This window comes from Phalaenopsis equestris, unplaced genomic scaffold, assembly GCF_001263595.1.
Source record: "Phalaenopsis equestris unplaced genomic scaffold, ASM126359v1 Scaffold000941, whole genome shotgun sequence".
Taxonomy (NCBI): Eukaryota; Viridiplantae; Streptophyta; class Magnoliopsida; order Asparagales; family Orchidaceae; genus Phalaenopsis; species Phalaenopsis equestris.
Window position 1 is genome coordinate 5111 of NW_018165380.1, and position 58842 is coordinate 63952.

Sequence of the window (58842 nt, forward strand, 5' to 3'; positions counted from 1 at the left end):
CAGACTAAAATCCCCAATTCGGTCCTATCGTTTGGGTGCTGATGTGTAGATGTTAGCCCTCAGGTGAGGGAAACGTGGGAGCTCCGAAGTGAGAGCCGGTATCCTCCCAGCCTAGCTGCAAAATTAGTAACTAAGCATAGGATTAGTCAATGTTCTTTATGCCTGGACCAAAGGGTAAAAGATAGGTATGCTCATATTTGACACAATATCAATTGAACTAATTTATTTTATCCATTCACTATAATTTCTTGGCAAGGAGAAGGTTGTTTTCTTATATATTGAATATCGCAATTAAACGTTATTTTCTATAATTAGTTATTATCCAAATTATCTACTTACTTCAATTGTCTATTAGTGACAGATAAGCAACTTGAACGTCGTTGTAGTTGAAGTATTACTTTTTTATTAAATATTAGTCCGTAGTATTCTATTTCTCCCTGTGGGATCGATATCTAGGACTCCATTAGAGCCCTATATTACTTGAGCGATACGTATACTTGCGTTGACAAATTCGACTTAGATATTATTGAATATTATATTTATACATCTTTATTAAATCAAACATATATATATAAAGTCGCAGTCAAGTTTTTGGCATCGTTGCTGGAATTTAAATCTTCTAGTAGCGTCATCAAATTCTTGTAATTGTTGATTTACAAAAAAAGTCGATCACCAATTAAGCTTGGATTCGGTTTAAATTGCCCATATGAAAGTTGAATTTGAGTTTAGGAATGAAATTGGGTGGAAATTGGGACCAAATTGATGGGCATTTGAGGTAGATTTGGGGAAATTGGGCCTTTAAAGGCAATTTGGGGGTTTTGGTCAAAATGGTCAAATTGGCCAAATTGGGTTCAATTGAAGGGTCCAAATTAGTTTTGGAAAAATTTGGAGTGATTTTGGAGGTTTCTTTGGGAAAGTTTATGGTGCCAATGATATTTTTGTATTTTTGGCAATTTTGGGGGTATTTTGAAAAATTTGGCATTTTTGGGTCGTTTTGGGTAATTTGGGTATTTTCAAAAGGCATAAAATGATTTTTGAACAAATTTAGATATTTTGGGTGAATTTGAGAATTTTGGGAATTTTGACCAAATTTAGGGCTCCAAGGATATCTAGTTAATTTGAGGCAAAAGGCCAAGTTGAATATTTTGGGTAAAATTGGGGACTAACCACCATAAATGAGCTATGGACCAATGGAATCCCCTTTTGGGTCCTCTATGTACTGGTCATAGCTAAACCCTAGCCTAGGGCCAGTGGGTTTAGGGGACCATCTACATGAGTCTCCCAAAGGATCAAATGATCAAAGTCAACAAATATTGGGTTTAAGGTTGTGAGGGATTGTGAGTGAGAGTGAGTGAAAGTGAGTGCCTTAGCCCTAGACCAACACCCAGAGTCAGCCCTAAGGGCAAGCAGTCCTATGGGAACTTACCTTGAGCTCCCCATATTGACCCTACCAACTAAGTGCTAGAGGTTAGGACCAATATGTGGAACTTCAAGTTGAGCAAAGAAGAGTCTAGAATTTTTAATGTTGAGGGTTCCTTTTCTAGTTTTCTAGGAATAATCAATAGGAAAGTCCTACGGCTAGACCTTAGGCTACTAAAGAGGAAAATCTAAACCTCAATCAAAAGTGAGGTCAACAATATTTAATTGAACACTTTCCAAGGAAAGTTTGCTAGATTTAAGAAATTACCGACTTCATTTTATCCTCTCCATTTACATTTACCAATAGGCATCTATTTCAATGGATCACACATCACATCACCACCTAAAGCAATCACATTATCATTAACAAATAAAATAAAAATGATAATATTCTTAATCAAATTCTAGGTTGGTTTTATAGCAAACAAATTTAGTGTAAAAATATCATATGGCCATCAGTTAATGCCAAATGTTTTTTATTTTAATTTCAATTCATGTTTAACTTAAACTGACTTAAAGAGTGTCTTTATCTTAATTGATTTATGAATTAAAAACTTAATTTGGATTATTGATGAATTTAAGATTTAAATTTTATTTAAGGTTTCTAAGAGCATTGTGGGCATGTGTGATGCAGGTGAGGATAGATCCTAATAACACTTTGAACTTATCAGAACACAAATAAAAAATAAAGTATGGCAGCACTCTATAATGTTTAAGAAGTGATTAAAATTGATTGTATTTTTCTTTTAATTTCGTTATCTTATATGGTATATATGTGCATGTGTGTGTGTGTGGATTGGGATATTATATTAAAAAGGGCATTCAATGTCATTTTAAGTTTAATTAAGTTATAAACTTTTAGATTTATTTATTTATTATTTTTTTATTTGTAGAATCAATCGTAATTTTAAATAATATTAAAATGGTGTGAAACTTATAAAAATGTTTCTTCTAAGTCAATGATGGGAATACTTTAATGAAAATTTGAGCCATTTTTTAGCTATCTTGATTTTCCTATAATTTTCATAGTATTTTTAGATATAAAAGATGATTTAAAAATCAAATTAATTTTGAAAATTTTGAAAATTAGCAAAGAGGCCAGGGAAACTTACCAGGAGTTTCCATAAATTTAATTTAATTGGCTAAATTCAACTGTTAACCTAAATCCAACCAATCTAATAAAAGGTAAATAATTTTAAGCTAGATTAAACTCTACTAAATTTGAACCCAACATGGCATGTTAAAAAGTAAGCCGTATTAGGAAAATATCAATTTGCCATACAATAATAATTATTATTTGATCTTAAATGGATCAACTTGAAATAAAAAAATAAATATATATATATATATATATATATAATTTAATTTAATTTAATTTATCAAACAACTTGTATAATTATTCTTCTTGAATCGACCTACATGCGCTTATATATATATATATATATATCTCAGCAGGGACTATTGACTTCTCAGGTTAGCACTAGAAGGAGGGGAAAATCCACTTCTTTTGGATGATGAATTTTTTGTACTGGAATGTTAGGGGATTGGCTCGTCCTAGGTCCCTTAACAGACTCCTTGCCCTTAATAGGATGTACAAGTTCTGGATTATTGCTATTCTCTTCTTTTAGGTATAAGTCGCATGAGTCTAAGAATGTTAGTAGCTAGGCTTCAATAACCCTTAGTTTAACCTATTATTATAATAGGAAAATGAGCATAGCCTACTGTTTTACCTAGTGAGACAATGTGAATTATCCTATTACAACCAGATCTTGTTGAATCATTCTAAGAATAGAATAAGACTAACCAATCACTACGGTTAGTTCATTCAGATGATCATGATGAGGTTAGATTGGTGACCCTGTAAAGATCCTACGGAATGACCCTTAGCCCCTGCACAACATATCTTGCACTTAGATGCTAGCTCAACAATACTTTGTAGTTTCAGTTTATAATTAAGGCTAGTGTGTAGCCAGGGATTTTCATGCACAACTAATATTCTTTGTCTTGTGCTAGCTTTTGTACACCTTGAGTACTTTTTGAATGCCTTTTTGGGTGTAAAATTTGTGGACTTGTATATTATGATATATCCTTCCTTTCATGGTGCCTTAACTAAAAGGGAGGAGCTTAATGATTTGGACTAATGCATTTTCTGTAGGTGTTGTTTAGCTCTCCTCCTACAAAATATTCCCTTTTTATGTGTTGCATGATACAACCTTTATTAACTTATGTTTTATATGTTGAGTTTATTTTAGATTTTTCTAATTGTAATTTTAGATTCCTCTAAAAGAGTATGTACTTGATAAGGTACAAGCGCGAGTCTTGGAGCTTGGAGTGGAAATCATGTAGAGAAGACCAAAAGCTGTTTGCTCTACCTCATACCTTAATTTTATATTATACATTTTATTGTATAGTTCTAGGATTGAGTATGTAAATTCTAAGCATGAGCACCCTTTTTCTTTTATGGGATTGTAGCATCCAAGTGGAACCCCTTTACTTTTCAGCATTTTGCTTGTCTTCGCTCTTTCTTATGCCTATAGTTTGTTTGGATATGTTCAAAGTAGGCTCACAAAAATAAATATTTATTATAAAATTGAATCTTAAAATATTTATTCTTTTCAAATTTAATATTAAAATATTCAAAATTTTAAACTATGTTATTTAATTTCCTACTCTTAATTTCTTGCATGGTATTTTGATTGATTTTAAAATGATCATATAATGCTCTTAAGATGTCTTAGTTTGTCTTAGCTTACTGCATGCATACTACATTATCCGAGAGATGTAATCTTGCTTTCCAATTTGACTAGCCCATCATATATCATTATATGATGTTAGAGGTTTTCCCAATCTTGATAGGATAATAAATCCTTCGCGGGGGTGGTTTAGCATCGTAGCTAAGTCGTTTGTTCCCTCTCATTTAAGTTTCCCATCCATACCCTAGGCAGGTATAATTGTTATTCTCCCTTTTTAGTCCTGATAGAGTCATTAAGCTTAGCTATTTCTTTCCCCTTGCTTAGGATCTAATGCATCATTTCAGACTATGTAACACATGGGTTACTGAAGAAGTGATCCTCGGCTGGGTTAGGTTGACTACCTTCATAGCTTAGTTGATTTGGAGTCTCAGCAGCCTAGGAGAATGAGTACATGAAGCACTAGCCAGACTATCTCTACATGTCTAGGGTTTTCTTCGAACTACATGTTGATTTACCTTCTTAGACACACTCATTTTTTTTATTGAGTCTTTATAGGAATGTATGGTAAGCCCTCTTAGCTTAGTGACGTCTAGCTGTCAAGTTACAATTATTCATCATCTACTTGACAACTTAGTTGTGCCATGCTAACTAGATGATCTCCCCTACTGGGACCACCAAAAATTTCCTTGGCTGCATATATTTCAAAATACTATTTTAAGCAAGCACAACACTTATTATCACGAGTCTTCTTGGGTTCTAAATAGGAAATAATTAACCACGGGGATACTTCATCGTGAGAGGTCTCTTGAACCAAGGATAAAATAAATTTTCTTTGTATTATTGTTTGGTCATGGAAGTCATTTTATACGATCTTTTTCGTATATTTTCTTTGATAGAGTATTATTTGATTTACCTTGGGACACTTCTCTCCGAGTTATGTTACAAGAACTTTGCTATATAAATATTTTTGTTGCAACTCCTTTTTTTTTGTTTTTATCTAGTTTCAATCATACCCTTATTCCCTTACTTTTCTAAGTGATGGTGACTTAAAAGAGAGAGATTTGAAAAAAGACGAACACTAAGAGGGCTATTTCTTTCATAATAAAAAGGGGTGTGAACATCTTGTTTCCACACCTTCCTTAAGACACCTAAAAGCTTTTTAGCATGATAGAATACATCTCTTGAAAATAAGCCTTAATGCCCCACCAAATCTCCTTAGAAATAGAGGAAGGTTGCACTAAGATAAACTATTTATATTTTAATAAAAATTAAACTATTTAAATAATTCTCACATATATAATCATACTATTTTGTGTTAGTAGCAACAATGGCTTTGATGCTATACAATACATAATATTACTTGATTTCAAGAAAAGAATAAATCTTAAAATTTATATATTTTTACATATAATTTTATAAGGATCATTTATGTGTATATTTATTTCATAGAAATATAGTTACATTATTATTTATTATTTTGATATAAATAAATTTTTATGTATATTCACTCTATATATTCACTCTTTCATTAATCCAATTTGATTTTGACTTTTGAATTGCATAACTGAATAAAAATTTGTATTATGTCGATTATGTTGCATCTTCTAAAATATACTTCATTGTATTATGGTTGTTATATTATATTTCATATAATCTAGCGTTGTGGCAGCACTCACTTTATTATATTAATCTTATATTTTGTTATGTTAAAATCTATCTTCAGATTTTATTTGAATATAATTGATTATTGATCAAATCAAGTTTTAATCTTATTAGAAGAAGTATTGAACCAAGTCTAAAAATGATTTGAATAAGTACTGAATAAGATTCAAAGATAGCTCCGAGAGGGCATGAATATGGCACTAAACTTGTAAGAATTAATTCCAAATCTTATAATAACTTTTTACAAATTAGTTTTAATGCTAATATACACACTTTTGTGGTCAAAAGTAATGGTCTAAGGGTTCGAAATGAATTCATAGGGATGTTTCTCCATAGAAATAAATAATGAGTATATTTTTTCATGTTTCTCTTTTAAAGAAAAAATTATTGCATACGGATGCATGCGGTGTCCGATCCTGATCGTAGATCACGGTGATCTACGGGTGATTTACGGTCAGGATGTATTTAAAATTTTTGTTTAAATTTTTTTTTGAAGTGGGACCCACCGAAATACGTCCTGACCGTAGATCACTGTGATCTACGATCAGGATCAGACACCGCATGCATCTCTGCATGCGGTGTCCGTATGCAATAATTTTTCCTTTTAAAGGACATACAAAGCCAAATTTCAATTTTTCTATGACTTTTCTAGAAAGTTTTAATAACTAAAAATTACTATGTGGACCATAATACTAAGAATAAAGTTAATTTTTTAAATGTATGAGTTTAAGAAAATTATTTGTGATTTATCACCCAATTATTTTTAAAAAGGCATCGGTATAATTAATATTCACATCTTAATTATGAAAAACACAATCCATGCTAATTTTTAAATTGTCATCAAAATATCAAATTTTAAAATAAAACTCTAATTATTTTTTTTAGTTGGTTAAATTCACAATAATTTGTTCATGACATTTAGAAATATATAAATTATTTAATTAAAAATAAAAATAATTTAATTTTGTAAATACAATGGATGTAGGTGCTATGCATGTAATTCATTAATTATATAATTATTCAAATGATCATGTACGATAATTTAACTGAATATCCGCATCAATCCATTGGACACAAAAATAAAATAAATAATGCTAATTTACCAATTAATTTATCAAATAAGTAACAATCAAACGAAGTACATTAACTAATAAATAGCATTTCAATCATTAATTAAAGTCATTTTAACTTATCTGCTATGATAAAATATTATAAGTTTTTGAATTTTGTTATAGAAACTTAATTTGGTCACGCAGGGAAGAAGAACCGTGTAGAAAGGGATGAGCGCAAAGGAACTTTGACGCGGTGATGGACGCTTTGATGCGGAATATTCCGACGGGAGCTCTGGCGACGGCCGTCGTCGTGCTCGTTGTCTTCGCCATTGTCGGCAAGTTTCTCATGCATCAGCGAAGACAAGCAAATTATCCTCCAGGTTCTTCGCCATCCCCCCTAATTTGTTTTGGCAAGAAAATTAGCATTTTAATATCCAGTTTCGTCGTCCGGTCTTTCAGCTTGATTCTCAACGAATCCCACTTTATTTGAAGAGAAATAATCAGTAAATTTCATATTCACTGAACATCGAAAACCTTATGTTTTATTTTTTGCCCCGATTAATTCGTCTCCCTTCCAATACCAGCATATCATTTTCTTTTCGCGTACACCAACCTAACCCCACTCTGCCGCAGATTTCTGCTAACTTTTGGCATTTCTCGTTGGGTTTTATCCTCCGAGCTGAACCACTCGTTAGAAATAAAAATTTGGTGCTTCAGAACAAATTTTTATTGGTATTTGCTTGATGGTTATTTTTTCGGGAGTAGTTTTTGTTTAGTGTTTGATTTCGTTGTTTGTTTTAGCTGTACCTGGTTGGCCATTAATTGGGAACCTGCTTCAGTTGAAGGAGAAGAAACCCTTCCTCACGTTCGTAAAATGGGCTGAAGTTTATGGTCCCATCTACTCGATTAAACTTGGTGCTTCCTCTATTGTTGTTCTCAACTCGACAGAACTTGCAAAAGAGGTACGAACAAACAGACTTGTTTCTTGTTTTTCTTTTCCCTCCAACTCCACAGCTGCGCAACTTTTCATTATTCTGTAATCTTTGTTGACATTTGGCTCAACTATTTGAGAAAGAAGATGAATTTAAAATTGTTGTTTTTAGGATATATAGAAGTATTCTTTTAGTTTTTGATAAAATCATGTTTATCATTTTTTTTTCATACTTCCAAGTCAAAATTTAAGTACGATCTAGATTAACAATTAACCTAAGTGACACTTTCTTAAATAGATTTTCAGGAGTTTTTATGGAGAAAGTTTTTGGTGTGGATTTACTGAATACAAACATGCATAGATGCAAATCCATACCAAATAATGTCTCGCTTTTATGGCATGTGCATTGGTGTGAATGTCGTGCTTTGTGCGGGCAAGTAACTGTTTTTTTAGAGTAAATAAGATAGAAAATGAGAGTGAGGGAGTTCGGAAGTTAAAAATGGGGAGTTGGCCTCGATTGGGGTGAATGTTATGAAAGTTGGGGTGAATGTTATGAAAGTAAGAGAGAGAGAGAGAGAGAGAGAGAGAGAGCATTCAAGCAAAGAACGATATTTTTGTTTTTTTTAGTTTCTATTTAGATCTTCTCTTTTTGGTACCTCTTTTCTCTTTTGTGTGATTCTCAATTGCATTTGATTATAAAAATATTGGATTTCTTTTTGTGCTAAGTAGATTGTTTAGTTTCTATTTAAATCTTCTCTTTTTGGTATCTCTCTTCTTATTTGTGTGATTCTTAATTGCATCTGATTATAGAAATATTGGATTTCTCTTTTTGCTAAGTAGATTGGGTGTATTTTGATTTTGAAAAAACCATTTTCTTTTGCCCTTTTTATTTTCACACCTATGTGGCTTTTTCTATTTTCATAATTTTTTTCTATCTTTGTAGCTTCTTTATAATGGATAAGATATTCTCTCCTCTCCTATTGATGTAGGTTTATTTGGCTACAACAACAACAACAACAACAAAGCCTTAATCCCACTACGTGGGGTCGGCTACATGAATCCTTTTTCTCCATTGCGTCCTGAATTACATAAATTTTGATACCACTTTGTCATGTATTTATTTTATGCATTCATTGCATTTATATTCGGTAGGCATTTTTGCATAAAAAATAACCAAGTGATTTTTTGGCTATATGATTTTGTCTTTTGGGATTTATTTGTATGAGGTGCTTAAAATGCAACGAACTGATGTAATATAGAGCACATAATTGGAAGTGGCATATTGCTGTTTAATAAAATGATACTTTTCGCATTATTTTCTTTGTTTGGTCCTCTTGTGCTTATGTGTTGTATGAAGTTAAATCAACTTTGACTTATAAATTTGAATTGCTTTAAGACCTATCTATATGATTGTAGAGACATCGAGAAAGTTGCATATGCAAATTAGTTATTTTGTAAGCATATTTTTATATAATATAAAGCTACCTTTTCAAAAAGTTAAGTTGGACAAACGAGAAACCAAAAGAAGCACGGTATTTTTTTTTTTTTTTTGAAAGATTGGTTGAGGAAATTCCTCATTCTATATTATGAATAGTCAATTGTTTTTTTTTTTAAATATTACAAAAGGGCTTATATGTGATGATTAGTCTATAAATTGTATCAATCAGGCTAGTTATTGAGAGGTGATATTTTTTGAAATTCTCATAAGCTTCGATTGCAAGCAGTACTAATTTCCCTCTTTTGGAAAGTTATGTTGCTGATAAAATATGAACAAGTGGGGATGCTATATGAACAAGAGGGGAGGGTTAAATGGGTACAAATAGCTGGTCTACTGAGAGAGAAAATGGAAAAGATAAGAAGAGAAATAAATAATAGATGAAGGAATAAAGATAGGGAGACTATTAATTTAATCATATGCATGAAGCTGTTTCCAATAATATATTAAACATTATAGCCCTTATGTAAACTCAAGGTTCACAATATTTGCCTAAAATACGACACAACTAATATGGAAGGAAATACTGAGTGATTATTAGATATAATGACATTTAAAATATGTTGAAATTAAATTTATAGGTGTTTTTTAATGAGTCTGAAAAAGAATCCTGACTAACATACTTGGCCTCCATCTATATGCTTTTGAGTTGGATGTCAATGGTTTTAAGAATCAACGTAAGGAAACAATGCTTTGTTTGAGGGAGTATCCTTCCGCTGATTTGGTGAAATTGCAATGTTCGTGCTGGCTTTTTAAAATAGCAAAGCTAAATCTCTCCAAGAAGTTATGCACTGCACATATACGCTTGATTATTATTTACATTGTCTGTTTTGAATTATTGATCATGAAACTTTATTATCTGTTGCATCATCTAGTTTATTTGATAAAGGTTTTTAATTTTTTTTTGTTGAGATGCTATAATTTCTCATCCGACATCACTGTAAATTCTTTATTTTTCAGGCTCTAGTGACCAAATTCTCATCCATATCAACGAGGAAGCTTTCTAATTCTTTGACAATTCTCACATGCAATAAAGCACTTGTAGCCATAAGTGACTACGGTGAATACCATAAAATGGTTAAACGATATATTATTTCTGGCCTTTTGGGAGCGAATGCCCAGGTTTTAAGAACACATTTGTATTATGTGATCCTCATCTATTTATTGTTAGGAGGTGCATGTTAACACCTTACTACTGCAACTCGTTTCATTTGTTATTTCAGAAGCAAAACCGTCATCATAGAGATGCCATGATAGAGAATGTTGTGACTAATTTGACTTCTAAGATCAAAGATGAAGATTTCTGTTTGGTGGAGCTTAGAGACCCATTTCAATCTGAGCTCTTTCGGTTGGCCTTTAAACAGGTACATCTCACCTCATACAAATCTAATAACACATGCCTGATTTATTTGAAAGGGGCTCTTTGGTATTCCATTAAACAGAAGAAAAGTATTCAATTAATAGCATAAGGTTGTCATATTAATTGTTGATGTTTTTTGTGTTTGATGATGCAATAAAATATTTGCAATATGTCATCAACTGTGTGCTGCATCATTAGGCATTTGTCGGGCTCTGTTAAGCTTTTTACTTGCTATGTCGGGATAGAAGAACATTATGACAAATTGAGTATTGTAGGATGGTTTAGTATCTACTGTTATTAATGCGACATATGATGATACATGCATAATCAATATCCAAAAAGTTACAACGTGTAGGTTACTAAGTATTAACCTTAACAAATTTTATGCTTAAATTAATTTTGATCACCCCGAACTCTATTTTTCTTGTTTTGTTTGTGTTGAGAGAGCTTTGAGGGTCAAATTTTCAGAAGACAAATAGAATAATACATAACACTACCTGGATATTTCACCCTCATTTTGGAAGTTATAAGTTCAATTAACTTAATTAATTCGAATTAAATCCTTAATCTTGTATCTATTGGAGCCAAGCGGCTCTCTCGCATCTTACTCGACATGCAATGACTCGATTCAAACTGAACGACTAAGATTTGAGGGAAGGTAAGTATAATGCCGCACGGTCACTATAGCAAACCGTGAACAGAGGAGGGAGAGCAATGGCCTGGGAGCCACAACTCGTAGTAAGGGCTTTTGGGGAGATTTTTCTAAGTGTGCGTTTGGGTAGCTTGTTCTTATCCAGATAAGCAGTTTATCCTGAAACGCGACCCGCGGGGTTTGACCCGTGGCTTGCGTTTAGTGTAAAAACTAAACCGCGTTTTAGGATAAGCTGCCGAAATGTATTTTCCAAACGGTGAGGTGGGGTCTTAAAAATGCCACCCGCACTTATAAGCTGTCTCAAACTGGCCCTAAGTGGGAATCCCTCTTTTATGCTATTCTAAAAATATTCATTTCCTTCTTGTTTTTGTTTTGATGTTTACTATGAATTTGTGCATTTACTTGTTTCTGATAGCTGTAGTATCCGTTGAACTTGTGTTGGGCACGTCGAACTTGGTTTGCGAGCTTTCATATGGTTTATTAGCACGAAGTGAGCAAGGGGAAGGGAAGGGTGAGGTGTTAGGAAAAAAGGAAAAATAATAGGCAGTATTAGGACAGATTGATGTGTGAAAAAATTGCATGAATTCTTTTTTATTTTTCACATATTTTTGAATCAAATTGCACTTTAAATAAGGATATTTTCATGTTTTTCTTGCAAGTTCAACAAATATTAGTACTGGAATGAAGTGGAAGGAACATGGAATGAAAATGAGAAGATTTGCAGAGAAAACAAGATTTATGAAGACAAGACCATGTTGCCACTATTGCAGCGCCTAGGCCCCAGTCCATCACAACCAAGGTCATGGCATCAAAAGCAGAGCACCTAGGCGCCAGCCCAGGATCTCAACGCCAGTCCATTGAATGCAAGGTTATGGTGCCAAGGCTCCAAACACCAAAGAGCAACCCGAGAGGTTGACGCCTAAGCGCCAACATTGGGCGCCATAGCCCCAGTCCTAAAGGTCAAGGCTACGGTGCCAGATTTCGCGGCTCCTAGGCACCAGTACAAAATTCTGCACGGTTTTGAGCAGTTTCAGCCATTACTTTGAGGCGGTTTTTAGGTGAATCAAGACAGTTTTTGGGAGTTATAAAAGAGCACTTACATGTGAAAATGGGGAAGACGCCCAAGGAGAAGAAAAAACTCTGGAGCAACACTTGGCTTAGAGAGGGATTCTTGAGAGAAATTTTCCTCCATCAATGTGAAAGTTCTTAAGCTTGTTCTAAGCAAATCTAGGGTGTGAGTAGTGTGATTTATATTTACTATTGTGTAAAGTGTTACAGGAGAGGAGCAAAAGAATTGGGTAAAGCATTCTCAAGAGGATTGAGAGAGTGAGATAAGTTTCTTTGTGCTTTTGTTTGTAATACCATTGTATGTTGAATCTATTTAATTCAAGGTCTTCTTGTGTTTTATCCATGAATTCTGGGTAGACTCCCTTTCTTTTCTTTGTGGTGATATAGTAAATATGTAAGATTGTTGGATTGAATGTGAAATAGTTTTTTATCTATATTTGTCATGGTTTTCTTTTGAACATACTTTACTTTTCAATCTGGGCAATTGATCTGTTAAAATATATTGTAACACGTAAGGATTCAGAAGAGCTACGACATGAACGACTAAGAAATCACATTGAACTATAATATATGAATCAAAGTACATTATAGAGAGATGCAAATGTTAGGGAGATGAATTTATTGGTGGATAACTTGGAGGATTCTAGGGTGACGGCCTGGACAAATTACTAAGTTAATTCTAACTTCTTTACATGCTCGGAAGAGGATAAACTATATTTATACTCCTATTTGTCACATACTTTATTTTAATTCACATTTATTCTACATCTACATATACTATAATCACCACATGGAATAACACTCTTAGCACTTGGTAGAAACAAATTTTCATTACAAAGTTTAAATTTCTATAGAAATAATTTTAGATTATTATGGTAGGATTAATAGCATAACTAAAGTAATTTAAAACTCCAAACTAAGAACGAATTTTGTAGACTAGAACATTTCCCTGTTTAGGTTTTCGTTGTTTCCTGTGGGTTTGACATTCTGGACTATTTTAGAGCCTTATATTACTGAAGCAATACATATACTTACGTGAAAAACCACAACGCATAAAAAATATTTCAAGAATTTAAATTAATTTGTTAGAGAGCGAATCAAGATTTTTGGTGCTATTATCTGGACTAACACAATTGTGACACACACTGTCGGTGGATCAAGTTTTTGGCGTCGTTGCCGGGAAAACAAAACGACAAATAATTTAGAATAATTTTTAGTTGAACTATTATAAATTAGATTTGAAAAACTTTTTTATTTTTTTATCTTTGTTTTTAATTTTAGAAAAAAGACCTATTAAGTTTGCCTTTAGAAGTGAATGTGTAGACCAAATCCAACTCAACTTGAACACTTTGATTCCGAACTAGATAGAACTATTAGAAAAATCAGAAAATAAAAAAAAAATAGTGAAACTGAAGGAGAAATATCTACAAATCAGCATATTAACTTAGACAACCAAGAAACATTAATGAAAATCATAACGTACAAAGATCCTTAAAGGATTGCGCAAATCCTACAACAGATGAAATACATTTTATCAATCAAGAAGGAAATTAGGAGTTTTCTATAATTAGAAGCTTCCTTATTTCCAATATCTTTATTCTGATTTATTTTCATTTTATTTAGCTTTTTTCATTTTAGCTTAATATTTAGATTAGGAATATATATTATTAAGTTACCTAAAATAGATTATGCACTTTATTTTGTACCTAAAATAGATTGTAAGATTGTTATTTAATGAAATGAAAGCGAAGGGAAAAGGCAATTGAGCTTATTCAAAATTCAGTTTTTTTTCCTCAAAATTTTGACATGGTATCAGAGCCAAGTTTTATCCTAACCACCGATAATCGTTGAAGGAGCCTCAAAACTCCCTTCTCGCCAACCTTCTTGCGGGAAGCCTTCTTGCGGGAAGGGCCTTCTTGCGGGAAGGGAGGAACTACTTCTCCGCCTTCGATTCGCCTTCTACCGGGTTGCAATTTCCTCCATCTACGTCCTCTCCCTCTCGTGCCTGGGCTCGCCGACAGGTTTAGGGTTACGGCTCCGCTCACCCGACCGTAGAATTTCAGCTCAATCGTCTATGGCGCCACCATCCTTGGCGCAATCGCCTCCATCATCGGCGTTCTTCGCCATCTGCTTTCTTCATTTGATGGTAGCGACGACGTGCGGAGCACTGATGATGTTCTACCTGAACGAAATCTTTGTATTTTGGTCACGAGCCGGAGACTGCAAGGAAACTGCAGGGCTCGATGCACCTCGATCAGTTTCTGATCCAGATCTCAGACTCCTTCTCGAGATTGCTATTGTTCGCCATAGGATTCCTTCTCTTCATGGTTTCCTTCATCAACGATCACAACTTTCAAACTTTCTTCGCTAGAGGCATCGAGCCTATTCGGAATTCAGCTTATTACGCCTTGCTCTCTAGACGACGAAAGCCATCCTCGCGCTTCACTGTTCTCATCCGTCGATTACCCACCGCAATGTGAAGTCGGGGAACGTGCTTACAGACAAACGGTTTAATGCACGTCTCGATGATTTTGGTTTCGCTCTCAAAAGCGATGGATATGAGAAGGAAGCCGACAGAATCAATTCCTCTGTTCGCTCCACACTGTTTGCAGGGACTAGGGTATCATCTTGTGGAATACAATGATTCTTGGGTTGAAAAAGGGCTTTTATGTCTGTATTATTATTCATCCGATTCAGATCTTCTTCACTAGGCATCACTGCTTCTGTGACATCTTCGATTGCTTCTTACGCTTCGCTTCATCTGCCTTGGCTTCGGCTTCGGCACTCATTCCTAGATTGATGGCTTTGACTTCGGCAAACCATAGATCTCTTGGGCTTCGGCACTTTTGGGCTTCGGCAATCTCAGGCTTCGGCCTCTAGAGCTTCGGCCCTCTCGGGCTTCCGGCTTCTCGGGCTTCGGCATTTTGGGCTTAGGCATTTTTTGGGCTTCGACATTTTTAGGCTTCGACACTCTCAGACTTCGGCATTTATGGGCTTAGGCATTTTTCAGGCTTCGACACTCTTGGGCTTCGGTATTTATGGGCTTCAGCATTTTTAGGCTCGACGTTCTTAGACTTTGACACTCTTGGCTTCGGCATTTTCAGTCTTCAGCACTCACGACTTGAGGATTTTTTATCCAGGTAATGTTATCAATTTCTTGTTAGCAAATTTATATATCCTGATCAGTCAACATCAATTTGAAGGGGGATATCAATCAGGAAGGACAGAAATCAGGCAGCTAAATTAGAAGTTTTCTATAATTAGAAGCTTCCTTATTTCCAATATCTTTATTCTGATTTATTTCTCTTTTAGCTGAATTTTTAAATTAAAAATATGTATTATTAAGTTACCTAAAATAGATTATGCACTTTATTTTGTACCTAAAATAGATTGAAGATTGTTATTTAATGGAATGAAAGCGAAGGGAATAGGCAATCGAACTTATTCAAAATTCAGTTTTTTTTCTCAAAACTTTGACACACGTAAGTATCCAAACTCCTTCTGTAGAAGCCAACACTTCTGAACTTAAACAGACTATCATCCAATAATGTAGAACAACCAATTTGGGGGGAACCGTCTGAGGATTCAAATTTACATCTTGCAAGTTTTTTGGAACTTTGTGTCACATTTATGTATAATGGCATTTCTAGTGACGCGGTTAGACTTAAACTTTCCCTTTTCACTGAGGGATAAAACAAAAATGTGGTTAAACTCATTGACACCCGGATTCATTAGAACGTGGAACTAACTAACCCAAAAGTTACTAGCCAAATATTTCCCGCCTTAAAAAATGGCAAAGTTGAGGAATGATATAACTTCATTTTGCCAATATGAAGGTGAATCAATATATGGGGTCTGGGAGCGATTTAAGGAACTTCTACGGAAGTGTTCACATCACGCTCTGCCTGATTGGTTGATTGTTCAAACTTTCTTCAATTGGTTGGTAGGATCTCTGAGATCAATTATCGATGCTTCTGCATGCCAAAGCCGTTTGATGACGCCTATTTGCTGATCGAGAAGATGACTACTAACAATTTTCAATGGTCTGCTGAGAGAGTTAACCTAAAAAAGTTCCTAGTATACATGACACAGATGTGCTTGCAATTCTGACTTTGCAGGTTGCAACTATATCTAGAAAGTTGAATCAATTCCGGGCGAGTCAACCTCAATTATCTCCAGTAATCAAGAAAATTCATTCGGGCAATTAATAGATCTGAATACTTCATGAGACTCTAAATGCAATAAACAATCAACCCAACAATCTTTATTCAAATTATTACAATCAAGGTTGGAAGCACCCAAACTTTAACTGGAACAATAATTTTGGTGGAGAAAATCAAAAATAGGCAAATAATCAAACTAATTCAATGGAGAATTGGAATAATCAAGGAAACCCTAACTGTAAACATAATTATCCTCCTGGATTTAACCAAAATCTCCAATTTAAGGAAAAGAAGTTGTCGTTGGAAGAAGTGGTTATGCAAATGGGGAATCAATTACAGATTCAAGGTACTGCTATTTGAAATATTGAGATCCAATTGAGACATATTTCTAACTCAATTGGTAATCAACCTCAAGGGATTCTTCCTAGAAATACCGAAATAAACCCTAAATAGAAGAGTAGTGAGCACATCAAAGCTGTGAAGTTAAGGAGTGGAAAAATAGTTGGAAGATGTAACACAGAAGAATTTCGAGTTAGAGAAAGAGCATTCAATGTTGGATAAACCTAAGGAGGATATTTCTAAGGAATTAGAAAAATCAATTTCACCACTCAAATTAATTTAGAGGGACCTCTACCTCATTTTTCTCATTGAACAAAACCTAGATCAATAATTTTCGAGATTTTTAGAAGCTTTTAAGAAACTAACGATCAAGATATCCCCGATTACATAAAATTTGTGAAGGACGTCTTCAACAATAAAAGGAAATTTGAAGATTATGAGACTGTTGCATTCAGTGAAGAGTGCAGTGCTATCCTTTAAAATAAATTTCATCAAAAGCTGAAAGATTCTAAGAGCTTTACGATTCCTTGTTCAATTGGAGAAATATTCTATGAAAAATCTTTATGTGATGTCGGAGCAAGTATTAACCTAATGTCATTATCAATTTTTAGAATGTTAGGCCTTGGAAAAGTGTCTCCTACTACTGTAACTCTTCAATTGGTTGATCGATCGATCGCGTATCTAAGAGGAGTTATAGAAGATGTTATTGTCAAGAACTTAAAATATGCTTACTTGGGAAAGTCAACCACTTTAACTGTAATTATATCCTCAGATTTAACAACAGAAGTTAATGCAAACTCTGAGGAATTATAAGACTACTTTCGGATGGACCCAGCTGATATTCATAGGATTAGTCATTCCATATGAATGCATAGGATCCTGATGGAAGTTAACTATAAACATAGGGCTAATCCTCAGAGGAGGTTAAACCTATTAATGAAAGATGTTGTTAAGAAGATTTTAAAATGGTTAGATGCTGATATTATCTATTCTACTTTAGATAGTGCTTGTGTAAGCCCTTTTCATTGTGAACCTAAGAAGGGAGGATTAATAGTGTCTGTTAATGACATAATGAATTTATTCCTACCCGACATGTTATTGGGTGGCGGATATATATTGATTATTGTAAATTAAATGCAGCCAATAGGAAAAACCACTTTCCTCTACCTTTTTTGGATTAGATGTTGGATAGGTTAGCGGGTCATATATACTTCTGCTTCTTAGATAGATATTTTGGGTATCACCATATACCCATAGCCTTAGAGGATCAAGATAAAACAATATTCACAAGTTTTTATGAAACTTTTGCTTTTCGAAGAATGTCCTTCGAGTTATGTAATGCACCGACTACATTTCAACGTTGTGATGTCCATTTTCAGTGACCCGGTTGAGAAAGGAACCAATGTTTTTATGGATGATTTCTCAATGTTTGGCACAACATTTGACTCATGTCTGGATCATCTTTCAAAAGTGCTCAAACGCTGTGAAGAGACTAATTTTATTTTCAATTGAGAGAAATCTCAATTTATGGTCTCTGAAAGAATTATTTTTGGACATAAGATATCTGAGAAAGGGATGAAATTAGACCCAGCTAAAGTACAAGTAATTGAAAAACTGTCTGCACTTTCCAATGTGATAGGAGTTCGACGTTTTCTTGGACATGCTGGATGTTACAGACGTTATATAAGAGATTTTTCAAAAATTTCTGAATCTTTGTCGTCTCTTGGAAAAAGATGTTCTATTTAATTTTGACCAAGAATGTTTTAAAGCTTTTATCACTTTGAATGAAATGTTAGTCACCGCGTTGGGGAAACTATTTGAATTGATGTGCGACGCAAATAATTATGTTATCGGAGCAGTTTTAGGACATAAATATGACAAAGTCTTTAAGGCTATAAACTACGCTAGTATAATTCTGAATGAATCTCAAATTAACTACACTATTACTGAAAATGAGTTTTCGGCGATAGGATATACTTTGGATAAATTTAGATATTAACTGATTGAAATTAAATGCATAGTTTATACTGATCACTCTGCTATTGATGAAGGACGCTAAGCTTAGATTAATCAGACGAGTACTACGCTAGTAAAATTCTTAATGAAACTCAGATTAACTACACTACTGATGAAAACAAGCTTTTGGCGATATTATATGCTTTGGATAAATTTAGATCTTATCTAATTGAAATTAAACGCACAGTTCATACTGATCACTCTGCTATTGACGAAGGACGCCAAGACTAGGTTAATCAGACGAGTCCTTTTAATATAAGAATTCGATATTGAAATAGTAGATTGGAAAGACTCTAAAATCAAACTGCCGATCATCAATCAAGACTCATTCATGAAAATTCTTATGCTTATGAGAAAGTTGTTAATGAGAATTTTCCTAATGAGGAGTTATTAGCTATTGATGGAAGACGTACTCCGTGATATGCATATATTGTTAACTATAAATTTAACAATATTATAATATATGGCCTATCATATCATAAAAAAAATTTCACGAACTTAGGTATTATTTTTGGGATGACCCATATTTATATAAGAAATGTAAATATCAGGTGATAAGAAGATCTATACCGATTAAAAAAACTTATAAATTATTCAGAAGTGTCATGATTCTGAATGTGGTTGGCATTTTAGAGTTTATAAAGGTCCAAATATTTTACAATTTGAATTTTACTAGCCTATTCTATTTAAGAATGTTAATATATATATCAAACCTTGTGATTGATGTTAAAGAGTTGGTATTTTTTTGAAACGTGACGAAATGTTTTTGAATTTTACTTTAGAGATTGAGATATTTGATGTATGGGGTTTAGGTTTTATGAGACCTTTTGTACCTTCATGTGGTAATTTTTACATTCTATGAGTTGTGGATTATGTCTCAAAATGGATTGAGACAGTGGCTTTATCCAAATGTGATGCTCAGTGTTGCGAAATTTTCAAAGAAAAATATCTTTAGCAGATTTGGGATGCGTAGAGTTATTATTAATGATTGAGGGAGTCACTTTATAAGTAGAAAAATTGAGGCACTAATTTCTAAATTTGAATTAAATATCATTTTGCCACAACATATCACCTTCAAACTAGTGGTCTAGCTGAAGTATCCAATCGTGAGATTAAAAAGATCTTGGAAAAAACCGTTCAAGCTAATAGGAAAGATTTGTCTTTGAAGCTTGATGACCCATTATGAGCATACAAAATTGCATATAAGACATTGATAGGTATGTCATCATTTAGGCTTGTATTTGGAAAAGAGTGTCACTTACCTGTGGTATTTGAACACAAAATTTATCGGACGATAAAAGAATTTAATTACAATGTGAAAAATGCGGGTGAGAAGAGATTACTACAGTTAAATGAACTTGAGGATGTTATGCTTGAATCTTTTATAAATGTTAGGATTTATCAAGAGAAAATAAAAAAGTTACATTATCGAATGATTCTTAGGGAGGATTTTGAGTCTAGACAGAAGGTATTGTTATTTAATTCTCGATTAAAATTATTTTCTGGAAAACTTAAGTACAAGTAGTCAGGGTCATTTACTGTGGTAAAAGAATATCCATTTGGAGCAATTGATATAAAAGTCCTAAAAGGCAGTAAAAAATTTAAAGTAAATAGATAAAGACTTAAACCTTAATTAGGAGAGGAAAGACAGCTTTTGAATGAGATTCTGATGTTGGATTTCCTAAGTAACATCTAATTTTGTTGGCTGAGGACGTTAAACTAAGCACTTTTTTGGAGGCAGCCCATGATATGTGCTATGTTTGTATTTCTGTATTGTTCAGTGGTTTGCTAGGATTTGAATATTGTGTTTGTTTGTATTTGCGTGTGTGATGTGAGATAACGAATCCTTAGTCTTCTCATTAAGCCTGGATCGTAGCATGGTTGTGGAGGTAGTATGATCTACGTAATCATCTACGCATTAGCTTTTATCCGACCTTAGGTCTATCCTGAGTCAAGCTGGATTTAGTCTTAGGACAGGTCAATCTCAATTATGTTACTTCCTTTGTCTGACCTTGTTTTCATTAAGTATGTTCTATAAACCTACTTGATGAGTAACATGAGAATGACTTTACACTATTCTTATTACTGTTAGAGGTGCATACTTTTATGGTTGAGACGATACCTGAGGTTGGCAATACATGAGCCAATATATCAGAGATGATCTTGTCCATGGGCTTAACCCTACAAAAGCATTTGAAAGCACTCATGTCGGCCATCAAACAAAAGGAGATGCATATGTCTCCCTACATGTTGATTAAAAATGGGTACAAGAAAGAAAAACAGTTGGAGACTTTTTGATTCAATACAGGAATCATTAGTCCTCCCAAATAAAATAAAATAAAAAAATAATCTAGACTAACAACAAAAGTTTACCAAAACATAGACCCCAGCTAGCATATATATATATATATATATATATATATATATACATATATATATATACATATACATATCATATACATATAGATACATATATATATATATATAGATACATATACATTTATATCTATATGTATATGTATATATATATGTATATATATGTATATGTATATATATATATATATATATATATATTAATTTTGAAATGTAATTGTTTAATTTTGAAAAATACGAGACCAAACCGGTCTCATATATTTAATAATTTAAATGATAGAGTACAAAACCACAAGTAAGTGAAACTTGATTAAATAAACTACAGAAATTTATGACATTCATCTGGTGTGCGAACCATTTATTTCCACCTACAAATTCCCCTACTTATTATTAAAAACTAGATAGGATTTATATTACCTGTATTCTTAAAACTCCCTATAGAGGCAAACCCATATAGTTAATTACCTCTCAAATGACTGAAGTCACTTAAGAAAACTCTCGATGATGATCAGAGGTATCTATCTTTCTGAATTCAATATTTAGGGTTTTCAAGGTTGGACATAGAAAAGTCAAGTGAGGAAAGGGACCAAATATGATCATTTATTTTTGGAATCAAAGGAAAAAAGGTAGGGGATGTCACAGATACTGAGGGAAAACTCGGTGACTTCCTAAACAATTCGTTTGTTTGGCTTCAATTTTGAGAAGATATTATTTGATATTTTATCCTGCCAATTTTATTATTTAGGGCTTATATTTATATGACACGATCATACAACTGACCTGGAAGATATGAGGATTTACGTCGTATCGGACGACGACCTCGAAACCTAAAACGAGTTAAGGCTTAAATTGCACAATCTGACTATGCAAATGCCTTAAAGATAAAATGAGGATTTATGTTGTGCTAGGCAGACTACCTCGAAGTCCTATGACTTGTTATTTAAATTGGGAAAGATATGCTGTTGTAGATCTGTCGAAGTTGTTCTTTTGTACAATCTTGTCATGCTGCCCACCTTGTTAGTTTCAAGCTCCACGTCGTAGTAGTTTCAGGTTTAGTTTATGTTTAAATGTACATGCAATTGTTGGGTCGGTGATCTGCTATTGGGTACCTCCTATAAAACCATACTACTGCCTCCTATTCTAAGGGTATAATGCGTAAAAAGAAACAGTAACAGGTGCTGTAAAAGAAAAGCAGTAGTAGAGAAAATACAGTAAATGTACAGTAAATAGCATTAAAGTGCGCAAGTAAAGAAGGTAAAACACTATAAATGTAAAACAAACCTATACTTGAAGAGACAGCTGCTCCTGTAAATGTGGTCAATATTGTAGGTATGAGTATAGTAAAAGACTTTAAGAGACGTGCAAACATGACATTTATATACGTAAGCATGGGCAGCAAAAAGAAACACCACCTGGAAAGACTCGAGAAAAGCAACAAATGACCCACGATAACTCGAAGAAAGTCATAAAAAAAACGAGCAAAATCTGAAGAAATACGATGAGTGTTCTACAAAACCGTAAGCAACACACGAAGAATCTGAAAAAGAAGAGAAAACCGTGAGCACTTAGGACGGGGTGGACTCAGAATCAGGACCTTGGGTCAAAGTCAAGACACTGGGGCCCTAAGAAAATAATCAACACCATGTATGTGTGATCCAACACTAAGTAAAAGGTCGCCGGTCTAACAAAGGTCGACGGTCTAACAGTCACAAAAAGGGTAATTCCTAACCTAGTTCATATGACTGACCCGTGAAATTTTCAGAAAATATTCAGTAAGGATTTTGTTTTTCAAAAGAAATTTTAATTTGTCATGCACTTGAAAGATATATTTTTTTAATTGATTATGTGTGTACACATATATATCACTTAAAGGAATTTCATAGTTTAGAAAGTTAATGAGTCAGTCACATTGGTAGGCTGGAACTTTCCACTGTCTGTAAAAGCAAGTGGTAACTCTTTACTGAGTGCTAGAGATGCGGTAATGTCAATCCCTCACACAAACCTAGATGTTTTTTTCATCATGGTCAGTGAGTCAGGGTTGTGTTAGAACCTCTCACACATACTTAGTGTATTTTTCATCATCGTCCTTGAACCCCGAAACCGACCTACTTACAACCTTTCTTGATAGTTCATGTATAGCAAAAGACTATATATGTGCGCTTATGCTTCGAACTTAACCACCTAAACCAAATCAAGAAACAATAAAAGAAAAGAAGAAAAATGGGGTGAGAAAGAGGAGAGATTGATCTATTTGAAATACGAAAATAGTAAAGGATGGATCTACCCTCAAAGCCACATTCAAAACCAAATCTAAAATAAATCCCCACATCCAATGATGTGCATTTGAAAGGCCCATTTAAAATTCCCAAAACAAATCATGATCCCAGAAGCTCCCCAAACTTTCGTAAGTCCAAACCTTTGTAATTCCCCACATATCCCAAATGAAATAACATTTTAACCTCCAAGATAGCACATATTTAAACTCCAAATAAGCGAGTCAAGAGTTCCCCACCCAAATCCTTCCAAATTGCAAACACCTCATCCAAAACAGGGCAAACCGGTAGCCCAAATCAGCCCAAAACAAGTCAAAATCAACAACCTAGATATCACCAAGATAGGGCAAAACCGCAGCCCATATTTTGCCAAACCAGGGCAGAAAAATGCAGCCCAAATTAGCCCAAAAGATTGCCAAAAAGATGCATTTAAAAGCCCCCAAAACTGCAGCCATTTCAGCACGCAAAAACATATGTTTAAAAGGTTCTAAATAGCTTGCCAAAATCAGCCCACAAAAGGTGCATTTTAAAAGTTCCCCAAACTGACACGATGTATTAAGGTAAGCATATGAAAAGCTATAAGAATGCTTGCATGCATACAACCCCACTCCCATATGTTTGCACATCTAAAATCTAAAGTTCTGTAAAATAAAACCAAAGGAAATTTACATACACACCATTCAGTTTCCAATGCATTCACAAGCAGCTTGGAAGGCCTGTTTTTAATTGCTCATTTCTTTATCACTTTTTTTTCTGTCCTCAAGCAACATATAAGCCTAAATGATCATTACCTTGTTGATCCTTTCCCAAAACAAACAAAATATGCAAGGCTTGAAACAAAGCCACCTATCTAATTATTTCCAAGATAAATTATAATCATATCAACATAGATCAGCACTAGCAAGGTTCGCAAATAAACATGGTTGTGTGACATATGCCTGGAAAATCCATAACTAAAAGAAATTAAACCAACTCATTTTACAATCAAAACAAAGAGATGTCAAAAAATGTTGTAGAGAATGCTTAGGATAAGAAATATGGAGTATAGCTTTCCTTAAAATGTGATAACACCCTTTTTTTTTATATATATCATGAAAGATCAGGTCTTAGAAATGTAAATATATAAGAATTGGGTGGCATGTATGTAAATCTCTATTTCCCTTTTTATGGAATGCATGAGGGATCCAGTAACTACACTCAGTCCAACCAACTCATTGAAAGACCTTGGTTGAAATGTTAATGCATAGGAATTACAAGGTATGTATGTAAATTCTCTTTTTTTTCATCTCCAACACACATTTTTTCATATACGTAGTAAATCCAAGGTATTGTGAATGCTTTTTTGTCTTTAAATGCTAGACATACGAATTTTTGGAAACCAAAACCAGAGACTGCAGCAAGACATAAAACTGCTGCGATACAAATCTCCAGAACTGAACCTAATATCCCACAAACAAGGCCCAAACAAATGTCAAAACCGCAGCCCTATAAGTCTCAAATTTGAGCCTACCACCATGCCCAAATGAGGGGGGCTAACAAAGCCAAAACCGAGACCTAGTAGGGCACAAAATCGAACTCAGAAAGTTGTAAAATTGTGGCTCATTAAAACACCAAACCATAGCTTATCAATTGTGCACTAGAAATGTAAACACATGGTAATTGCATGGCATGTATATAAACCTCCTAGTACACATTCGACATGCGAGCATATAAGAATTTGGTGGCATGGTATGTAAAGCGTCTCAACATGTATTAAGCATGGTAAAAGATAGATAAATAAAAGTTGCAGAGACAGGTAGATAGATCATCCAAAATGGCAGCCGATAAAGTACCTAAGGTAGGCATAAATCACATTCAGCCCCAACCCCAAAATAAGGCCCAGCTCGCCCCAGCTCAGCCCCGAAACAGGGCTAAAAAGCAGCCCTGCGAACTTTCAATTGCCGAGCCAACCGAGCCACAACAAAGGGCCCAAATTATTTGAAGTTCTCCCATTCCTTCCCACCTTTGTATAACTTCCCATCGGTGCAAGTTCTTTCAAATATGCAATACTAAAGCAATGAAATAGATAGAAGATGGATTACAATAAGAGCTTCCAAACCAACATCCCAACATAAAGCCTCACTAAACAATGCCTCTCCCTTTACTTCCACATGCTATGATACCATTATGAACATGAAGTGTTAAAAGAATAAACATCAAAGCTAATAAATTAATTGAATGAGGGCAAAGTAACAAGCCTTAGCAAACTCTCCCCATACCAAGGCTAACCGAAACATTCTCTCACCTTTCTTCTCCTTTTTTTTAAACCGCAATGTCATTAAAAAGGAAGGAGAAAAACAGCCAAATAGCTAAGCAAGTAAGCATATCAAGCAAACCCACATGGATGCCGAGCCCAGCAACCAAATGTCGGGCTAAGGGGTAAGCTATTGTAGTGTCAAGCAGAACCAGACAAGGAGTAACGAGCAAACCGAGAAAACAGAGAGGGGGAAGAGGTTACCACTTGGTGTAGAGCACACAAAAAAGCAAAAGTAGGTCTAGAAGCAATCCGACAGCACCTCCCCTCTCCTCCAAAATTTCGGCCAACTCAAACTCTACCCCAAGTGGGGTTATTTATAGCCAAGGGAGAGCAGAAGGAGTTACCTTCATTCACCTGGACGGTGAGCCGAGCCAAGAGAAGCGACAAGTATCGCGTGGGGGAAGACGACGACAGAGGCGAAGGGCAGGTGGTGACAGAGCGCAGAGGGTTGGTGGCACAGAAGGCAGGAGATGTAGAGAGCTTTACCAGAGCACGAGAGAGAAGGGACCTCGGGCGAAGCTTCGTGAGAAAGTGGGGACCTCGGCCCGGCTAGGGTTTTGTGAAGGGTAGAGAGTTCGGTCTCGGTTAGCCCGCGAACGGGACGATCCGTGAAAGGGAGAGGGACTCATGTGCATGAGTTTAGGTTTAGGGATTTAAAGATTTTAAGTGCAAAAGAATTTCTTCTTTTTTTTAATTAATTAATATTGAAAATTTCTCGATTTGCGTGTTATTTAATCCCGTTCGGAGTCATATCAAAATTGATGTCCTCCCTAGCTAAATTCAACGTTCTGGACGCTCCAGCGCAATCCGTTTCGTTATTCGAGATCGTTCGAACACTCTCGTCGATGATCGGGTAAAAAATGCATCGAATTCGATTTTCGTTAAAATTCTGGCTCGTGATCGATCATTTAAAAAATTTTATCTAAGTTTTCGACAAATAACAGCGCAAGCGATGCGAATTGTGAAAAACAAATGTGTCGACTCTTCGAATTACGAAGTTTGTGCGCGAGAAGGTGCAAATTGTGCATAAGACAATTCTAAGGCTTAATTACTCTATATGAACTCCTTTTGGGTTTCCTCATGCTGGTTTCAACCTCCAAGTGCTAGAGACCGATACCACAAATGCGAAACTACAAAGAGGGTAAAGTAGTAGGTTGAATTTCTAAAATGTGGCGGGTCCCATTTCTAAGGCTCTAAGATAGTCAAAGGGAGAAGCTTAAGGCTAGACTCTAAATCCTAAGAAAAAAACTATACCTCACTAAAAAAGAGGTCAACAACTCAGTATTCAAGTGTAGTGATTCCGTTAGAAATTGGAAGTACTAGAGGGATCTATTATATTTGTATTTGAACTTATTTTGTGTGATTTAATATTTGGAGAGGAGAAAATACTATTAATTTATTGAACATAACCATATCCGGGGCTTGCGCACCAAAACTAGGCTCTAGCGTCAAAAGACTTTAAGTTGAGCTGGCGCTTAGGTGTCGGTCACTGGGCGCCATGGCCTCAAATAGGAATAAAGCCATGGCGCCACAATCGCGTCGCCTAGGTGCCACTCCAAAATCGGCGTTAAATCGCCTAAACTGGCTGATCTAGGTCATTTTTCGCGATCTTCTTCCTCCCCTGGTCTCCTTCGACATTTGATGGCGATACCTAGGGTTTTCCCAAACATTGGATTGGAGGTAGATTCGTGAAGTTTTTTGCGGTAGAAGTCACTTCTTTGAGGTAAAATCCGCCTCCCAAGATTGATTCTTCTTCTTCCACTGAAATTTTTTGAGATTTTCGAAAATTTGGAGATTATTGGAGAAAACTTGATTTAACCCATAACTTGCATATTTTGTGCATCCATTATCACTTTCTACCTCATTCTAGTATATTCCCATCATCTATTCTTTTCTATGTCTCCCAAAACAAAATCAAACCCAAGCCCAAAAATTACTCAAGGAATTTGTAAATTCTAAAGCTTTGGAGCGATACAATGAACAATTAAGCTCCAAGGGGATTTATGAGTTCTGAAGGATCTCTGGAAAGCATGATAGTGAGTTGAAAATGGGAGACTTTCTGCTACACAACTAGTGTAGCAGTAGTCCCTATTGTTCGAGAATTTTATGCTAACCTATATGAGGGTACTGTTGATTTCATTTTTGTGAGGGGTAAGCGAATAGATATTTCTGTCGCTTGCATTAATTCTTTATTTTCTTTGAAAAAATGTCTCTGGGAGTTTTTATTCTTTTTTCGAACCTTCTGATTCCCAACTTGATGAAATTATCAACTTTCTTACTGATGGAAGAGGAGCTTGGAATGTGAGGAATGACCACGAGGTCAAATTCTCTTCCTCTAAACTTAATGCACCTTTTAAGACTTGCAATTACTTCATTTCTGCCAATATGCTACCCTCGACCAACTTGAGCAAGGTGATGAAAGAGAGAGCTTCCTTAAACTACTGCATTCAACCAATGAAATCTATAGATGTTGGGGCCGTGATTCATCATTCCATCGTAAACTCTCACAGAGGAGGATCCACTCTAGGGTTAGGACATTTCTCCACTATTACTGCCCTGTGTCAGCTTGCTGATATTTATTTGAAAGATGTAATCTTATTTTTTCCCAATAGGTTACATTTTCAATTGCTATTATTTTAAATGTTTGTGGCATGTTGTGTTAACTATAAATTACTACAGTTTTAATTCTAGGAATGTATAGAAAACTTAATTGAAGTCTTATGTAAAGAGGACTATACTAGAGTTGAGATATTTTGTAGGAGACATGTAGGAAAATGATTTTGTTATTTATTGTGAAAAAAGAATTGTATTTTTGATAAAACTATGATTCTTAGATTTATACTTTAAAAGAATTAAGCCTCTATTCTAATACTCACAATTATCAAGTGAAGAAATGTGATGAGTTTTTAACTTTAGGAAGAGAATAGTGAAATTCAAAACTATTAAAAGTCTGTCCAGATATAGTAATCCTCACATAAAAATAGGAATGATTGAAAATGATCCTAAAAGAATAGAAAAGAAAAGAAAAAAAAAGAATAAAATGAAAAGTGAGGAGAAGCTTGAGGAAAACCTAATAAAAAATTGGTTTCAATTTAACTTTTTTAAAAGAGAAAACTTTGATACAATCCTAAATTTATTTTTTTATTTCAAAAAAAAATATTAGACAAAGGTGCATAAACGAAGAGCTTAAGTTATGTTTTTATACTTTATAAGAATCACTAGTTTAACAAATTGCAATAATTTTTGAAGTAAATAAAAATCAAAATTCTGAAGTTTAGTGCAAGATATTCTTACACCCTATTCTTAGACTGATTTACTAAAGTTTCTTTCAAGTTATACTATACTATTTCTGAGGCAGAATTATAGGAAATTTTATTGAAACCCAGTGCTTCATCTTAACAATCTACTTTTTAAAAGTGTAGCATTAATTGAGGAGAAGTAATATTTAAGTTTGGGGAGTTTGATGTGTGAATAGATTGCATGAAATTATTTATGTTTTGCACTTCTTTTTGAATGAAATTGAACTTTAAAGAAATGTATTTTCATGTTTTTATTGCAGATTTAATAGATATTAGTACTGGAACGGAGTGGAAGGAACATGAAACAAAAATGAGAAGATTTGGAAAAAAAAAACAGGATTTGTGAAGAAAAGGCCATGACGCCATTATTGCAGTGGCTAAGCGCCGGTCCAGTCAACCAAAGGCCAAGGCCATTGCGCTAGGAGCTTGGCGCCTAGGCGCCAGTCCATTGAATGCAAGGTTCTGGCGCTAGATTAGAGTGGCGCCTAGGCGCCAGATACCAAAGAGCAACTTGAGAGGTTGGTTCTTAGGCCCAACACTGTGGGCCATAGCCCCAGTCCTGAAGGCCAAGGCTACAACGCCAGATATTGCAGCGTCTAGGCACCAGTACCGAATTCTGCACGGTTTTGAGCAGTTTCAGCCATTTCTTTGAGGCGGTTTTTGGGCGAATCAAGGCAAGTTTATGGAGTTATAAAGAACACTTGCAGGAGAAAATAGGAGAAACACCCAAGTAGAAGAAAGAACTCTAGAGCAACACTTGGATTAAAGAGGGATTCTTGAGAGAGATTTTCCTCCATTAATATGAGAGTTCTTAGGCTTGTTCCAAACAAGTCTAGCGTGTGTGTAGTGTTATTTGTATTTACTATTGTGTAAAGAATTGCAGGAGAGGAGGAAATGAATTGGGTAAAGCATTCTCAAGAGGATTGAGGGAGAGAGAGAACTTTCTTTGTGCTTTTGTTTGTAATACTCTTGTATGTTGAATCTCTTTAATTTAAGGCTTTCTTATTGTGTTTTATCTTTGAGTTTTGAGTAGAATCCCTTGTTTTTCTTTGTGGTGATGTAGTAAATATGTAGGATTGTTGGATTGAATCTGAAAGTTTTTTATCTATATTTGTAATTGTTTTTTTTTATCTTAATTTACTTTTCAGTCTGAATAATTGATTTGTTAAAATATGTTGTAACCTGTGAGGACTCGGAAGAACTATGAGATGAACGACTAGGAAATCACATTGAACTATAATGTATGAATCAAAGTATATTATAGGGAGATGCATATGTTAAGGAGATGAATTTATTGGTGGATAACTCGGAGGATTATAGGGTGACAGTCTAGACCAATTACTAAGTTAATCCGGAGAATGCGGGAGCCACTCCGGAAGAAAAAACTCTAGCTTATTGGGTACAATGACAAAGCTAATTTTGGCCGACACTTCTGAAGGATGCCGAAGAATTTTTCAGGAAATGTGAGCAGTGTCAGAAGGACGTGCCCCTACATCATTAGCTGGCTCACAAGCTTCAACCGATCTTAAGTCCATGGTCATTTGTCACCTGGGGATTGGACATCCTCGGTTCTTTCTCCCCATCTAAGGGCCAGCGCAAGTTTCTCTTAGTAGTGGTAAAATACTTTTTCAAGTTAATCGAAGCCAAACCGCTCACCCTAATCACCCCCGAAGTGGTGCCAAACTTCATCTCGTTGAATTTCACATGTCGATACGGACTGCCACTAGTCATCAGCACCGACAATGGGACATTTTTCGGATTAGCGCGTACATGATTTCTATGCAAGTCATGGAATCAATTTGAAGTTTTTTTAAGTCCATCATTCCTGGATGAATGGGCAAGCCGAAGTAGCCCACAAGATTGTCCTTAACTTGCTAAGTAAAAAGGTCAAAGAAGCCAAGAAAAACTGGGTGGATCTACTGTTGTCTGTGTTTTGGCTGATTCAAACGATGTCGTCATCAACGACCGACCAAACACCATTTATGCTAACTCTAGAATGGAGGCGGTGTTATCGGTCGAGTACAATCATCATAGTGAAAGGGTCGTCACAGCCGCATCCTTCGTAATGGAGAACCTGGCCAAATGGCAGGAAGCGAACATCGAGGGCGCAATGTTGGCCCTTGATTTGATAGAAGAAAAGCGAACCAATTTAGCTCTTTGATAAGAAGTCGAAGACGATTAACTCGATACTTCAACAAACACATCCGAGAGAAGGTGTTTTCCCCAGGGGACTTAGTTTTGAAGAAAGTCAATCCAGCCACCCGAAGACAATCAGTAGGCAAATTGGACCAGAAATGGAGCGGGTCATACGTAATCAGCTAAAGAGTCTCTACAAGAGCTTACAAATTCAAGATATACGCTGGAAAAGAATTTCCTTGAACGTGGAGTGGAGATGACTGAAAAATGTTTTTTCCTTGGAAGTTTTTATGTAAACATGAAAGGGAGTGTCGTTGCCAATGTGTAAATTTAATCGATGCAATGAAAGTTATAGTTAACTAATTTTGTTCAAAAAATGCACATGCCCCTCCGACGCTCAGTGAACTTCTTTCGATTGGACCATGGTTGAACTTAAACTCAGAACTCTCGTCTACGATCGAATGACAATTGACGATCATTTGTTAATACTTGTCACGTTCGAGTCGTTAGAGTGCAAAGGAAGAACAACAGAATGTCAAAATGCAAAAACAAGTTGGTCACGCAAACAATGAAGTAGAAAGAGTATTCTCAACAAAAAATGAAATGTTTTATTCACTTCAATCGAATGATACATAACATCCAGAAAATATAAATATAAAAGGTGCATCCGATGTACACTTTTCAATAAAAACTATTTTCAAGACGAGTCCTCATTTTTCTCGCTCTCGTCTACAATGAGAGAACCTTGAGAAGTGAGAGAGCTCGAGAAAAGCAAAGGCTTTTTGTTGAAGCTCACTCATCGAGAGCACCCATTCTCCTTGCCCTCCCATCTTCTCATATCTCCTCCACAACAGAGGAAAATGTCGAAGCTTGAAAAGTATCGAAGAAAGGGAGTGTTGTTGCCAAGTGACACCTTTTCATGTCTGACCATTAGCCCGTTGGCGGGAAGGAGATGATTTTTCTCTAGGGAGCAGCCGTCGAACAGATATGGTGCCCACTGGTAGCGAATTGTTAGCTACTTTAAGGGGCGCCCCATCTGTTCGCGGAGAGGATTTCTGACTAGTGTGCTATCCAGATCTAATTTCACCCCCCCCCCCCACCCCCACCCCCCACACCCCAAATAGCTCCTAAGAATCGACCGGACTTCAAACCACAGCTGTTGAATGGACTTATTGCACTCTCTCAGAATGTATTACTAGTGCAATATTTCTCCATGGGACACTACGTCTGTTTGTGAGGTGGGATGAACTCTATATTCCACCTTCTCTGATGTTGCGTTCGACACCCAACTCGGAGAAAATACCCTCCTTGGACACTTAGGCCCCCGAGTAAACTAATCAGTCGATATATATTAGTCAAACAACATGAACAATGTTTGAAAGTATGATTTGACTACCAATCGACAATTCGAGTTAAACAAACCCTTAAAATTAACAGTCGTTCGACGTGAAATTACGTAATATCTGAGATTCATGATTTAGCCTTAAGGTTGATCGAAACATTTTCCAGCGACAAGATACGTGACACATCACAATGATCGCCTCAAACTCGAGTCTCTCTGAAGGCGACAATCCAACCAAACAGGAGAAGCAAAATAAACTCACTTGCGAGATGAGCGCACAATTAATCGAGTCGCAATCGATTCAGAGCAAATTCCAAATAAACAAAAACTAATAAATCTTTTCTATACAATAAAAGCAGCTACAAGTATCTCTTTCCTTTGGCTTTTCAAAAAGAAAAATGATTACAAGTTTTCCTCATGCCAGGTTTTAGCAGGTGGCCGGCCGGTCTTCCCTATCCGATCCTTCGTCTTTGGAGTATCCTTCGAGCTTGTTCGGAATTAAGGCGGACAACTTGTCTGTGTCGGAGAATTTGGGAGTGACAAGGCCATGGTGAATGAATCGGTGGATGGCATAGTCCACCCCACATCTAAGTTGCTTCGCCAGGTCGTCCTTATGCTCTCCCTTGGAAATAGACGGGGCAACCTTTTCTTTGGCTCTACGACTTCCTTCTTCAAGTCATCTATGATGTCAAGGGATTCTTGATTAGCTTTGAGAGAATTTTCAAGTTTGAGTTACAGTTGGTTCCGATCGTCACGAACCCTCCCCAGCTCCTCATCCTGAGAGGCAATCTTCAGTTGGGCCTTGTTCAAAGACCCTTCCGACATAACCAGAGCCAGTCCCTGAAAGTGAGATGCTCGTGCCGCCATCAAGAGGAACCAGTCCGTATGGTTGTCAGGCAGGCTGACAATTCCCGCATCAAATCCTCAAAAGAACCTCCAGCCGCTTGCTCTGAAGGACCGACCTCTCATGCCGAAGGTCCAATTACGTTTGTTCGCCGCTCCACAAAATTCAGAGGAAAGGTGTTGCCAGTCATACTGCTCCTGCTGGAGTCCACTAAGGATCGAGTGGCTGTTACCCCCTGCATCGACCAATGGTGGAAGCGCGGTGAGCACACCTTGCGGCCCGACAGCGATAGTGGGAGCGGATTCGACAACATCTTTTGATATTCCCTAAACCCTAAACCCTTCAAACCTATTCTTTTGCATTAAGATAATATCAGAAATTACTAAAAATCGCCAAGAATCAAAGAAGATTATCACATACCTAAAAATTTGTCCATTGAAGAAAGGGTCTTCAAAAGTGTGTCTCTCCCTCACAATAGGGTGCCTACATTTTTCTGTGGTGGCGACTGGGGAGAGTTGGAGTGCTGGTGATGGTCATTTCCTTTGGCCTCTTTTCACCAACCTCAATTCCTTAAGCAATATGGCCCTATTGGCCCTCAACCAATCGAACCCTTATCAGGCCTAAGAGTCAGGGTTCCCTGGTGAGGCTTTTTCAGTATCTGCCACTCTTGATTGGCCGAAACAGGTGCAGGTCTCAACCGTTCTTCTTTCTTTATGATTTTTTTTCTTCTTTACAGATACAGGGATTCGAAAGCCTGCCATAGCCAGAAGTTTGAGATCCACATCATCTCAGTTCGTACTGTAAGCCATGATATGCGTCGGCTATATAGGAAAAGTTGGCACGAAAGAACTTAATGCCAAACCTATGGTCTTATTTATAGGGCTCACTGGGCGTAAAATTCAAAGAAAAGTTAATTATCGAAAGATTTTTTTCTATTTTGGTGTCAATGATTGCTTAATAGTTTTCATGTTCTTATTGTAGCCGTCACTATCAAGAAGTAGGAAAACTCGAGAAACTAATATGTATGCACCAAAACTGCGGCACAAATCTCAAAGAGATCAAGCGGCAAAGAATGATGGTCGAACAATCGAAGCATCAGATTAAAGGAGCATGATATGAACCAACCATCCGACGACCGACCACTCGATCAAGTTGGCATGCAATGTCGGTTGATCCAATCGGCAGACCACGGTTACGGTCTCAGCTACCTAACTCTTTGCAAGGACGTCCGATCGCAACTACTCTATCTCTCTTCCTCATCTCCCGACTCTAACTCTCGAGGCGTGTCTTACCAAAGGACAATATAGGATTCAACACTCGTGTCCCTTGGTTATGTTGAAAAAAGAAGGAAATAGCGAGATGCAAAACTCCATTGGGAACAGTTACGGGATTGTGGGGTAGAAATATTTATTATGATTTTTTATTTATTTTAAATTTCTCTCCCCCTTTTTTGTTGTACCACTAGTATTGGGATATAATTTATATTAGATAGTTCATATAACAATAGTTTTTTTTAGGTATTAATGTGATGCATCATCTAAAACACCATGAGGCATACTCCTCACACAAAGAGTGCAATTGACACTGTATGTCTAGTTGTGATCTGAGTTATGTGATCTAGTAAATAGTGTTATCTATATTATGTTAAAGTTCAGCTTTTATGTTTTAGTTTTCTATTTTTATATGTTTTCTATTTGGATGGTACACTTGTAATAAGTGGCTCCTTCATGTTTATAAATAGGTGGTCGTATGTTGTATTAGTGGACTATTTGCGGCTCATTTGAGGTTTGTAAGGGATTTGATTCCCAGATGAGGACGAATCTCCGACCACGTGTTGGGTGGTGGAAATTGTAATATGCGTCGTTGGTGGTGTCATCCTTGGTTTTCTTTCCTTCGTCGATCCTTTAGGTAGTGATTTTTGTATGCTGATCGGTTACAAGAGTATGGAACTCTTGTATCTTGTATCTTTATTTAGTGTTCTGTTTCTTTGCTTTTATTGTTCCCAAATTTTTTTGTTCTTTGCATTTTCTTTCTATCTCATTGATTTTCTGAACACATACCTTTTGCCGTCATCATTTTGGTATCAGAGGTTAAGATTTTTTATTCCAATTTGTGCTTCCTTCAAAAACAACCTTCTGCTGTTCTTGAGAGGCAGAAATTTATTATCGCACATGTAAGGCCGCAGCGCTTGTGGGAATGGCACACCATCCTCTCTTTGATGGTTTTCAAGTATACAGCAACTGGTTCTTTCTGTTGCTAGATGTGGACAAATTGCCTGGACTGCTCATCATTCTTCTTCATCTCCTGTTGAACATTTGCCTCGATTAGATTCAAAATGAATTTGTGATTAATTCTTGCAATAGTTCTTTGATTCCCGAGTGATTCCCTTGTCAAAAACTTCATCATGTCAATTAAATGTGTCTGGCAGAGACTTTGAGATAGAGAAAACAGATTCGGAGTAGTTATTTCTTGAAGCGAAATTCATGACAAACCACACAGCTGATACTGTTGTGGAAGCTATATCCCCCGAGGTGTTGAAAACTTCAGGTTTGCTGGTTCTTGAAACAAAATCTGCTAAAGATATAAATTCAGTTTTCAAGAAGACCACGGAAGAGGATCTCAAGGGCTGAGACTCCAATTTTGTGAAGGTTGATCTGGCTATGCTGTTCGATCTTATTCTAGCAGTGAACTATCTGAACATCAAAGGCCTGCTTGATTTGACCTACCAAACTATGGTAGCTATGATTAAGGGGTAAACTCCTGAAGAGATTCACAAGACCTTTAACATCAAGAACGACTTCACCCAGAGGAAGAGGAGGAGATTTGGAGTGACAACCAATGGGCATTTGATTGGTATGTTCTCAATTTCTCTCCCTTTCTCTTTATTTAGGATGAGTCTTGTGTCTTCTCTATACCTTTTTGAATGTGTTGGCAACAATGAGACCAAGAAGCAAATCTTGGATAGATTTATGTCCGCCACTTCTGTGTAAGAAATGGTATCAAGAAGCCAAAAAACAGACTTTTGTGGCTGGCCGGAAAGAATCCAAACATCAAACTTCTCTTTAAACCTCAAGGCACTCAAATTATAAATTTGTAAACCTCATGGAAGTTTTTGGGAATCAAAGCATGAGCCGTGCCTCGAAGCATGCACCTCAGGCATCTTTTTAAACCGCAAGTCTTGCACAAAGCTTGAATAATACACGTCCAAATGGCACATACAAAAGTTGAGAAAACTTGAAATTTTATTGTTAATTGTCAATATTTAATAAATTTTATGTGTAGTTCTATTTATAGCCCACAAAGTTTCAAAATAAAATGTTCTTAGCATTATGCTAAGAAATATGTCTCAATACTCTCTGAATCAAGTTGAGTTTCATAATTTACATTTTGTTGTATCCATGAAAGAGAATCAAGAGACGAACAAAGCAAGTGATGACATAAACATGTTAAGGATTTAGTGCTCTTGAGCGCTATGTTGAGTCACTGATTTATTTAAGAGCGAGGAGGTTTCCCGACAGAATAAAAATTGCTGAGCCTCATTTGTGAGACTTTTTTTATAAAAAGCTGCTTTCAGGAAGTAAATTTTAAGCCACTTGATAAAATGACTGCGCAACAGCAGCTTCTCGACGTCTTTTATAAAAGAGTGGAACCCACCAACCAAAAGAGTGCTTATTCTTAAAATCCATTCGGCTTAAATGAATCGCTGGTTTTATTCTATAGCTGTTTACGCACTCATGCTAACAAATTATCTTCAGACTTTAGGCAAAGATGTGGAGTCCATTTACGTGGAGGAACTTGGCGTGACAACAACAAAGAAAGAGATTTTTCAGAGCTTAGTTGTTGATCCAATGATGGGAGCTATCGAAGTTGATTGGAGGGATTTCTTCCCATATTTGAGATGGGTTCCTAATAAAAGCATGGAAATAAAAATTCAGCAGATAGAAACACGTAAGAGGGCTATAACAAAGGCCTTGATTGAGGAACAAAGGCAACGTATTGCTCGTGGAGAGGTTCCTTTTCTTCAAATGAACTCCATTTTGTACCCACATTTTTCTAATGACTTTGACATTTTTTATTACCAAAACAGAAAATTAGTTGTTATGTGGATTACTTGCTGTCAGAAGATACTAAACTAACTGAAGAGCAGTTCATTACATTGGTTTGGGAATCGATCATCGAGACATCTGACACCACATTGGTCACTACAGAGTGGGCCATGTATGAGCTTTCGAAGAATCAAACATGCCAGGTAAGCAACATAAATATTTAAATTTATTGCTTAAATAAAGTTGGCATGAGTTTTCATATTCATCTTTTCCCAACTCAGGACTGCCTTTACCAGGAAATACATCAAGTATGCGGGTCAAAGAAAATCACTGAGGAGCATATTCAACACTTGCCTTATCTATGTGCTGTTTTCCATGAGACACTCAGATTTCATTCTCCTGTGCCCATCATACCTCCTAGACATGTGCATGAAGATACCCAGCTCGGTGGCTATAACATTCCAGCTGGGACTGATGTGAGAATTCTGTTTAATAAATTTTTCGTTAGAAGCATTTACATACACAGCACACAATCTATTTGAATTTACATATCTTACACCTAAACATTCATGTTTACATACATGCCACTCAAATTTTTAACATCACATTAAAAATACTACAATGACTATCTTTTTAAAAGTGAAATACGCATTTTCATGCATAGTTTTGTGACACTAGGTGATATAGGTGTAAATATCAAACTTTAGGTGTTAGACATGTAAATTTGTGTGGTATGTATGTAAATTTCTTTTTTTTTTCTTAGTTTTGTAGGCAGGGCTTATTTGGTTGTTTATCAGGGTTCATTTGGTTGCTCTTAAGCAAGAAATATATTTTAAAAAATGATAGGTTTTTTATCATTTTGGGTGAAAAATAAATCATTGTATTTGAGGGAGTTTTGAGGAGGTTGTATTTGAAATTAGTGTTGATGTCTATTATATTAAATTAAATAATCGATTTAACAAAGAAAATTTTTAAAAATCTTTATAACCAGGTATCATGTAAGTATTTTGGATCTATTAGAGAGACGAATGAGGTTAGGTGGTATCATTGGATCTATTAGAATATCACCTATATTGCGTTAGGTTGGGTGGTTAGTTTAGAGAAGTGCTGTATGCAGTAAAATGGTATCATTGAGACTTCAAAAGGTAAATTTAAAATAACTATAATTACTTGGATGATATTGAATAAATACAAGGGTTAGACTATAAGTTTTATTAATGTTCAAGTTGAGTTTGATAGAAATGAGAACCTTAAAACAAATTTGGTAAAATTAGGATAGATAACTTGAGCAATGATTTTATTGAGTGACTAACTAGCATGAAACTTTTTAATGTTTGGTAATTGAAATTACACTTGATTTTTTGGATTTGAATATGCCAGGTTGAAAATGAACATTAGAAGAGTAAATAAATTTAATCTCAGAAGATTAGGGAGGAAAATGACTTGAACAGAAGTTGTATAAAATGATTTGCCAAGGATAGGTTTAATTCATTAGACACAAGTAATAAGAATAAATAAAAAATAAAAATTCATAATGCTGACCATAAATAATTGGGATATGGCTACTGATTGTTTTCCAAAAGCACATTTTTAAAACTTCAAGCAACCTAATGAACCCTAAATTTTTAAGAAATGATAACATTAGTTGGATTCTATCATTCTGTTGGTTGTAGGCCTTCTTCTTCTAACAAAAAAAGAGTGAAAACATAATATTTTTTTTCCCTAAAACTTGTTTTCTATCAATAAACATTCAAATGATCCCTGCAATTCATTTACTTCGCACAAAATATATTTTCCTTTTAGCTTTGCTCAACTCCAAAAATCTCTCACAGATCATCATCAACCTATATGCATGCAACATGGACAAGTGTGATTGGGAGGAACCAGAAGCATGGAAACCTGAGCGATTCATGTCGGACAAGTATGAGCAATTGGATATGCACAAGACAATGGCTTTTGGAGGGGGAAAAAGAGTGTGCGCGGGCTCTTCTCTGGCAATGCTAATTTCCTGCACGGCTATTGGAAGATTAATACAGGAGTTCCATTGGAAGTTGAAGGATGGAGAGGAGGAGAATATAGATACTGTGCAGCTTACTACGCACAAGCGCTATCCAATGCAAGCGTATATAAGAGCAAGGGCAACCATGACTTGAAATAAGATGACATGGTTTGCATGAATTTAGGCTATCAACAATTGTCTTTTTTGTTGGGTCTCTTCTCGTTTCATTTTGATGAACATTTTCTGAAGTAGTACAGGAAATTGAAGTTTTTTAAGTAGATGGTCAATTAGAATCTTCATGAAATAAATTTGTGGTCATCTTTTGATGCTTAATTCTTTGATATCAATTTCTAAATGTTTGTGATTGTCTAAAAGCTTCGAGTATTTATTTTTTTTTAATTTGAAAGAATTCTTATTGAACTGGTGGAAGGTGAAGATTGGATCTTTGATGTCAGAAGTTCACTTGATATATTTTATAATTTATCATTCTTCATTAAAAAAAAAAACCTAAATTATTGACTTCATTTGTTTCAGATTCAGATCAGGATTAATTTCAATTTGACCTGTAAGTAAGCCAATGTAGTAGGTAGATCATAGTTTTTCTTAGAAGATCAAAAAAAGATCTATTGAAGGCCCTGGTCAGAGAGTACAAAATGATTATTAATTTAAAATTATTTTTCACTATGTTTAGTAAAACACACACTATAAGGTACCAATATATATTTGATACCAAGATGGTGAAAATTCAGAATTTATTCTAAATCGTTTGTTGTGTTGGAAAATATTTTACATGCCATGGAGATGATTAAAAAAACGTAATAGCAATTTACATAGTTATAATGAAAAATATTATATAATTTATATTTAAAATTAGATTTTATTGAGTTTTAGAGGGTTTCATGTGCGCTGCTCTGCTTATGGAGAGATTTGTGTGCGTAAGATGTACGCAGCGTTGCGTATATCTGGTAGGTTATAGGGAAAATATTGAGAGTTATATCTGTGTTATACCCATGTAACCTCCCTGTAACCTACCTGTAACTTAAACATATATAAAAACAGAAGCGCAAAACTTAATAGTTACATGTATGTTATAGGTAGGTTACAGGAAAATTACAGGGGGTATAACGTAGATATAACCCTCAATACTATGAACTTTCAGATCTAAATATTTAACACGAAAATTTTACTATTTATATATCATGAAACTTCTCTTGAAATGATAAGCGCGATATGAAGCAAGATACTATGAACTTTGGCATCCAGAACAGGAGTAAGGAGATAAAAAACCTTAAAAAAATTGGGCATTTTTTTCCTTATGGATAAAAGGCAGCTTGATTTAAATAAGTGTAAAATCAGAAACAAGAGAGAATAGACTATTAACTACATAACAGAAATGAAAACTGAAAATTTGATCCAGTTAAAATCAAAAAAGTACAACCAGACTTATGAACCAGCCTCAAATCCACCCCCAAAAGTTTATTAACTCGACACATGCTCATCATCTTACATAAACATGAATAAAATTTTCTTGTAGAAGTTCCCTTCTTAGGAGGCAACTGTTCATCATAAATAATTACAACACAAAATAGTGACACAAAATAGTGAAAAAAAAAAAAAAATTTGCATAGTTCTACAAGGTTAAATACCACCTGCTCATATAAACTACAACACAACGCACAAAATCCACAAACAATGCACCTTTTTGCATGGCAATGAAGCCTCTCACAACCTGTTATACTTAGAAACTTAATATAAAGATTATCTAATATTATGAGCTTCGATTCTCTAACTTCAATCTTATGCATCCCAACCATCCTCTCTACTTCCAAACATCCATCCCATTTTAGGAAGAGAACCATATATAGAGGAGAATCTCGACAAACACTCTGTCCTGATATTGTAATGCTGTTGCGTGTTTCTGCTAATGGCAGAAGCGGAAAATTTAGAAGTGTCGATAGCCCATGAAGGATGAATGTACTCAACGGTCCTCATAGAGCTAATATTTGCATACAAGAAGTTCATTAGTATATCTTCACAATTAAATAATTTGTCAACTAGCGCTCTTCCTTCTTTTGCCTGCTCGCTCCAATATCTCTTGAAAGCAAGCTCAACATCCATGAAAGCTGCACCAGTTAATATGACATTGTAGCCATTTTTCTTCCTAGCATAAGTTTCATCTCTATATTTTAAAGGGATTCCATCCAGTAGTCGAGGATAGAACCCCACAATTCTCTCAGGATGCTCTCTCCAGGCTCTAAACCCTTTTTCTATGTCATTACAAGTCATCAATATATCATCATCGAGTTCAAGAACAGCCCTGGTTCGTATAAGACCATCATCCTTAAACCGATTATTCAGAGAATTATGTTGCTCAACACGGATTCGGACGGGCACGGCAGAGTCAAATTCTCCTTGAACGGGAGGTTTTCCCTTGTTCCAAACGACTACAATCTCTCTAACAGAAGCACATCTAGAGTAATGTTTCACATACTGCTTTAGATTCCAAAGGCGGGCTTCGTAAGTCATTGTAAGCATTGTAAACTGGGAATACTGGCCTTTATACATGTAGCCCTCTTCAGCACCATTCCCTCCATATAAATATTGAACAGCCATACAGACTAGAACCATGCCAATGATAGATAGGAGGCTGATGGTGAGCTTTCCATGACAAGTTTTCAGCTTTGCTTTGCCTTTGAGTGAAAGAATGAATCTGTTTATGACTGCAGCATACCTCTTAAGTTTGGAGTGGGGATTTGCCCAAAATGAAATTGACTCATTTCTTCGACTAATGATCAGATAATTTCCTTGAGGATGAATACAATCCAAGACACCAATCAATAGTCCAATGAACATAACCAGAAGAAAAAGCAGAATTAAAAATGTCCAGCCAAGGAGTAAAGTCCTTGTTGAATAACCAGAAGGAACACGATCTCCATCCATAACAGCAACCCAGGTGCCTGAAGGGAGCTGTTTTGGGTCTAGGTGATGGTGTCTAACACCATTCCAAGAATTCCTGCCCTTTTTTGTTTCTCCAATGGGAAATGAAACTGGCACCTCCTTGTATTCTTGTTCAGTTAGCCTTTCTACCTTGTATATCTGGAGCCTTCGACCATAAGTCCCACTACAATCCTGACCAGGACGATAGAGAGAACCTTCGTAAACAAAAAGACGACCTCCATTTCGTGCCCCCAAGCTTTTGTCAGATTGGTATATAGGGTTTTTTCGGTGTTCTTTCCATGGGCCAAGCGGGGAGTTACTGAACCATATTTCAAGCTCCGCATTCTTCTCTACACTTAACCTAGTAAAATCTGAAGTAAAGAGCCAATAATATCCATTAAAGTGAACCAACGATGTATCTATGAGTGGTTTACTCACAAGAACCTTCTCAAATGTCCATTCGAGTGGAAATTTAGTAGCTCGATAAAGCCGAAGGTCCCCATTTTTGCTGCCCTCGGGCATCATATATGTCTGACGTGAAAAAACAACGTAAATAGATTTCATTGGCATCGGGGAAAAAAACAAAAAAATGATATAAATTCATGCTAAGTACAAAAAACAGATAGTTACTGGTATGTCAGCCAAACAACAGTAGAAGAAGTATGAGATCCCATCCAAAACGCTGATACTAGTATTGATATTCTAAGAAATCTACATATTTGTGGAGTTGGAAGGAAATCTTGCCTAGTTACAGAGCTGATGCAATTATGTACAGCCTCTTTAAAAGACCTTTTGGTAATATGTTAGTTTCATTGTTCCAGCACTCAAGTTAGATTTCATAAGAAATATGTGCATAGACACACACATGCACACATACAAAGAAAAATTATTCTCAAGTATTTCCTGTCCCTTGTCATTGCCAAGTGAGACATACAGGTAGTTGAATGGTCAATACTTTTATAGTAATTGCAAAATAAGAATTTATTTTGGTACAAGTAAAGATCAAATTCAAGATCTTGATAACTATGGACTATGGACCATGCGGGTAACAATGTATTAAGCAAAAAACCATGGGAATCAGATCTTCCCAGTATCACAAAACTCCATATTTTGCCTCGACTCTCAATTTCAAAGCTAAGCCGCCAGTTTCTTCAGTGGTTTTAACATAGTTAGTCTCCTTCAAGCCTTTACTCATTGTTGTTGCCATTGGCATTCCCCCCAAGCCGCCGCTAGTGGCAATTTATCAAATATTTATATATTAGCACTAAAGATTAGCTGTTAGTGTTACGAAATCACTTGCAAAGGAGGAAACCTTTCTTTCATAGCTCACCAAGTATTGCAGCTAATACGATGCTTTAACACTTCCAAATTAGTCATTGATTTCAGTTGCTACTTCACAAGCAAAGGTAAGGAATTGAGGGCGAAGAACCTTCAGCTATTTGTGGTGGAAGAAAAAAGAATTTGGGATAACTACATTTGATTTTTCAAAAATCAGAAAGAGGTAAATCTGCAGCAAGCTTTTGATGACTTTTCTTTTTCCCATATCAGACTCTCTTTCACAACTTTTGATTTGGAATATTAAGTCAAATTTTTTCTATGGTGGCATGAATTCGATGCCTTATGCTGTTTTCGTTTAATCAAATCTAATATTGACGCCTCCTTTAATTTTGACTGACATTATCTATGCATAAGCCAACCTCTCGATGGGTCCTGATTGACATTAGAAAACTTACCGCGTGTAAAGGTTGGCCTATGATTAAACTATTCTTAATACCAACGGACATCAAAAACACTGTCCTCCATTAATAGTAATAACAAAAACTTAGAAATCCTATATGATAAAATCACAACTATCCATTTTATTCTCACACTTCTGGTGATATACGGTGAAACAAATATATCCTAAAAGAACATAAATCACTTGCAGTATGTTATGCCATATGCCATCATTGCCTTACCTTACTCATTAAGGATAGATTTAACTAATCCTCATTCAATATCCGTGTGTGTTGTGTTTTATGAGGAATTCAACAACAATTCAAAAATTGTTTCAAACAAAAATAAATGTTACCTTGGATTAATCCTCTATCTTCTTAATTCTTAACTCTGTTTATTTCTATCTCTAGCTTACGAGTAAATTTCACCTCCTTTGTCCATGTGCAAACCATCTAGGTTTGATGCCCACTCTTTAATATATAAACCCACCATCCTCTAATATACTCTAATATAAACCATCTAGGTTTCCAAACTTTCCACACATTCATTTTACCATTCTCAAATTTCTTCAATGTTATTAAACTTAGCTCTTGACAACCAACGATACTTTTAGTTGTCCAACACTAAGATCCCTACAAAATAAATTCCTATCACACTAGCGCCTACGAGCAGTTTAATCTTTTGTTATTTATTATTGTTTAGTATAAAAAGGGTTTAATAGGTTAGGGTTAGGGCGAGATGAGATTGTTATTTTTGAGTATTAGGATTAGGATTTTGGGAGAGATCGCCTACTCTCGAACTGTAGGTACTTATTTTTTATGCATTCGAGTCATGATGTTTTGTGTTGGTAAATAAAGAAATTTTATTTGCCCTGATTTTGCGAAGGTAATTCATTGCCATTGAGGGCTGTTAACGATCTGATTTCAAGCCGATCTGGGGTCTGCTCAAAATCGGCTAAAAAAAAAATCGATCCGATCCCGATTCCAGCCAAAATTTGAATCAATTTTTGAGCGATTAAAGATCTTAAAGCTAAATTCACAGTCATATGTTGTTAACAATCCGATTTCGAGCCGAGTCGGGGTCGGCTCAAAACAGGCTCGAAAAAAATTCAATTCAAAATTTTGGTTTGCAGCTCAGCTCGTTTATTTCGATTAGATCTCGATCCGAGCCAAAATTTGAATCAATCTTCGAGCGATTAACAATCTTCGAGCTAAATTTACAGCCATATCTCCATTCCTATCAAATTGGTATTAGAATCTTCATAGTCACGTCTCAGACAGATCACGCAGTAGGGACAGTGATGTCCAGAAATTCCACAACATGATCGAATAGAATCGCAGCTTAAAAGAGTACCATGCCAAACCTAGTGCTTGAGCTCACTGTGATTTACGCATCCCTTGTGATCTTGGTGGCTTCCCAACGGTATCGCAATAAGAATTAGCTAGAAAGCGATGCATGATCTGCTTATGATATAGTAGCGATAAAAGCTACTTGGGAAATGACAACGGGATTGAAGTGATTCGGGATCACTTAATTGTGATAAATTCGCGATGAGAGCTAGCTAGGAAGTGACAATGGGATTTCAGTGTACATGGGTTTTGTTTTTGTGATAAAAAATCGTCTTGTGAGTAATGGCGACAAAGAAAATAGATGATCTGGATGAGAAATTGGAGGAAGAGGTGAGTCAAATCAGGATGAGAAATGGATGAGTGTTTCTCTTCAATAGAGGGGCGATTTTCAACCATTGAGGGAAAATTTATAACCTTGAAAGAAATGATAAAGTAGATCACAAAGTTCCACACAAAGCTGTTGTAGCCTACAGTGGGATTAAGTAAAGGAATTAGAAGCAAATTGGAGCGGTAGCACTTGGAGGGAATAACATGATATTCAGAAGACTAGAACAATCAACAGCAAGCGGGAATGAGACAGCATGCGATTTGAATGGGAGAAGATCGTTTTGAAGGATTTTTTCCTAGAATAGGAAACCACGATGGGTGGAACACCAGCAAAAGGTTGCATCCAACCGTGCCAGTTTTTTTGTTGTGGTATCCTTCTGAACGGAAGACAATTTGAGAGCCAATGCAGGCAAGCGAGCTGATTATGTGGCGAGCTAAACTTATAAAATAGGGAAAATCAATATGGGTCGAGAAAGGGAACCCAACCCTCGCTTCATAGGTGGAATGAACTTCGTTCGTGGAAATTAGGGAGGAGATTCATGCATAAGAAAGTTGAAGATGTCGAACTGAAGGACAGGATACTTATAATTGGGTTAATCACATGGAGAGATACTTTGATATTAATGGCTGACAGAAGAAGAAAAACTGATGGCAATGGCTTTGAAAGGGGAGGCTCTAGCTTGGTATCCATAGAGAGAACAACATCAATCAATCAAAAATGAAAACCATATCTATAAGCAAGATAGATTAGCAAGTCTCATCCAACCTATCATGAAGCAAAATATATCAATTAGCAAGCACAAAAGAGTACTAGAAATGGAAAACATATCTATTTCGAGGTGCTTCTCATTTAAGTACTAAGTAGAATACATTTTTACAACTTACATCATTTTGGTAATTGAAAACATATGGATAAGAGAGATGCCATGCTTCATCTAGAGCAATGCCAAGAAATTCCCATGTAGCACCTTGATCCAAACTTCTTGCGACCCCAATATCACCTTGCATTGTGGCCACCGTTTTTGTTTCAAAGAAGAGGTAAAATGTATTGTCCTGATGAAAACATAAGAAATATATCAGGATAAAAATGAAGAAATGGGTATTCACAAAAGAAAAAAAAAAACAAAAAATCAGATTTCCTAAAAACAAGCTGAAAGCTACTTACATCTTTCAAATTTTGCAACCAAACGTTAAGAAAAAAAGTTATAGTTACATAGAAAATTATTAAAATTCCTACCAAATCAGGTGCATGAGAAATATTAAAAAAGTAAAAACTAGTTTATGAAGAAAAGTTTGCATACCAGAAAGAAGCAAAACAGATCTTTGTAGCAATTCAAAACAAAGGCATTATAGCACAGCAAATAATTGCAATTTGAATTTTCTTAATAGATGCATGCACATAACAAGGAGAAGTTTGGTCCGAAGTGTGAGAAGCCATCAAGACGATATCCAGGGTTGCTAGCAATTCAGTTTAGCATATGTTTAACCCAGTTCAGACAAAGACAGTCCAAAGTAAAACCAGCGTATAGAAATGAATTCAGATTTAGTTATCAAAATCCACGCATCTTTTAGAGTGGAGAGGTTTGATGGACATGATATATATATGAAACGATAAAGAATCCAACCCAGAACTCGCAGTTTCTGTAGAAAGTCTTATCTTGTCATTTTTTTTTACTTCTGAAACGGGTAAAACTGCAGCTAACAAATTCTATAATAGAACTCGACTGCAAAAGTTCAAAATTTAATTCCTGACCTATAGAAACAAACCTACAAGAAGAGTTCCAACCTGAACGAAAAGAAAAGGATCCGCAACGAAATTGCTGGGATAACCAGCATTGGAGACAGAAGCACACGTGAGCACAGGATTCGCAACTGGCCAGGCCGAGCTTTTCTCGTTACTCCTGTTTGACTGCCATCACAGCACAGAATATCTAAACTGGCCTTAAAATAGAACCATGATAAACAATTCAAACAAGTTCAAATACCATTTCAATGGGAGCCAGCGAGAAGGGGCTCTTCCCGTAGAAAATCCCAATCGACCACGATCCCTCCCCGTCCGGACGGCAGCCAGCAGAAACCAAATCATCCGTCAGAAAGGAAGAAACCCAAAGCCGGAAGAAAAGGATCGCCACGATGCTGCAAGCCAGAAAGTACCCGAGGAGGAAGGCGATGAGACCTGAGGAGCGGATGACACCACCAAGCGGGCGAGTCCACCTTCGCCATCGCGAACGCCACGGCCCCGCTATGCCTAATCTGCGGAAAATCCAAAGTTCCGTCGAGTTGACACCTTTTTCCCCCATCGCCAGCATCAAGGAGAAACAAATAAGTTGAGCAGTGGAGACGCTTATTCTCCTTCCTTGGTCTTACTCAGAACAGGGGTCGGGAGGAAGCAAAACCTCCCGACCCATTATTGCCCTGAATGACTTCGAGGAGAAGGCGGCGGCGTTGACTGAGTGGAGAGGGAGGAAAAGAGAGAAGGCAAGAGGAAGCAGGCACTAGAAAGCAACTGGCAGATATGTGGGTTCTATCTCGTTAAATTATGCGGTGTTCGTGTGGCCACGCTGAGCAGGGCTCGGTCTTTGTTGTGGTAGCTTTTTTTTTTTTATTTGTAGCTAAATATTATTTGGACGAGGTTAATCGGACTCCTAGTGATTTTGACGACTGAAAACCGTTGGACTTGAAAATTAAACGATTAAATTAGCGCTTTTCATTCGGCTGAAAAAGAGCGCATAGTATTCCTATGCTTCTTATTTTTAACTCTTTGCCATGAATTAAATTGAAATACATTTGTAAATCGAAATTATGTTGGCACTATTTTTGATGAAGAGATCTAACAATCTAAAAGATGAGAGTACAACGAAAGAAGACCTACCGACATAATACTATGAAGCTCACTTATCCAACTTGATACAACCAACTGAGCTAAAGCCAAATTTGACTTAGCTACATGGTGGACAAAAAAACTACTAAATGATTCGAGCCTGAACTACTCGAACTGAAATGAGATAAATACATATTTGAGTCAACCACTATACGTGACCCGACCCAATACATTAGGCTACCTTCCGGTAGTTCTTATTTGAGAAAACTTGCAGTCGATTCCTCAGAGGTTTCTCACTAAAAATCAAGAATTAACAATATGACAAAGAGTCTTGTAGTTATCTCCTCGTTGAAGAGCGAGCTACCAATCAATTTTAGGTGATTCAAAATCTGTTCGATATTTTGGCATCGCTCTACCAACATGAATTCCTCACCACGGATAAGGGGTTGAAAGCTACACTAAATGAGCAATTGGCAATGCTGACCAAGCTTAACCGATCAAACTAGTCCTGGTGATCTGAAGCCAATAAAGCTTAGTCGCGATTAAGCTAAAAAGAAAACGAGAGATAAGCTCATATATGTAAAATACCCAGAATATCTCGTACAATCCCCATTAACACGAGGTCAAAAATATAACATCACCATATTTTACTCTCTCATTTATAAATCGAGAGATCATTTTATGAACAAAGGATAGCCAATTTTAGCTAAAAAAAAGGTCGGGAAAAGTCAACAAGATTGACACGATTTATTATTCACTACAGTTCATTCTTCTCTCTCTCTCTCTCCTCTTTTATGCTCTTTTCTGTGATTCATGAACAAATCAGAAAGGATTTCTATGTGATTTTGAAACTAACTTGATTCAAATGACTTCCAAATAAGTAGGATCTTGGAGCAAATTAGGTGTTCAGATACCCTCGTCCCCTACACAAATCCAATCGACAGTCTCATCCAACATAACATTCCTCCAAGCTTCTTAACCATCGTCACCACCCTCTCACCAACCTTATGAATATCAGTAATCATTTTCATTGACCACACATGTATGAAACTTTTTCATAGTTCGTTCTTGTAATTTATCTCATCCATTTTTTTCTATGCACAACACACTAGCTCTCAATTTTCCTCGAGCCCAAAGCATCAACCTACTATTCCTCCCTCCACTCTTGTTCATTGTGCCCCGCATGCACACCTCTGTCTCACACCATAGAGAAACACTACTGCTCGCTTCTCTGTTCTACTCGAGCCTTATCCCTATTCTCCTTTCTTGTGAACAGGCTCTTCAAAGTGTCTTGTATGCCTGAATAGCTAAAACCCCTTTCTTTTCTTGCCTGCAAAACTTGAAATAGTACAAGCCCTTTTTGGTATTCTCCTCTCTCTCTCTCTCTCATGAGCTAATATTATACAAAACACAACTACAACACTCAACTCACCAACTTTTCTCACAAATAACTTTGATCTACCATCCCGTTCTCTCTCTTTTCCTCATTGTCTCTAATTTATAGAGAGACAAAATATGTTCTCTCTCTCTTCCACTTATGCAACCACCTTCCAACTCCTACCTACAACCCGCAAGCCCATAATACCTCCATTACCTTCTCTCAAATTCTTCACCAGCATCTACAAGCACCTGCAACCCTAATACTTACTGGCATACTTTTCTCTTATTTCTCTATGTCTCTTACCATCTATTTCTATGAGAAGATAAAATTATTGAGATTGAATTTAAATTTAAGATACTTTTGCATCTATGGTTTCTATTTTGCTTTTTTAAGGAGGTATAATTTAAATTATGTTTAAATCCTATTTATTTTTTCTTACTTGGTAGCCACTTTTCAATAAAATAGGAATTAAGGTGAAATCAAGGAGACATGAATCAAGGTTTTATAGGATTTATGACTTTCAATTTGGTTATTTCAACTAGATTTTTAAATCCACTACAAATGTAGAGTTAAATGATGACATAACCACACTGCTTCTAAAATTTCCATCCCTCTTTATGTTAAATCCTCTACAAAGTATGAATAAATGATAATTTCAATAATAAGGCAACTTGGTCTAAAATACAACCCATCAGATACAACATTTTTTTTGTAGGGGATGCTAAAAAAGTTGATGAAGCTTGTATCTTAAAGTATCACAAAAATGTAGCATATCTTACATTTTTTTAAATATCACTAAAAACAATTTTGATGTGCCAATTTTTTTCACGTGTATGCATCATGTGCTTTTAAATTGTGTGGTGGTTCAACAAGTTTGGAGGAGCATTTTGAGCAAGATTAAGATATCAAGATATCTACATTACAGCTGTCTTGGGAGACTTTTTTCCAGTGTTGGAGGGATTGGCTGGATTGCCATGTTTTATGGTGCCTTGCATTGTTGCTTGGTTTGTGTGGATGGCCATAAATAGTATCAAATTTGAGGAGGTTAAGCTTGAGGTGAATGGGATTGCTCATAACTGCCTTGTCTATATGCAAAAACTGTCCAAGAACAGGAAGTTCCCTGATATTATAACTTATCCTGCCATGTGTGCTCCTAAACTTCCTAAGTTTTCTTTGGTCTGTTGACCGCCTCCACCTTTGGAGTGAGTGAAAGTTAATACTGATGGTAGTTACCTTGCCTCTCATGCTGGTATGGGGGGGTTTTCAGAGACAGCTATGGTGCATGACTTTTCTTCTTTTATTCTCCAGTTATGGCTGAGGACCCCTTGGAAGCAGAAGTACAGGCCATTTTCTGGGCCATATCCCTTGTAAGGAAGTTGGGTATAAGGAAGCTTTGGCTCGCTTTGGGTTGAATCTGATTCCCTTATCCTTATCAATATTCTGAATGGACTCTTGAGCAGTCCTTGGAACCTGGTTTATTGGTTTACTAGCATCTACAATATGGGTATGGGGTTGAGTATTAGATTTTCCCATATTCTCAGGGAAGAGAATAGACCAGCAAATTGGTTGGCAAGAGTTGGGCTGCATTCTGAAAAATTTCTTCTCAGCAATAGGGTGTGCCATGATCAAGAGTTTCTTTAGAGAGGAGATAGTTTGTCTCTCCCTTTTGTTAGAACTTCTCTTAGCTAGTTGGTCTTTGTGTGGGATCCACTTTTGTCTAGGATCCCCACGATTTTTTTGTAGTTTTGTAGTTCTTCCTTTAATGAATATGGAGTTGTTATAAAGGAAAAAAAGCTTGTATTCCATTAAAGAGTCAGATACAACTCTGAGATGTGAAACCTTTAACATGTCACCATCAAGCAAAAAGACAAGAAGAAGCGGGGGGGGGGGGGGGGGGGGGGGGAGAGGAAACATTGACTTCAGAAGTAGATAGGTCTTTTCTTGCAAGCTAGTTAGCAGGGCACTTTCCTTCCCTGTAAACAAAAGAGGTTTTGACCATGATAGAAGATTTAAGAGTGTTGATCTTCTGCAGCCATTGAGATAGTCTCCAGAAGGGTGCATCATTGTCATTTAAAAGCATTAACAAGTTTATGGAATCCACCTCCATCCACAAGTGAAACCAGTTAGACATAGAAGCACAATTTAAGTGCCCAATAGATAGCAATCAATTCAACCTCCAAAGCTTTTTTCAATCAAAATGAGTGTAGAGAACCAAAGTAAGCATCTTCCTTCATGATTCTTGAACACTCCTCCCACCCCCGCACCAAAATTTGAGAAGTTTCCATCAGTATTTACCTTGATATAAGGATGTGAGGGAGTCCTCCAATGTACTTTGATTATCTTGGGCAATTTAATAGATTCTACCATCTTTACAGTGCAAATCTGGGGGAAGGACTTAAACTTGATTAGTTTGAGCAGGTAAGAAAGAAAGTTCCTAGCCAACTTATTAGCATTGACACAATCTTCCTCAAAATTGATTAGGTTTTTTTCCTTCCAGAGGAACCAGAAGACAATGAATGGAATGGGGCCTGCCTTGACATCCTTCTAGCTATTCTAGGAATCAAACAGATTAAGCCATTGAAGATTTAGAGTATTCAACAGAAGCAGATTTATAAGCTCTCTCCAAACTTGTTGTGAGAAATTGCATTCAATGAATAGGTGTGAGATAGTATCCTTAGTAGCTTTGCATAAATAACATCTAGATGGGCCTCTCAATCCCTTCATCTTCATAATAACATCAGTTGGAAGTAGTTTTTAAAAAATCCTCAGCAACATAAGGACATAGAGGGGGATAAAAATTTGTTCCATATAGCCCCAGCCCATGCAACATCATTCTAACTATTAAGTTTGAGGTATATGACTTTGTGATGAGATGATTGGTGATGTCTATCCATTTAATTTTGTCTTGTCTAGTCTTATCAAATTGCATAGTAGAGATGTTTATAGTAGAAGAGTCCTTCAGTAGAGAGTAAATTTTGTCCAAGGACCAATGATCTCCCTCCCAACAGTCAGCAACCCTGAGGTTTAGCTTAATATCAGGAGAGGAAGGTTGCAACATCTCTTTTGGGCATTAATGGTCCAGCCGGAAATGAACTTTGCCTTGTCCAAGGTCCCATAAGAAGAGGTCTTCAACCAAACTCCTCACTTTCAGCATATTGGTCCAAATCTTAGACTCACCACTTTTTGTTTATCAGATTTGGATGAGTACATTTGCAATATTTCCCCCGAATGAACTTGACCCATAGTGAATCCTGCTACTTAAACTTAATTCAGATCTTACAAATGCCTGGGGGGGGGGGGGGGGGGGGAGAGGAAACATTGAATTCAACTGTAGATAGGCCTTTTTCTTGCAAGCCAGTTAGCAGGGCAGTTTCCTTCCCTGTAAACAAAAAAGTTTTTGACCATGATAGAATATTTAAGTGTATTGATCTTCTGTAGCCATTGGGATAGTCTCCAGGAGGGTGCATCATTGTCATTTAAAAGCATCAGCAAGTTTGTGGAATTAACCTCCACCCACAGGTGAAACCAGTTGGACATAAAAGCCAATTTAAGTGCCCAATAGACAACAATCAATTCAGCCTCCAAAGCTTCTTCAACCAAAATGGGTGTAGAGAACCAAAGTAAGCATCTTCCTTCATGATTCCTGAACACTCCTTCCACCTCCGCACCAAAATTTGAGAAGTTGCCATCAGTATTTACCTTGATATAAGGATGTGAGGGAGTCCTCCAATGTAATTTGATTATCTTGGGCAATTTAATAGATTCTACCATCTTTACAGTGCAAATATGGGGGAAGGACTTATACTTGATTAGTTTGAGCAGGTAAGAAAGACAGTTCCTAGCCACCTTGTTAGCATTGACAGTATCTTCCTCAAATTTGAATAGGTTTCTTTCCATCCAGAGGAACTAGGAGACAATTAATGGAATGGGACTTGACTTGACATCCTTCCAGCTGTTCCAGCAGTCAAACAGATTAAGTCATTGAAGCTTTAGAGTATTCAACAGAAGCAGATTTATAAGCTCTCTCCAAACTTGTTGTGAGAAATTGCATTCAATGAATAGGTGTGAGATAGTATCCTTAGTAGCTTTGCATAAATAACATCTAGATGGGCCTCTCAATCCCTTCATCTTCAGAATATCATTGGTTAGAAGTAGTTTTTGAAAAATCCTCTAGCAACAGAATGACATAGAGGGGAAAAAATTTGTTCTATATAGCCCACCCCAGGGAACATCATTCCAACTATTAAGTTTGAGGTATATGAACTTTTTGATGTTGTGATTGGTGTTGTCTATCCATTTAATTTTGTCTTGTCTGGTTTTATCAAATTGCACAGTAGAGATGGTTAGAGCAGAAGAGTCCTTCAACAGAGAGTAAAGTTTGTCTAAGGACTAATGATCTCCCTCCCAACAGTCAACAACCCTGAGGTTTAGATTAATATCAGGAGAGGAAGGTTACACCATCTCTTTTGGGCACCAATGGTCCAACCAGAAATGAACTTTGCCTTGTCTAAGGTCCCATAAGAAGAGGTTTCCAGCCAAATCCTCACATTCAGCATATTGGTCCAAATCTTAGAGTCACCAATCTTTTTGTTTATCATATTTGGATGAGTAGCTTTGTAATATTTCCCCCACATGAACTTGACCCATAGTGAACACTGTTGCCTAAACTTGATCCAGATCTTACAAAAGTTCACGTGTTGTAATTGTTTCAGATCTTTAAATCCCAGTCCACCAGCAGTAAAAGGTTTGACAACCTTTTGCCAACTAGGCCTATGTAGTTGGTGTCTACTCCAAGACTAAAGAAACCTATTGAAAAGTATTTCCATTTGCAATTGAGTGCTTTTCTTTATTGAAGTCATCTGTAAAAGGTAGGAGGGTAAAGTAGTGATGATACTCTTGAGTAATGTGATTCTACCTCCACAAGATAGGAAAGAAAAGTCCAATTGGACAGTTGATCAACAATCTTTCCCAGAACTTCATCAAATTGAATTTGTTTCACCCTTCCTTTGATGAGAAGAACTCCAAGATATCTAAGAGGAGTTGAGCCTTCAGAGAATTTTTTGTATTCAAGTATCCAGTTTTTAATAATGGAAGAAGTGATCCTACTGAAGATGGCATTGCATTTGTCTTTGTTGAAAAGCATTCCAGAGTGCTGTTGAAATAGCTTAAGACACCTAGAGACTTTCTTTACTGCATTCTTATTAGCCCTTGGAATGATCATTATATCATTAGCATAAACCACATGAGATAAAACAATATTTGATCTATGATGGCACTTAGCATAGGAGTTGGGAAGAAGACAGTTGTCAAGCATTCTAGAAAAATAATCCAAAGCCAATATGAAAATGGTTGGAGAAAGAGGATCCCATTGTTGGAGACCCCTGGTGGCAGTGAAATGACCCCATGCTTGGCCATTAATCAGTATTGAATGAACATTATATTTGAGCCATCTTGCAATGAGATCACAAAAATCCCTATTAAAACCTCTACCCTTCAAAATCTCTAAGATGAACTCCCAACCAATGCTATCATATGCTTTATGGATTTCCAATTTATAAATCAAATTTCCTCCTCTACAAGCTTTATCAAGGTTTAGCAGAAGTTCTTGAGCCAGTAACACATTGTCAGCAATTGCTCTTCCCTTGAAAAAAGCTTTCTGGTTTGGGCTAATGAGTTTCCCTAGGTGAGGCTGAAGACTGGCAATAATAATCTTGCTGATAACTTTGAAAATTACAGGGATAAGGCTGATGAGTCTAAACTGGTTCCAATTTTTTTTATCAGTGTGTTTAGGAATGAGTACCATGCTTGATGCATAGAAATATTGTGGTATATAGTTTCCTTGGAAAAATCTCTGAATGCCCATGATAAGATCTTGTTTGATTATATTCTAGGCTTTCTTGTAGAAATCAGCTATAAACCCATCATGACCAACTGTCTTTGCACTGTCAATAGATTGTAAGGCCTGCCAAATTTCATTCTCCTCAGGTATGTAAGTCAGATAAAGAGCACTGGTATAAGAGTGATCAGCTCTGAATAGATTAACATCTATAGGAGTTATCTCAGCCAAAGGTTGGTTAAGAAGTTGATGAAATAAATTGACTACATTTTTAGCAATGGCTTCATTGTCATAAATCCAATTACCCTCAACATCTTGAATACCATAGATAGTGTTACATTTCCTTTTATATTTATGTAAGCATGATAAAACTTAGTATTTCTATCCCCATCTTTGAATTTGTTGATAACGACTTTCTGGCTAAGGAAAGATTCCTGCCGGTCAATTGCAGTAAGTAGTTTTTCTTGTGCAATAATCAGGGAGCTCTCCTCTTCCTTCTGGTTAATAATAGTAGCTTCAATTTCTTTCACCTCCCTTTCAGCAATCTCCACATTCAATAAAATATTTCCAAAGGATTGCCAGCCCTAGGTTCTAATGGATTTGCTTAATTTGAGAAGCAGGAGCCAGAGCTTGATGAGGGAATCCTCTTGGTAGATCTCAGTCCAGTGTTGGGCAACAATCTCAGTGAAGGAAGAATGTTCAGAACAAATATTAAGATATCTGAATAGAGGAGGGGGGGGGGGGGGGTGAATCAATGGAAATCAACAAAGGTCTATGATCAGAACCAACCATATTCAAGTGGGTTACAGAAGTATGAAGAAATTTTTGGAGCTAGCAGCCATTCACCATAAATCTATCTAGTCTTTCCCAAATTTTCCCCCTCCTCTAAGTAAAAGGAGGGCCATTAAATCCAGGATCAAACAGATGGGCTGCCTGAATATTATCATTGAAGATGGTAAGTTTGGATAGATTTGGGGATCTGCCCCCAATCTTCTCAGATGAAATAGCAATGCAGTTAAAGTCTCCACCCACCATCCATTTATCAGTCATGCCTGATCCAATGGAATGAAGAATATATCAAAATTCAATTCTGGAGGCTTTATTACACCCTGCATAAACAAAAGTCACATAACCAGAATATCCATTCATGATAAATGAAAGATGAACCAATTGAGAGTGGTCCAGCAAAACATTCCCGGATATCTCTTTTCTGTAAAATATCTAGATCTTATTGTTGATATTGGTAAAATGGGAAAAGCCTTGAAATTTGTTAATCAGCTTTTGGGGGTTTTTGTGTACCAAAGGTTCTAAGATAGAAAAACACCACAATTATTATTTTTTATTAAGATGGATTAACCTTTTGAAAGAAAGGGGGTGAGAAATCCCCCTAATGTTCCAACAAAGGAACTTAACCATGAGAGGATGGTTGTGATCTAGATCTTCTCCTTCCTCTCCTGGCTCTAGAAGGGAAATCAAGTCTAGTAGGATGCCCAAAGGAAAATATGTTAAGATTTTCATACATATTTTACACAGATTTTGATGATATTGCACTTTAAAGAAGGGTATTTTTGATGTTTTGTTGCAGGTATGATGAATTATGGTCATTAGAGAAAAAAGATGCAAAAAGGAGCCAATTTGGAGCGAAAAGGATCAAAATATGAAGATTTGAACTAGGGCGCCGACGGTGAGCCCAACGGCCCCGACGACGAGATTTTCCTGAGAGTCCAGATCAAATATTTAGAAGGCTCGCCAACAGTGCCCTTGAGGCCGCCGACGGTGAGATCGGCGGTTATCTCAACAGATGCATTGTATGTGGATGATTTTTGAAGGGATGCTTAGGCAACTCTTGGAAAAACTCTTCTACAACTTTAAGAGAAGATTTTGGTTTAAAATAGAGGGAGGTTCAAAGAAGTTCAAGGGCCCCAGTAGTGTGTAGAGAGTTTAATTTAGGGTTAGATTGTGAGGAATTCTTCCAGAGACTGTAAGAGTGGAGGGAAAGTGAGAGATTTCTTCCTCCTTGTCGTTTTCAAGAAGAATTCTGTGTACTGTAAAGAAAGAAAGAGATTCAGAGGAACTTCGAAGAGTTTTCTTGGGGAGGAATTAGAGATAAGTGGTATTTACTTATTGTAGTTTGTAAGACTTTGCTTTTATATATAAATTTTGAGTTTTGTCGTATCTTCCCCATGAGTTTTGAGTAGTTTTCTCTATCTTTCTCCTTGTCTTGAGATTTTGTGAAATGGTGATTTGAATTGGTTGAACCTTGAGAATGTTAAAGAAGTTGTGATGATCTTTTCACTTTGATCTTAATTTACTTTTTATGTGGCTAATTGATTTGTTAAAATACGTTGAGTTTTACAACTAAAGTGAAGATTACATCTAAGATTTAGGGAGGTCAAAGTCCTTGAAAGTAGGGTGCAAATAAGTAGGAAAATAAAAGTTATCGGGCGTAGAATTGGAGATTTTATAGTGACAGACTAAAATCCTCAATTTGGTCCTATCGATTTACTAAAATCCTCAATTTGGTCCTATCGTTTGGGTGCTGAAGTGTAGATATTAGCCCTCAGGCGAGGCGAACGTGGGTGCTCCGAAGTGAAAGCCGGTCGGTATCCTCCCAATCCTCCCAACTTAGCCGCAGATTCAGTAACCAAGCATAGGATTAGTCAATGTTCTTTATGCCTGGACCAAAGGGTAAAGAATAGGGACGCTCCTATTTGACACAATCATATTTAAACTGATTCACTTTATCCATTCACTTTAATTTCTTGACAAGGAGAATGATGCTTTCTTATATATTGAATTTCACATTAGAAACTTTATTAGTAGAATTAGTTATTTAAGAGTTATTAAAATTACATATTTATTTCAATTGCCTATTAGTGACACATAAGCAATTTGAATTATATTGTTGTGATTAAGTATTGATTTTCTAAATCTTAGTTCGTAACCTCTAATGTTACTCCCTGTGGGATCGATATCCAGGACTCCATTAGAGCCCTGTATTACTTGAGCGATACGTA

The 58842-nt window shown here is 36.2% G+C and overlaps 2 protein-coding genes across 3 annotated transcripts; one reads left to right on the forward strand and one right to left on the reverse strand.

Moving 5' to 3' along the window:
• Positions 1 to 7021: 7021 nt before the first annotated feature.
• On the forward strand, positions 7022 to 39764 carry LOC110032443 (ent-kaurene oxidase 2). Of its 2 annotated transcripts, none has more exons than XM_020736081.1 (8): positions 7022 to 7206; positions 7628 to 7788; positions 10213 to 10374; positions 10476 to 10616; positions 37169 to 37423; positions 37501 to 37662; positions 37741 to 37935; positions 39292 to 39764. In XM_020736081.1, the coding sequence occupies exons 1-8, from the start codon at positions 7083 to 7085 to the stop codon at positions 39610 to 39612; spliced, it is 1521 nt and encodes a 506-aa protein (XP_020591740.1). In that variant the 5' UTR covers positions 7022 to 7082; the 3' UTR covers positions 39613 to 39764. The 2 variants fall into 2 exon arrangements, with proteins under 2 accessions (XP_020591740.1, XP_020591741.1); XM_020736082.1 differs by having other exon boundaries at positions 37756 to 37935.
• A 1313-nt stretch (positions 39765 to 41077) lies between these two features.
• Positions 41078 to 48335, reverse strand: LOC110032444 (glycosyltransferase family protein 64 protein C5-like). The gene is made up of 4 exons (XM_020736084.1): positions 47773 to 48335; positions 47574 to 47696; positions 46673 to 46840; positions 41078 to 42926 (listed from the first exon to the last, which is right to left on the reverse strand). Exons 1-4 carry the CDS (start codon positions 48094 to 48096, stop codon positions 41256 to 41258), a joined length of 2286 nt encoding a protein of 761 aa, XP_020591743.1. The 5' UTR covers positions 48097 to 48335; the 3' UTR covers positions 41078 to 41255.
• Positions 48336 to 58842: the final 10507 nt, after the last annotated feature.

Bases quoted from the DNA above. Each gene is read 5' to 3' on its own strand.
- LOC110032443 (XM_020736081.1), top strand. From the start codon at position 7,083: ATGGACGCTTTGATGCGGAATATTCCGACGGGAGCTCTGGCGACGGCC. The intron at 10,375-10,475 runs GTTTTAAGAACA...TTGTTATTTCAG, and splicing joins TTTTGGGAGCGAATGCCCAG to AAGCAAAACCGTCATCATAG. The intron at 10,617-37,168 runs GTACATCTCACC...AATTATCTTCAG, and splicing joins TTCGGTTGGCCTTTAAACAG to ACTTTAGGCAAAGATGTGGA.
- LOC110032444 (XM_020736084.1), bottom strand. From the start codon at position 48,096: ATGCTGGCGATGGGGGAAAAAGGTGTCAACTCGACGGAACTTTGGATT. The intron at 46,841-47,573 runs GTTGGAACTCTT...TGTTTTCATCAG, and splicing joins ATCCTTTTCTTTTCGTTCAG to GACAATACATTTTACCTCTT. The intron at 42,927-46,672 runs GTAAGTTGTAAA...TTTTCACGTCAG, and splicing joins TTTTCAATTACCAAAATGAT to ACATATATGATGCCCGAGGG.